Source organism: Astatotilapia calliptera, chromosome 18, assembly GCF_964374335.1.
Source record: "Astatotilapia calliptera chromosome 18, fAstCal68.1, whole genome shotgun sequence".
In the NCBI taxonomy this organism is placed as follows: Eukaryota; Metazoa; Chordata; class Actinopteri; order Cichliformes; family Cichlidae; genus Astatotilapia; species Astatotilapia calliptera.
In genome coordinates, this window is record NC_137439.1 from 25356418 (window position 1) to 25424707 (window position 68290).

General features: G+C 41.5%; 8 protein-coding genes across 10 annotated transcripts; 3 read left to right on the plus strand and 5 right to left on the minus strand.

The window, feature by feature from the left end:
- Nucleotides 1-11481: 11481 nt before the first annotated feature.
- cmpk (cytidylate kinase) lies at nt 11482-17646 on the minus strand. The gene is made up of 6 exons (XM_026149831.2): nt 17359-17646; nt 16021-16167; nt 15394-15546; nt 14969-15045; nt 14606-14702; nt 11482-11993 (listed from the first exon to the last, which is right to left on the minus strand). Exons 1-6 carry the CDS (start codon nt 17500-17502, stop codon nt 11952-11954), a joined length of 660 nt encoding a protein of 219 aa, XP_026005616.1. The 5' UTR covers nt 17503-17646; the 3' UTR covers nt 11482-11951.
- A 90-nt stretch (nt 17647-17736) lies between these two features.
- On the plus strand, nt 17737-21026 carry fam78ba (family with sequence similarity 78 member Ba). Its single transcript, XM_026149812.2, has 3 exons — nt 17737-18985; nt 19200-19479; nt 19868-21026. The coding sequence occupies exons 1-3, from the start codon at nt 18651-18653 to the stop codon at nt 20108-20110; spliced, it is 858 nt and encodes a 285-aa protein (XP_026005597.2). The 5' UTR covers nt 17737-18650; the 3' UTR covers nt 20111-21026.
- A 2042-nt stretch (nt 21027-23068) lies between these two features.
- Nucleotides 23069-38040, minus strand: slc35a3b (solute carrier family 35 member A3b). 2 transcript variants are annotated; one of them, XM_026149791.2, is made up of 8 exons: nt 37844-38040; nt 32834-33045; nt 32495-32649; nt 30879-31001; nt 30560-30734; nt 26490-26608; nt 26248-26381; nt 23069-24298 (listed from the first exon to the last, which is right to left on the minus strand). In XM_026149791.2, exons 2-8 carry the CDS (start codon nt 33024-33026, stop codon nt 24205-24207), a joined length of 993 nt encoding a protein of 330 aa, XP_026005576.1. In that variant the 5' UTR covers nt 33027-33045; nt 37844-38040; the 3' UTR covers nt 23069-24204. The 2 variants fall into 2 exon arrangements, with proteins under 2 accessions (XP_026005576.1, XP_080149242.1); XM_080293116.1 differs by having other exon boundaries at nt 32834-33068.
- A 670-nt stretch (nt 38041-38710) lies between these two features.
- On the plus strand, nt 38711-41994 carry imp3 (IMP U3 small nucleolar ribonucleoprotein 3). Its single transcript, XM_026149837.2, has 7 exons — nt 38711-38952; nt 39087-39194; nt 39383-39457; nt 40331-40410; nt 40517-40568; nt 40697-40769; nt 40901-41994. The coding sequence occupies exons 1-7, from the start codon at nt 38816-38818 to the stop codon at nt 40925-40927; spliced, it is 552 nt and encodes a 183-aa protein (XP_026005622.1). The 5' UTR covers nt 38711-38815; the 3' UTR covers nt 40928-41994.
- On the minus strand, nt 41622-47110 carry LOC113010655 (vesicle-trafficking protein SEC22b-like). Its single transcript, XM_026149834.2, has 5 exons — nt 46900-47110; nt 44648-44757; nt 44407-44567; nt 44161-44304; nt 41622-43999 (listed from the first exon to the last, which is right to left on the minus strand). The coding sequence occupies exons 1-5, from the start codon at nt 46972-46974 to the stop codon at nt 43848-43850; spliced, it is 642 nt and encodes a 213-aa protein (XP_026005619.2). The 5' UTR covers nt 46975-47110; the 3' UTR covers nt 41622-43847.
- A 2006-nt stretch (nt 47111-49116) lies between these two features.
- On the minus strand, nt 49117-53366 carry LOC113010654 (vesicle-trafficking protein SEC22b-like). Its single transcript, XM_080292202.1, has 6 exons — nt 53255-53366; nt 53061-53164; nt 51641-51750; nt 51379-51539; nt 50209-50355; nt 49117-50019 (listed from the first exon to the last, which is right to left on the minus strand). The coding sequence occupies exons 2-6, from the start codon at nt 53133-53135 to the stop codon at nt 49865-49867; spliced, it is 648 nt and encodes a 215-aa protein (XP_080148328.1). The 5' UTR covers nt 53136-53164; nt 53255-53366; the 3' UTR covers nt 49117-49864.
- Nucleotides 53294-61726, plus strand: LOC113010671 (uncharacterized protein C1orf21 homolog). Of its 2 annotated transcripts, none has more exons than XM_026149853.2 (6): nt 53294-53668; nt 54643-54787; nt 57405-57484; nt 58809-58879; nt 58956-59019; nt 60813-61726. In XM_026149853.2, the coding sequence occupies exons 2-6, from the start codon at nt 54697-54699 to the stop codon at nt 60849-60851; spliced, it is 345 nt and encodes a 114-aa protein (XP_026005638.1). In that variant the 5' UTR covers nt 53294-53668; nt 54643-54696; the 3' UTR covers nt 60852-61726. The 2 variants fall into 2 exon arrangements, with proteins under 2 accessions (XP_026005638.1, XP_080148329.1); XM_080292203.1 differs by lacking the exon at nt 60813-61726 and adding an exon at nt 60393-60607 and having other exon boundaries at nt 53321-53668.
- Nucleotides 61727-63200: 1474 nt separating this feature from the next.
- Nucleotides 63201-65139, minus strand: tsen15 (TSEN15 tRNA splicing endonuclease subunit). Its single transcript, XM_026149846.2, has 4 exons — nt 64974-65139; nt 64809-64890; nt 64509-64644; nt 63201-64412 (listed from the first exon to the last, which is right to left on the minus strand). The coding sequence occupies exons 1-4, from the start codon at nt 65034-65036 to the stop codon at nt 64241-64243; spliced, it is 453 nt and encodes a 150-aa protein (XP_026005631.2). The 5' UTR covers nt 65037-65139; the 3' UTR covers nt 63201-64240.
- Between the last annotated feature and the right edge of the window lie 3151 nt (nt 65140-68290).

Below are 68290 nucleotides of genomic sequence, written 5' to 3' on the forward strand. Positions count from 1 at the left end.
GTAATATGTAAGCAAATGTCTGTAACTACAGATTTTATTACAAACACAAAAATAAAATGTTTATTATATAGCACACAATGCAGCATTTGTTTTCATTATTTTTAAGAAACATGGTTCAAGCAATGAGTCATCCCAGCATTTAAAATTCATAACTGAATATTGTAGACATGGGAAATGTAGAGTATATATCAAACCTCATCTCTGGCTCTTACTTAGTCTTTGTTGTCAGCTTATATTTGTTTTAAAAAAAATTAGTGACGGAGGGAATCAGTTCCTATGAAGACCAATAATGCAATGGCTAAATGAAATGCTGAGATATGTATGTACATTTGAAGGTACATATTCTTCTTACTGACAGAGACGCACATGCTTTGATTACTACATCAGTTCAGTAAAAGATAAACAATTAAAAGACAAAGCTCCAGAAATATCACAGGACAAACGCTGCCAGCACCCTTTTCTATGTTTTTACTCAGTTAGTGAAATTCCAAACAATAACACAAACTAGTTTCTTTTTTTCTTTTCTTTTATTTACTTCATCAGCTTTTCTTTATGACATATTAAAACAGACATATTATGAAAATTGCACTTCACTGAGCATATACTGTGATGTTTGGCGCCACCTGCTGGTTTATTAGGATGGAAACGAGGAGCTGTGGCTTGTCTACAAACTACATCCAGTCAGATACATACACTGTTGGACAATGACACTTTTTTAAAAAATGTTTTGCATCTGTTCACTGTCACAAAGGTGGCATATAATTTTAAATAAAAGTGTAGACTTTCATCTTTAATCCAAGGGGTCTAATCAGGAATTACTATGAGGTGCCGTAAGGGACATTATTACTGAAACGCTCTCACACACACTACTGAAATTTTAGCTCTCACACACACTACTGAAACGCTCTCACACACACTACTGAAACGCTCTCACACACACTACTGAAATTTTAGCTCTCACACACACTACTGAAATTTTAGCTCTCACACACACAACTGAAACGCTCTCACACACACTACTGAAACGCTCTCACACACACTACTGAAATTTTAGCTCTCACACACACAACTGAAACGCTCTCACACACACAACTGAAACGCTCTCACACACACTACTGAAACGCTCTCACACACACTACTGAAACGCTCTCACACACACTACTGAAATTTTAGCTCTCACACACACTACTGAAACGCTCTCACACACACTACTGAAACGCTCTCACACACACAACTGAAACGCTCTCACACACACTACTGAAACGCTCTCACACACACTACTGAAACGCTCTCACACACACAACTGAAATTTTAGCTCTCACACACACAACTGAAACGCTCTCACACACACAACTGAAACGCTCTCACACACACTACTGAAACGCTCTCACACACACTACTGAAACGCTCTCACACACACAACTGAAATTTTAGCTCTCACACACACAACTGAAACGCTCTCACACACACTACTGAAACGCTCTCACACACACAACTGAAACGCTCTCACACACACTACTGAAACGCTCTCACACACACTACTGAAACGCTCTCACACACACAACTGAAACACTCTCACACACACTACTGAAACGCTCTCACACACACAACTGAAACGCTCTCACACACACAACTGAAACGCTCTCACACACACTACTGAAACGCTCTCACACACACAACTGAAACACTCTCACACACACTACTGAAACGCTCTCACACACACTACTGAAACGCTCTCACACACACAACTGAAACACTCTCACACACACAACTGAAACGCTTTCACACACACTACTGAAACGCTCTCACACACACTACTGAAATTTTAGCTCTCACACACACAACTGAAACGCTCTCACACACACTACTGAAACGCTCTCACACACACTACTGAAACGCTCTCACACACACTACTGAAACGCTCTCACACACACAACTGAAACGCTCTCACACACACTACTGAAACGCTCTCACACACACAACTGAAACGCTCTCACACACACTACTGAAACGCTCTCACACACACTACTGAAATTTTAGCTCTCACACACACTACTGAAACGCTCTCACACACACAACTGAAACGCTCTCACACACACTACTGAAACGCTCTCACACACACTACTGAAACGCTCTCACACACACAACTGAAACGCTCTCACACACACTACTGAAATTTTAGCTCTCACACACACTACTGAAACGCTCTCACACACACTACTGAAACGCTCTCACACACACTACTGAAATTTTAGCTCTCACACACACTACTGAAACGCTCTCACACACACAACTGAAACGCTCTCACACACACTACTGAAACGCTCTCACACACACTACTGAAATTTTAGCTCTCACACACACTACTGAAACGCTCTCACACACACTACTGAAACGCTCTCACACACACTACTGAAATTTTAGCTCTCACACACACTACTGAAACGCTCTCACACACACAACTGAAACACTCTCACACACACTACTGAAACGCTCTCACACACACTACTGAAACGCTCTCACACACACAACTGAAATTTTAGCTCTCACACACACAACTGAAACGCTTTCACACACACTACTGAAACGCTCTCACACACACTACTGAAATTTTAGCTCTCACACACACAACTGAAACGCTCTCACACACACTACTGAAACGCTCTCACACACACTACTGAAACGCTCTCACACACACTACTGAAACGCTCTCACACACACAACTGAAACGCTCTCACACACACTACTGAAACGCTCTCACACACACTACTGAAACGCTCTCACACACACTACTGAAACGCTCTCACACACACAACTGAAACGCTCTCACACACACAACTGAAACGCTCTCACACACACTACTGAAACGCTCTCACACACACAACTGAAACGCTCTCACACACACTACTGAAACGCTCTCACACACACTACTGAAATTTTAGCTCTCACACACACTACTGAAACGCTCTCACACACACAACTGAAACGCTCTCACACACACCACTGAAACCAGAGGCATTTCTGCTGAACAGGAAGTTGTTTCCTGACAAGGAAACTGATGGAAAAAGTGGTATATTTCAAAACACTACAAGGATTTCTACTCAGCAACCTGCTAGTACAGCAGTCCCCAACCTTTTTTGCGCCACGTAAACAATATAAGAAATAAAAAAACGATAAATACCATGAAAACCATAAATAGAAATGTGTTCAAATTTTTGTGGAGGAATAAAACCCATTACATAGAAAGATCTCAGCTTGTGAAGGGATACAATAAAGGTGGTATCAAAACTCCAGAATTGGAATTTATGGTTGGCACCCTTAGAATTAAATGGTTAAAATCTTGTCTGTCACAGCCAGACTCTACTTAGCTCCACATCCCATGATTCTTGTTTAATAAAATAGTATACAGGATTAGACTTTATTTTGAAATGTGATTTTGCGGCAAATAAAATCCCCATAAAGATATCAAACTTTCCAAAACAGACGTTGCATTTTTGGGAAAATGAGATTTACCCACAACTTCTCCCCATAATTCAACCTTATGGAATAATAGGGTAATAACACTTAATCAAAAATCAATTTTCAAGAGTGACTGGTTTGAACAAAAATATTATATTCATAACAGATTTGTTGGATGATAACGGTGTCATTCTAAGTTACACAGACTTTTCAGAAAAATATTGTCTAAACTGTTCTCAAAGAGAATATAACAAATTTTGTGAACTGGTCCCACTGCCTCTGCTTCATTTGATTAAAATTTTTATGATATACAATAATTTCTCATCAGTGCTCCCAAATTTATTGCTAGGGCAATGTCAGCTGTTTGATAAAAATGCAATAAGAAATTTGTTAGTAGTTTCTTCAAAGACAAAATATTTCATAGTTACAACAGAATGGTTACATGGCATGGTTCTAATTTAGTTATTTCATATACACTGGATAAAGCATACTAAAAATTTATGAAATAGCCTATTCTACCTAAAGTTAAAGAAACACACTTTAAACAAAACTAATACTGTGGCAGAATTTCTAAAAAAAGAGATTTGGCTTTGAGGTGGATCAGTGTTCTTTTTGTACTGATGAAAATGAAACCCTAGAACATCTTTTTTTTTCCTATGCCCTATCACACAATGTATTTGGTGCAACTTAAAAAAATGGATATTAATGATGTGCCACTGTTTGAATTACATCATAATTTTTTTATATGGATCATCTAGCATTGGATGTCTCAGACATTATTAACATCATCATACTTTTGAGTAAATATCATATCCATTGTGCTAAATGGAGGAACGCTAAGCCTTCTCTCCCTGGTTTTATTGATGATTTTAAGCTATTTTTCTTTGCTAAAAAAGACAAAAAACACATATGCCAAAAAAATAACCAGGATAATGCACGTCTCCCGCTATTCAAAATTTTGACTTATGCTGAGGCTAATATATTGTTAAGTAATGCAGCTGTCTCACTAAGGTCCAGAATCGATTTGTTCCACGATTCGATTCAATTCAATTCAATTTGATTATGGGGAATTTTGACAGTCAGAAATATTATAATTCAGATCAGTACATTTACATATTTTTGTATTTAAAAAAAGGAAGCTGACACACGCAAGACTTTATCAAAGGTGTGAGCATCACAGCAGATGCCTTTGTGTCAAAGTAGCTGAAGATAAAACACATAAAAACATGAAGGTGGTTTTCCTGGCCTGGGATTTTATAAAAAATATTCTGCAGTACATCAAAAACGAAAGAAAACCATATGAACGTTACCTCTGACGTTACAGCGGTTTTATTAGAGACACGGCTAACGTTTTGCATTTTGCATAATTTTAAAAAGTTTAAATTTATTCAGTATTGAACGGCAGAAATTAGGTTTTCTTTTCGGAAGTATGTAAAATGAAAAAAAAAAAAAAAACAGCGGCCGACTGCGCTGTAAACAACAGTAGACTTGTGCATAACAAGCAAGCGAATAATACAGAAAACAGATTTTTAGATGGGAAACTGTTCTTGAAGTACAGAGAGAGAGAAAGAGAGAGAGAGGGCTGTGCATGACGTGCGATTTTATCGTGGTGGAAGCAAAACAGTGAGGGAATTCATGACGATGTTTATGTGAAGCGCAGTTTGGATCTCCTTTTGCTGCTGGTTCAGTCAATATTGTTTGGAGAGAGATAAAACTAACAGCTTTAGAATCGGCGCAAAAACGGCGTGAAAACAAAGCGCGGACCTGCCGACAGATCAGAGTCAGCGAGCTGTCGGCTTTCAGCCCCGACCGTGTCCGTGCTGTCGGGTGAGAAAGGCGACACTGATTCTGATCCGCGGGTCCGCGCTGTGTGTTTACGTCTTTGTGCAGAAGCCGTACCTGCTCTCATTTACTGTCTTAGCTGTTTGGTGGTTGTTGAAATTTTGTGAGGTTTCACCAGAGATTCTGGCATTTCGGGTAAAATAAATTTATATTAAAAAATCGATTCAGGATTTTAATGAATCGATTTCACGTTATCCAAGCCAGAATCGATTTTAATCAATAAATCGATTATAAAAACCCACCCCTAACTAACAGGTTGCTGAGTAGACATCTGTGTAGTGGTTTGTTTGAAATCTAACACTTTTTCCTTCAGTTTCCTTGTCAAGAATTAACTTCCTGTTCAACTGAAATGCCTTCCTGTTTAACTGAAATGCCTTCCTGTTCAACTGAAATGCCTTCCTGTTCAACTGAAACGCCTTCCTGTTCAACTGAAACGCCTTCCTGTTCAACTGAAATGCCTTCCTGTTCAACTGAAATGCCTTCCTGTTCAACTGAAACGCCTTCCTGTTCAACTGAAATGCCTTCCTGTTCAACTGAAATGCCTTCCTGTTTAACTGAAATGCCTTCCTGTTCAACTGAAATGCCTTCCTGTTCAACTGAAACACCTTCCTGTTTAACTGAAATGCCTTCCTGTTCAACTGAAATGACTTGGTTTTTCAGTTGTGTGTGTGAGAGCGTTTCAGTAGTGTGTGTGAGAGCGTTTCAGTAGTGTGTGTGAGAGCTAAAATTTCAGTAGTGTGTGTGAGAGCGTTTCAGTAGTGTGTGTGAGAGCGTTTCAGTTGTGTGTGTGAGAGCGTTTCAGTAGTGTGTGTGAGAGCGTTTCAGTAGTGTGTGTGAGAGCGTTTCAGTAGTGTGTGTGAGAGCTAAAATTTCAGTAGTGTGTGTGAGAGCGTTTCAGTAGTGTGTGTGAGAGCGTTTCAGTTGTGTGTGTGAGAGCTAAAATTTCAGTAGTGTGTGTGAGAGCGTTTCAGTGGTGTGTGTGAGAGCGTTTCAGTTGTGTGTGTGAGAGCGTTTCAGTAGTGTGTGTGAGAGCTAAAATTTCAGTAGTGTGTGTGAGAGCGTTTCAGTAGTGTGTGTGAGAGCGTTTCAGTTGTGTGTGTGAGAGTGTTTCAGTTTTGTGTGTGAGAGCGTTTCAGTGGTGTGTGTGAGAGCGTTTCAGTTGTGTGTGTGAGAGCTAAAATTTCAGTAGTGTGTGTGAGAGCGTTTCAGTAGTGTGTGTGAGAGCGTTTCAGTAGTGTGTGTGAGAGCGTTTCAGTAGTGTGTGTGAGAGCGTTTCAGTAGTGTGTGTGAGAGCGTTTCAGTTGTGTGTGTGAGAGTGTTTCAGTTTTGTGTGTGAGAGTGTTTCAGTTGTGTGTGTGAGAGCGTTTCAGTTGTGTGTGTGAGAGCGTTTCAGTTGTGTGTGTGAGAGCTAAAATTTCAGTCGTGTGTGTGAGAGCGTTTCAGTAGTGTGTGTGAGAGCGTTTCAGTTGTGTGTGTGAGAGCGTTTCAGTTGTGTGTGTGAGAGCGTTTCAGTAGTGTGTGTGAGAGCTAAAATTTCAGTTGTGTGTGTGAGAGTGTTTCAGTTGTGTGTGTGAGAGTGTTTCAGTTTTGTGTGTGAGAGCGTTTCAGTAGTGTGTGTGAGAGCGTTTCAGTAGTGTGTGTGAGAGCGTTTCAGTTGTGTGTGTGAGAGTGTTTCAGTTTTGTGTGTGAGAGTGTTTCAGTTGTGTGTGTGAGAGCGTTTCAGTTGTGTGTGTGAGAGCGTTTCAGTTGTGTGTGTGAGAGCTAAAATTTCAGTCGTGTGTGTGAGAGCGTTTCAGTAGTGTGTGTGAGAGCGTTTCAGTTGTGTGTGTGAGAGCGTTTCAGTTGTGTGTGTGAGAGCTAAAATTTCAGTCGTGTGTGTGAGAGTGTTTCAGTAGTGTGTGTGAGAGCGTTTCAGTTGTGTGTGTGAGAGCGTTTCAGTTGTGTGTGTGAGAGCGTTTCAGTTGTGTGTGTGAGAGCTAAAATTTCAGTTGTGTGTGTGAGAGCGTTTCAGTAGTGTGTGTGAGAGTGTTTCAGTTGTGTGTGTGAGAGCGTTTCAGTTGTGTGTGTGAGAGCGTTTCAGTTGTGTGTGTGAGAGCGTTTCAGTTGTGTGTGTGAGAGCTAAAATTTCAGTCGTGTGTGTGAGAGCGTTTCAGTTGTGTGTGTGAGAGCGTTTCAGTTGTGTGTGTGAGAGCGTTTCAGTAGTGTGTGTGAGAGCTAAAATTTCAGTCGTGTGTGTGAGAGCGTTTCAGTTGTGTGTGTGAGAGCGTTTCAGTTGTGTGTGTGAGAGCGTTTCAGTAGTGTGTGTGAGAGCTAAAATTTCAGTTGTGTGTGTGAGAGCGTTTCAGTAGTGTGTGTGAGAGCTAAAATTTCAGTTGTGTGTGTGAGAGCTAAAATTTCAGTTGTGTGTGTGAGAGCTAAAATTTCAGTAGTGTGTGTGAGAGTGTTTCAGTAGTGTGTGTGAGAGCTAAAATTTCAGTTGTGTGTGTGAGAGCGTTTCAGTAGTGTGTGTGAGAGCGTTTCAGTAGTGTGTGTGAGAGCTAAAATTTCAGTTGTGTGTGTGAGAGCGTTTCAGTTGTGTGTGTGAGAGCGTTTCAGTTGTGTGTGTGAGAGCGTTTCAGTAGTGTGTGTGAGAGCTAAAATTTCAGTTGTGTGTGTGAGAGCGTTTCAGTAGTGTGTGTGAGAGCGTTTCAGTTGTGTGTGTGAGAGCGTTTCAGTAGTGTGTGTGAGAGCGTTTCAGTTGTGTGTGTGAGAGCGTTTCAGTAGTGTGTGTGAGAGCGTTTCAGTTGTGTGTGTGAGAGCGTTTCAGTAGTGTGTGTGAGAGCTAAAATTTCAGTCGTGTGTGTGAGAGCGTTTCAGTAGTGTGTGTGAGAGCGTTTCAGTTGTGTGTGTGAGAGCGTTTCAGTTGTGTGTGTGAGAGCTAAAATTTCAGTCGTGTGTGTGAGAGCGTTTCAGTAGTGTGTGTGAGAGCTAAAATTTCAGTTGTGTGTGTGAGAGCTAAAATTTCAGTTGTGTGTGTGAGAGCTAAAATTTCAGTAGTGTGTGTGAGAGCGTTTCAGTAGTGTGTGTGAGAGTGTTTCAGTAGTGTGTGTGAGAGCTAAAATTTCAGTTGTGTGTGTGAGAGCGTTTCAGTAGTGTGTGTGAGAGCGTTTCAGTAGTGTGTGTGAGAGCGTTTCAGTAGTGTGTGTGAGAGTGTTTCAGTAGTGTGTGTGAGAGCTAAAATTTCAGTTGTGTGTGTGAGAGCGTTTCAGTAGTGTGTGTGAGAGTGTTTCAGTAGTGTGTGTGAGAGCTAAAATTTCAGTTGTGTGTGTGAGAGCGTTTCAGTAGTGTGTGTGAGAGCGTTTCAGTAGTGTGTGTGAGAGCTAAAATTTCAGTAGTGTGTGTGAGAGCGTTTCAGTAGTGTGTGTGAGAGTGTTTCAGTAGTGTGTGTGAGAGCTAAAATTTCAGTCGTGTGTGTGAGAGCGTTTCAGTAGTGTGTGTGAGAGCTAAAATTTCAGTTGTGTGTGTGAGAGCGTTTCAGTTGTGTGTGTGAGAGCGTTTCAGTTGTGTGTGTGAGAGCTAAAATTTCAGTTGTGTGTGTGAGAGCGTTTCAGTAGTGTGTGTGAGAGTGTTTCAGTAGTGTGTGTGAGAGCTAAAATTTCAGTTGTGTGTGTGAGAGCTAAAATTTCAGTAGTGTGTGTGAGAGCTAAAATTTCAGTAGTGTGTGTGAGAGCGTTTCAGTAGTGTGTGTGAGAGCTAAAATTTCAGTTGTGTGTGTGAGAGCGTTTCAGTAGTGTGTGTGAGAGCGTTTCAGTAGTGTGTGTGAGAGCGTTTCAGTAGTGTGTGTGAGAGCTAAAATTTCAGTAGTGTGTGTGAGAGCGTTTCAGTAGTGTGTGTGAGAGCGTTTCAGTAGTGTGTGTGAGAGCGTTTCAGTTGTGTGTGTGAGAGCTAAAATTTCAGTTGTGTGTGTGAGAGCGTTTCAGTAGTGTGTGTGAGAGCGTTTCAGTAGTGTGTGTGAGAGCGTTTCAGTAGTGTGTGTGAGAGCTAAAATTTCAGTTGTGTGTGTGAGAGCGTTTCAGTAGTGTGTGTGAGAGCGTTTCAGTAGTGTGTGTGAGAGCTAAAATTTCAGTTGTGTGTGTGAGAGCGTTTCAGTAGTGTGTGTGAGAGCGTTTCAGTAGTGTGTGTGAGAGCTAAAATTTCAGTTGTGTGTGTGAGAGCGTTTCAGTAGTGTGTGTGAGAGCGTTTCAGTAGTGTGTGTGAGAGCTAAAATTTCAGTCGTGTGTGTGAGAGCGTTTCAGTAGTGTGTGTGAGAGTGTTTCAGTAGTGTGTGTGAGAGCTAAAATTTCAGTCGTGTGTGTGAGAGCGTTTCAGTAGTGTGTGTGAGAGCTAAAATTTCAGTTGTGTGTGTGAGAGCGTTTCAGTAGTGTGTGTGAGAGCGTTTCAGTAGTGTGTGTGAGAGCGTTTCAGTAGTGTGTGTGAGAGCTAAAATTTCAGTCGTGTGTGTGAGAGCGTTTCAGTAGTGTGTGTGAGAGCGTTTCAGTAGTGTGTGTGAGAGCGTTTCAGTAGTGTGTGTGAGAGCTAAAATTTCAGTCGTGTGTGTGAGAGCGTTTCAGTAGTGTGTGTGAGAGCTAAAATTTCAGTTGTGTGTGTGAGAGCGTTTCAGTAGTGTGTGTGAGAGCTAAAATTTCAGTTGTGTGTGTGAGAGCGTTTCAGTAGTGTGTGTGAGAGCTAAAATTTCAGTAGTGTGTGTGAGAGCTAAAATTTCAGTAGTGTGTGTGAGAGCGTTTCAGTAGTGTGTGTGAGAGCTAAAATTTCAGTAGTGTGTGTGAGAGCGTTTCAGTAGTGTGTGTGAGAGCTAAAATTTCAGTAGTGTGTGTGAGAGCTAAAATTTCAGTAGTGTGTGTGAGAGCGTTTCAGTAATAATGTCCCTTACGGCACCTCATAAATTACAGCCACATTCAGAGGCTTAAAATTAACTGGAGGTGCAGTTTCCTGGCCTGGTGACGCCAGTTTCATGATTATTCCATGCATTTGGTATCTTTTAATTGAAACTCACAATATGATGAATGTCAAAAAGAAATGTTGATTAAAGTGAACGACGCTGTAATTGGGCGTATTTAACCAAGTCAAGAACACTCTTGAGGAGATGAGTGTATCAGTGTCGAGGTCTACAATCATGAGGAACCTTCACGGATGTAAATACAGAGGGTTTACAGTGAGGCTGAAACTACTGGTTACACTCAAGAACAAGAAAGCCAGATTAGACTTTTCCAGAAAACATCAGAGAATCTTTGGACAGATGAAACCAAGATGAACTTGTACCAGAATGATGGGAAGAGAGACGTGTGGAGAAGGGGAGAAACGGCTCATCTGATCTGAAGCTCACCTCATTATATGTGGAGGCAGTATTGTGACATGCGGATGAATGGCTGCCAGTGGAACCGGCTCACTAGTGTTTATGATGATGTGACTGCTGATAGAAGCAGCAGGATGAAAAACAAAGTGTTCAGGGCTATACTCTCTGCGCAGATTCAGACAAATATTGTATAGACAACACTATTGTGTGAGCTGCCAGGGACCATTTTGGTTAATTCTTTCAAACTCACCAGGCAGCGTTTGAAATGGATGATGACTCAGAAGCATTCTGCCAAAGTAACTCAAAGAGTTTCTTAAGGTAAAGAAATCAGATATTCTTCAATGGTCAAGTCAGTCACCTGATTTTCAACCCAGCAGATGATGTTTAAGGACAAACTCGCAATCAAGCAGTAACTGAAGGCAGCTGCAGCAAAGGCCTTGGAGAGGGTCTCAAGGGGAAAACATATTTATCCATTTGTTCTACAGTATTTTCATCCAAGTACTAAAAACAATTCTTGTATTTAAAACTATGTGCTTTACTTTGGACCCGGCATTTCAGTCACATATTGATTGGTTTTAAAATCCACTGCGGTGTCGACAGAGGTAACACAAAAGAGACGGCACTTTTAAAAGAACTTACAAACGTACACAGCGCATACTTAACTTCACCTAATCTTCATTTTCACTATCACTAATCCCAGCTCGCATAGGCGTGATGACGCGCATTCTGGAATAATAATGTGGGCATTCATCGCCAAATTGAAGCTTATCACAGGAACATGTAGCAGATACTGACACACGGCACAAAAGCGAGTGTTCATGCTGTAGTGCTGTCCAGTAAACATGAGATGGATGTTGTATTCATTTTATTTGGATGGCAGAGAGGCTATATGTGGTTCAGTACAGACTTAACTCCTTCCTTGTCATCAGATCAAACATTTTTTATCAAGAGCGAGATAGCTTCTATCAATGCCCCTGAAAACATTTGTCATATGTACAGTTTTTCTTAGACTTTCAGTGCTGCGAGTGCCTTTGACAAAAGAAGTGTGTCTCTAAGCTGAGGCCTCAGACTATGAGGAAAGACTACACTGTGAGCTCTTCTGAATAATAACTAGTTCATCACAAGTAGCCGCTTGCCATTGCTACCTCCACATTCATACACATTTTACATCCTCACAAATAAACAGTACAGCGTTTACAAAGTCAAAATTAACCAAATGTAAAAAGTCATATGAATGAACATATAAACTTATTATAGTGTAAATGCAGTTGATAAAAAGAAATATAAAAGATAAATGAATGTTGGCAGTTGGCGAAACTCAACCCTCTTTGTCTAGGATGGCTTTCACATCAGCGAACACCTGGAATAGACAAAAAGCAACGTGTTAGAAAGCCTGAACTACTGGAAGAGCTGCAGGTGAAGCTTATCTCGCCGTCCGTGGCTATGTATTACTGTTTTTAAATGACAGGTGCAACAAAAACTCAATAAAAACTGGAAATCCAGTAAAGGTCGCCTCTTTGACATGCCTGAGTGGCTGTTCCGAATACTTCAATCAATCAATCAATCTTTATTTATAAAGCACTTTTCATACAGAAATGCAGCACAAAGTGCTTTACATGGTTAAAAGCAGCCCACCCCATCCCGCCCTCCATTTCACTCCCCACACTCTCATTAACATAAGCGGTCATGGATACACGCCCCCCCCCACACACACACATTTACACTCGAAAAGTAAAATTGGGCAAAATTAGGCTGGGCACACATGAGCCAGGTGAGGAAACACTATAACAGGGAGCCGTCTGCACCGGGAGCTGGTCACAGACTGCAGCCTCCAGGCTGGGCACACAGCAGGAGGGAGGCAAAGAAGCCCCCCAGCCAGGCTGAGAAGAGCCACAGCAGCCACGGTCGATCACAACCCCGGTGCAGAGAGCCCCCTCCGAGGAAACACTGGAGATATGACCTAATAATAGTATATACAGAATAAAAAGATAAAATACAATAAATATTATGTAGAACCTAATTTAATAATATAAATAGATTAACAGGATAACATAGAATAAATAAACGCTAAGTAAAAGCTAAATTAAAAAGGTGGGTCTTGAGCCGGTTCTTAAAAACATGTACGTTCTCTGCGGCCCTGAGCTCCTCCGGCAGGCTGTTCCACAGACGAGGACCATACCACTGAAAAGCTGCCTCTCCGTGAGTATGTGTCCTGACTTTAGGAACAATCAAAAGGCCAGTACCAGAGGACCTCAGGGTCCGCGAGGGTTCGTATGGTAAAAGCAGATCTGAGAGATAAGAAGGCCCGAGACCATTAAGACATTTAAAAACCAATAAAAGAACTTTAAAATCGATCCTGAAACACACAGGGAGCCAGTGCAGCGATTCTAAAACCGGTGTAATGTGGGCCCGCCCTCTGGTCTTCGTCAGCACACGAGCTGCAGAGTTTTGTAAAAGTTGTAAAGGTGGAATATTCTTTTTGGGGAGACCAGAGAGCAGGGCATTACAGTAATCAATGCGACTGGTAATAAAAGCATGCATCAGCATCTCCATGTTGGCCCGAGAGAGAATAGGCGGGACTCTGGCTATATTCTTTAGATGATAAAATCCAATTTTGGTTACATGTTTAATATGTGGGATAAAACCAAGCTCAGAGTCGGAAATAACACCCAGGTTTTTCACTTGTAGTGAAGGACATAGTGAAAATGCCTGTAATTTAGACTCTCTGAGCCTCAGGACCGACGATTAAAACTTCAGTTTTGTCCTGGTTAAGCTGTAAAAAGTTTTCTGCCATCCAAGATTTTATATCTAGAATACAGTTAAAAAGGGCATCCATTGGTCTGGTGTCATCAGGAGACACGTAGATGTACAACATCAGCGTAACTGTGGAAGTTCACTCCATGCCTTCTGATGACACCGCCAAGAGGGAGCATATACAAATTAAAAAGTACAGGGCCTAAAACCGACCCTTGGGGCACACCACAAGTCATTTTATGGGCACTTTTGTGTCTGCGATGAGTGCTGGATGTCCGCCAAGTGTGTCCGAGTGGCAGATAAAAGTGGATGATGTCACATGGGTAACAAATCTTTGGATGCAGTAAATGACAGACATGCCAGGTAAACCCAGGACAGGTGGCCAGTCTGTCAAAGGGCTAATGTATATTCAAATAATTCTAAAAAAAATTTAGTTATTAAAAAAAACCCCTAAAATGTCTTAAACTCTCTGATTAGTGTGACTCAGATTTGGGTTTGTAGCATGAGAAATAACAAATAACTTGCTCCAGCACTTTTTTCTTCTTCCACTTTTAAAAGTGGAAAAAGGTCATTTTGTGCGCATGGACACGGGTACACCAAAACACTGTTTGGAAATTTGTGCGTGCGTGAAAAAAGTGTAAGATTTGTGTCTAGGGAAATGAATTAGTAGACTAAAGGTCATGACTATTTCATGAACTGCTGTGAGACGGTGTTAAATGTTTACGACAGGAGAATAGAAAACGCTGGGATGAAAGATTCCTCCTCTGAAAAGTTGAGTGAGAAGTGATGAGATAAGCTCTCATCACCAGCGATGATTTTCTCTGGGAAACTTTGGGCCCAATGTGAAACTGCAGAAGAGGCCTTATCTAAAAATAGTGATGCAGAGGTGCACAAGGAAATGAGCCTGAAAGGGAGATTGGTGGATTTACTGAACATCACAACCACCATATGATGGCAGCCTTGGCACGAAAACCTGTCAAAATACCTGTTTGCCCAAACTACCAGTTCCCCCCGACAATCCCAACAGCATTCGATCTAAAATGTGAAAAATTACAACTTGAAAACATCCTGGGTGCATGATGGGGGACTGAATCTACAAGTAGCATTCTTCACATAATCTCTCTCATAAATCAGGGCTTGTTTGCCTTAACTGGCCTTAACTGGCCTCTATGGGAGGCATTTCTGAATGTTTTCCTGCAGCCGACGCTGTTTACTCACCTCATCCACTGAGCGAGAAGCATCTATAGTGTGCACCTTGCCTTGTTTCTCATACAGATCAATGATTGGTCGTGTAGACTGCAGGTAGGTTTGGATTCTGCAATGAAGAAAAATATGGCATGTTATCGGGGTCAGATGACACAAGGGACTCCAAGCAGACATAAATTAGGTCAAAAACATTTGTGCAGGTATCCACCAGTAAGTTAAATGGGGCAGACAAATCTATAGTGATCAGACATGCATGTTTTTCCTATAGAGGGGAAAAAACGAACACAGGAAATGGACGACTCAGTGGTATATTATTAAATTAAAACAGATTAAAGGTCTGACTCCAGATATTAGTTCCTCAGTAGAGAACTGCACCTTTTCTCCAGGCTCTCCCTGTTGTCATCTGTTCGCCCACTGCTCTTTCCTCTTTCTAGACATCTGTTGATGCAAACCTGCAGACAGAAGAGTCAAAATCAGTGCAAAATAACTCGCAAAACATCAGCTCAGCACAGCAGAACCACATTTCCACCAAAAGTACTTTTAAGAACTTTTAATTCCAGGATGTTTTTTCCCCACTTAAATCTAAAAACTTAAGATGACTTGCCAGATGTAAGAACATGCTCTTTTTACACTTTAGTTTTGTGGGTGACTACACAACAATTTGACATCACTCTACTTCAGCAGGTGGTAGCAATACAGAAGATGAGAATGAAGCAAATAAATGTTAAATGATTTCTCTGTATCCTCATTTAAACAGCAATCCCTGCTGTGAAATGGACAATAAAAGGTCCATGACTTACCTCATTGCTGCAGTCAAAGAAAAGCACAAATTTAACATCAGCTTTTCCATCCATGACACTATTCCACCCCTGAAGGTTGTCCTCGTTTCGGGGGAAACCATCGATGAGAAACCGGAACTTATTCTCGTTTTCCTTCATCGTCGCTTCCATGGCCTAACAAAACGGGAAGAACAAACAGGAAATATTTTGCATTTGAGATTTTTTTTTTTGCATCTGTAACAGTTCATATCATGATGCTGACATACTTAAAATTAAAATTAGTCTCTCAGTGCAGCAAACAGACCACAGTCATCCAAGAAAGTGATTCTGAAACACTACCAGTAAACTCTAGCAGAAGGTATCTAACATACAACTACAATACATTTTTGTCTCTTTAGTTTAGAAAAACAAAGCAGTATAACCTGAATGATAAACAGAAAGAAATCATTCACATTACATTCAAATGACTAAAATGTCAGAATCAAAGTCGGGGTTTTGGAGAAAAATTTAAATATTAAAAGTTAAAACTCAGTTTTGTAGAATTTTTTTTTTTTGAACAAATAGTGTAAAAGTGTAGTTGAAAACAGGTCTGACCTGCAGGATCTCTTTCCAGGCGAACCAGATTTACAACCTGTATTGAATACACACCTTCCTGAGTAAGTTGATGGTGATCTCCACTGGGACGATTTTGCCCTCTTTGATGTAGTTGGCAATGAGCTGTCCAAACTCTGACTCTTCTCTGGCTCGCTCTTCCCTGAGTAAATCCCCAGCTGACAAATGGGTGTAGCCATAACTCTAAGAAACACACAAATTTCTAAATTGAATCAAGTAACAGTGATGAGAATCGAAAACTATTTTCCAGGTGTGTACATTTCTGTGAACACTGCGACAGCCTTTACAGACAGCATAAATCTTTCTAACTCGCAGGCTGAGCAGAAAAAAAGAGTCAGTCCTGAATGAAAGGAGCCTCTATGCCTCTAGCTGCCACAAGGCCCGATCGCTGCACTTGAAGCATGGCAGCCAACACCCAGTAACATCCGTGAACAAGGGTAGCTATAAAGTCTCTCTCTCAAAGAAGCTGTGTCTGCCAAACACACATCAAAGAATCCACGGCGGCCCCCAGTAGAGCTGCAGCTTCAGGAGCTTCAGACAAACATCAAAGCAGCAGCCTCATTACGAGTCCTGGCTTTGCTTTGCTGACTTTCAGGATGATCTGATGAAATAAATAAAATAACTTTTTGTTCTGGCCCGACTGAACAAATAAATTATGGGTTAAAGAAAACTTCCAGTAATATACAACAGCCTCTTTCCCCCAATACTTTGATTCTTTTAAAAAATGTTTTCTTACTACATTCCTGACAACAGATATTACTGACATGTGTTGACGTGTGCCTTGCCTTATCAGCAGGATGGGGTGATTAGTTCCTTGTCCAATACCTGTCTATGTCTATGTCATTATTTGTTTCTGATCGTTCAAAGTCAAGGCTAGTGTGGCCAAGTGCACTCCAGACTCGCACTGACATTACATAACCCCATCTGCACAGATAGGATGACAGCACTGAAGAAAAGTCAATACACTATCTCCTGTTTGTTCTACGTAAACAGGTATTATTTAGCCCATTCATCCAGTCGCAGGACTCCACAAATACCTTATTCTTTGCTGCTCTCACTCAATTGTGAAGAATTATTGTCATCGAGTCTCCTTGAAGAAATAAATATATTAAAATATAGCTCCTGCTTCTCTTTCGGCACTTAATCTGGATATCCTGTGAGGTGAACAAGCTAGCTGCCTGGCTAACGCACAGGTTCGTTTTAGAGGACAACCGGAAGTGACAGAAAACTGGGATACTATCCTATAATAAAAGATCCTACTGAAGTCGCAACAATAAAAAAAAAGAGGCATATCCCCCTGAACCACATTTGCACCACGTCATTCACAACCCTGCTCGATGAAGAGGGCCGTTTTCATTGCCCTTTCTCTCATACCTCCACGATTTTGGAGCACTGAGTTCCTTTGCCGGCGCCAGGCCCGCCCAGCACGAATACAACCTGCGGCTTCATCACCAGCGACACCCGGTACAGCAAACTCGGGACCTTCTGCGACAAGTTACCGAACAAACGGCCGATCATAAACTAGCGCCACCGGCTGCGGGTACGACCCGGCGACGTATGGATATATAATGATAGTATTAATAAGCCGAGCTGGCCGGTGTATGCGTGTCAGTGAGAGTTGATGTCAAACGACACTACTTCCGCTATCGAGCAAATCCACCAATGGCGTCCCACTCTAGCGTGACGCATGCTCGTAGACACGCCCGCGTGCACTTGTTTTTTTTTTTTTCAATGCAGAGGTCGGGTGACGCCCCTCCCTCCTCTACCTCCACACAGCATCAGCACCTCGAAACCGAACAACTCGACCCTCCGCGGGAAGAGGATGCTCTCCGGCCCGTGAGGCTGAGCGGCAACAACGAGATCGATAGCCTGACGGTATAGTCGCTGTTTCCCCGCCTGCACGTTTATGCCGCCTCGCTGCCTCCATTCATATTGCACCATTCATGCATCCCCAAGAATGGAAACTCGCTGCGAGGAAAGGGAAAAAAAAGAGAAACATTAAAATAACCCTCTGCGGCCCCGGTGGCTCGCTTTCGTAAGACATCGTCCCCGCTCGTTTTTTACTGAAGCTTCCTTTTCATGGCGGGCTTAAAGTGATGAGGACCCCCGATTCTGGCTTGTGAGGGCGCCTCGCGAATGTAGGGCTAGTACGGGAAAAGCCGAGCAAACAAAAGGCATCCAGACCCCCTCCTCCTCTGACGCACCTGGCTGCCCTGTCGCCACTTGACATGACAGCGCAGAGCCGGGAGCAGAGCAGCAGGATCAAGGGGCACCGACGTGCGGCCGGACGTGCGGACACGACGGGGAACACAGGAGCCTGCGGACGCTCGGCGGAGAGGCAGCAGCAGCAGCCCAGGGGAGGCCGGATTGCAGTTTCTGGGGACGAGCGCCAAGGGCAGTGCGGCAGTCAGCAGGCAGACCGGGGGGAGGAGGCTGCGAAGATCTGCGATACTTCCCCCCAAGTCAACACTGCTGTCTCACCTCCATATCATCCTAAAGATATTATGGTGGAAGTTTTCATTTTTCATCAATGGTGACTGTTGCTTATTCCCCTAGCTTTTTTTCTTCTTCTTCTCGCCCCTTTCTTCCTTTATCCAATCAGTGATTATGTGCAATTAAAGGATTAGATCTGCTCTTGAGGCAAGGGTGGAACCCTGAGGGGACTGATGTACATACTGGCCAGGTATCATCGGCTCCCGTCTTCTCTGGCTTTGCTCATTCTGCTTGTCGCCTGCACTATGGGCTGTATTCAGAGCATCGCATGCAAGCCCCGCATCAGACGGGAGAACATTGTAGTGTATGAGGTGTCCGCCTCTATTGACCAGTGTCCCACCATCATTGAGGAGAACTCACCGATTGTGCTCCGCTACAAGACACCTTACTTCAGGGCCTCAGCGGGAGTCGTGATGCCACCAGTGCCCCGCAACGAAACCTGGGTGGTGGGCTGGATCCAAGCTTGCACCCAGATGGAGTTCTACAATACCTATGGCGATATTGGCATGTAAGTGTGTAGAAGACGCCATCAAACCTCTCTTGCTTACTGTGGGCCTCTAAGGTGTGCATGTGATTCTCTCACACACACACATCTAGACCAAAACCCTGTACCTGGCATTGCCACACACACACACACACACACACACACACACACACACACACACACAAACAAAGTCTCTCATCCTCTGCTTCTCTGTGTCCTCTTTTGTCCGCTGCTGCAGGTCCAGCTGGGAGTTACCAGAACTGCGAGAGGGTCGGGTCAAGGCCATCAGTGACTCGGATGGTGTCAGCTACCCCTGGTACGGCAACACCACAGAGACGGTCACCCTCACCGGCCCTACATCCAAACCGTCCCGTCTGACGGTCAGCATGAACGACAACTTCTACCCCAGTGTGACCTGGGCTGTCCCCATCAGCAACAGCAACACACCCATGCTGACCCACATTACCAGGGACCAGAGTTTCATCACCTGGTTGGTGGCCATGAACTCTGTCACGAAGGTAGGCCCGAAACACAGCGATCCCGCCTTTGGCCCACATCACGATAAGATGGGGGGAGGGGGGAGAAAAACAGCCGTATATCTTCAGAAACCACTCTCCCATTTCACACTGGCTATGATGTAATCACTTTCTCCTGCACTTTCCCAGTCTGGTGTAAAGTTACAAAATATCTCATCATTACCTTCAACTCTCCTGATGTAGCAGCGGCATCAGAAGTCAGTCCAGCACAACATGTGAATCAGGATGTGTTGTCTTTTGAAAGAGATATTTTATTAAAGAACACGAGGAAAGCATGGCTGTTTTAGTTTTGTGTCAGCAGCTTGGTCTTAAAAGATCATCAGCAAGCACATCGACCATATTAACACGGTGGCTCTGTCTCCTCTTCCAGGAGCGTATAGTGTTGCAGACGGTGCGGTGGCGGATGCGGGTGGATATCGCCGTGGATCCAGACATGCCGCTGGGCTCTCGGGCCTCACTGGTGGGCCGCCCCTACCAGGAGCAACCGCACATCCTCAACTACCAGGAACCCATCCCTCCCAACGCGCTGGGGAGGCCGAACGCCAACGATGCCCAAGTGCTAATGTGGAGGCCGCGGAGAGGGGCGCCGCTCGTCGTCATACCGCCAAAATAAGAGAGTGAAATGTTTGCACACACAAAAATATGATTGTTCCCTTTTGGAAAAAAAATAAGTGGAGGGGGGTGTAAATGGATAGGAAAGTAAGCCCGATGGTTGGCCCCCCCCTCCACCCCTCCGTGGCTTCTTCTTCCTGAATGATTCAAATGGACTATCGCAATTAGCCGGTACGGATATTACATCTGGGATCTGACGTAGCACAAGAAGTCCACAGCAAACTATTTGTCAAGGACCTGGAGCTGCATCAAAGCTTGTTTGAACCCCCTCACATGCTTTGGACTGGAATATAGAGTTATGCCTGCCTTTTAGCTGAGAAGGAAAAGCTGTTTTTAGATGTATCGCAGAGGTATTAGACCACAACAAGAACTGCATCCTGCATCCTTATGTAGACCCTATTGCATGAGAATGAGAGGAACACACAAAAAAAACCTCTCCTTGGAGAACTTTCGAATAGCATTTGTTTTGTATAACTTGTTACCTGAAGACATTTTGATTGAAAAGTCAGCCAAAAAGAAAACAAAAAATACAGAGGGCTGGTAAACCTCATCAGTGCCAACAAAGGCCTTCAGCAATCTCAGTATTAAAGGATGTATACAGATCATTTAAAAGAGACAAAGTATTATACAAATCTTTTTAGGTGAAGAATAAACTCGTACATCGACCAGATTGTAACAACAGCACCCACTTGGCATAAAAGTCTGGGAGAAGAGAAAAAAAAACAGCCTGCTGTAGTTTTCACTTGAGTTCTGCTAATACACCAAACGTACGCACCCAGCATAGTTTCTTGCCTCAGTTGTGCAGCTGATGCTGTTTTGTTTTTTGTTTTGTTTGTTTTGGATGGGTGTCAGATTTGTCAGAGGGATGAGCCAGATCTGTTGCTACCTTAAATAAATAATGTCAGCTATGCGTTCAATAAGTGCAGCGTAAATGACTTGGAGCAGTGCCGGACAACAGATTTGAAACAAGAAGGCGATAGCAGTCGGCACATATATCACAGGTGGAGCGAGGCCAAACTGTCCCGAGGCTACATTTGATGTTGCACTACAATCCAGGGAATAGAAATGTACCCGTGATGGTTTTGCCGGTGTGAAACTAAGCCAGACACCATTTTAAAAATGGGTTTTATTTGGATCCGTGCCAGCGCTGCTTCTGTGACGTCATACTGATTATTTGTCCGGCAGATTTCTGCAGATAAACACGCAGATGAAGACTTTCACTGCGTCGTGGCCACGGCCCGTCCTGGGCCTCCGTCCAGGTCCCTGCCTGCCACTCTGCACAAGTCACATGACTCATCTTCCATCTGTGCTTCTCTCCAGGTTCACGCCTCACCTTCCCATATGCCCGCTCTCTTTTCTCCCCTGGCTGCACACCTCATACACGCAGGCTAGGGCCATACCGAAGTCACAAATCCTTTCTGAGATCCACAACTATGCAAACATTGTCTGTGTCTTGAGTAAAACTGCTGGAAACACTGCAAAATTAACAGGAAAATAGGCTAAATGAGTTCTCCCACCAACGCCCTGCCATCTTATTTTATGCTGCTTTTATCTGCTGGGATCAATGTTGAATAAAAATGATTGTTGCTACCAATTAAAAAGTACACAGAGGTTAAAATAGGTCATATTAATTCAGTGTATCTTCATTGGTCACAGCACCTCGGCTCATTCAGCCATCTGTTGCTATAGAGACCAGTTTGGTTTTCCTGAGTGCACTGCAACTGGAACTGAAAAAAAGAAAAAGAAAGAAAACGAAAAGAACTGTTCAAAATATTCATGGGTGTGCCGACATCTGTGTGCGAGGATTAGAGAGAGTGTATGTGTGGGGGCGCTCACACACACACACAGACGCAGGTAGACTTTGATGTAAGATGAGATCAAGGCAGCGCTGGTTGTTTCAGCATAAAAAAAGAGTTTAATTTATTCATTTGTTGTTACATAAAGAGCTTTTCTTTTTGTTTTTCTGAATTTAAATAACTCTAAAACGAGCGCTTTTGATATACATGTTCAGACTGTGAGTAGCAAGGTCAAAGCAGTCGTTTCAGTTTTATGTGAAATTTCATCTCTTATTTTTTTTTAAAAAGGGAAAAAAGGACATTCAGCATCTTTGGACAGAGGTAACCCCTCCTCTTTGCAGCACGTTTACTCCTCCTTCCACCACTAGATGGAAGTGCTGTCAAGGATTCGCCTCCCGTTTGCTTTGTAAATGAATACACAGTATTTCTTATCGCAGTTCTTTCGTTCCCAAACAATGTTTTTATTATTACTTAGAAAACCTCCCACTAATGTCAAAGAAAGAAAGAAAAGTACCAAAAACCACACGAGCTCCTCGTACTGATAATACAAACAGCTCTTTTGCCCTTTCAGAAAAAATGTTCAAGCATAGGAAATAAAAATGTTTTTGCCCCTTCAAAACAAACTGAACACCACATGGACGACAAGAACTGGTTATTTAAACAGACTAAATGACTGACTTATAGAAAGTTTACGAAAGGTCCCAAAGTGCCCAAATGTTTTTTCTTTGTGATTTACAATATATGCTTTGGTTTGTTTGTTTGTTTGTTTCTGAACGAAGACGTTATCTGTCTTATCCAGCATGTAACATCTGGTTTATGACTGAGGTTCTTTATTGTTTGCCATATATATGTTGTTCTGTATGAAACAAAAAAAACAACAAAAAAAGATGAAGTCAGTCTGACCGCTTCGCAACATATTTTAATTTTTCTACGTGCTTGGCAGTGTCTGGAATATGTTAAATGTAACCCATCTTAAGCGTACACTCAGCGGCAGCTTCATTAGGTACACCTGTCAGACTGCTCGTTGGATATCTACGATCATCCAATCACATCGCAGCAACTCTGCTCATTAGGACATGTAGACATATTCAGGATGAGATGCTGAAAACTGAGTGTGAGAATGTGGAAGTACAGTGATTTCATTGACTTTGCACAGGCTGGTCTGAGTAATTCAGAAACTGCTGGTTTATTTTTACACACAACTATCTCTACAGTTCATAAAGAATGATCCAAACAGGTAAGAAAACTGTGCACAGTAGTGAAAATGCCTTGTTGAGTTCAGAGGAGAATGATCAGACTGCTTTGAAATGACAGGAAGACAACAGCGACTCGAATAAACACTTGTTACAGTCAAGGTAGGGAGAAGAGCATCTCTGAATGCATAACACATCGAACCTGCTGTCAGCTAAGAAACTGGGGTTACAGTTAATACATGATAGTTTTAGAGGTATTTTCCTGGCACGCTTTAAGCAGAACACAAGCCCTTGTATGTATGACAGCCCTGAGTATTGTTGCTAAACCTGTCTATCCCTTTACGACCCATCTTCTGATGCTTCCAACAAGATAATCGACCCTATCATGAAGCGCAAATCATGTCAAACTGTTTGTTTGAACATGAGAGCTCGCTGTACTCAAACAGCCTCCAGTAGAGCACCTTGGCAATGTGGTGGAGGATCCAGACAGATTATAAAAATCTGATACGACGCGCTCCTTTGTTATTATTATTTTAGCACGTGCTTGTGGGGATCTAGTAAGTGCAATATGCTGTTGTGCTTTTTCAAAACTTCTCTGCTGATATCTAAAGAAACACTTTCCATTTGCCCCCGCGACCCTGAAAAGGATAAGCGGAAGTGAATGGATGGCTGGACTTTCCATTTGCACTAAAATTATGTGCCACTTCTTCAAAAGACGTGATCATTTTAAAATTACAATTCTTTAGCAACCCAAAGCTTAAATGTAGCATCTGTACCTCCTGAGGTGGAACGTCACAGTTCTAATACTGACACACGTGAACTAGTTTCACATTAGTTTGCCAGCAAGGATATGGTTTGCTTATCATGTCCTCCTGTTCGCCTTACGCCGTTTGCTTTTCTGTAGTGTTAAGTTTACCTGACATGCTCAAAACAATAGCTTTCACATGAGTCACTGCTAACATCCATTTTGCACTTTTTCAGAGAAGGCCCACTTCCAAAAGACTGTATTTCCCAGTAACTTGTCTTTACTTTTTCTGTAATGAAATTGTTCATGTGGCAAATTCCTGGTCACAGTTTGTAGAGCCACAATTCACGCAAGTCTCTGATTACACTTTGTTGGTGCTGCTGCTGGCAGGTTTCTGCTCATAGCCGTAAAGAAATGTGGCAGCAATAACCAGCACTGCACCTAGAAAAAATACGCTGAGAGACACAGAGAAAAAGAAAATGCATTAAGTTGGAAGCACAACACGTGAGGCAACTTGTGTGTATGACAGTTATCACTGTTACTATTACTAGTTCTGTGTGGAGCTTTGCCAAGATTTTGAATACAGTGCCTTTCAAAAACATTGCTGCTGATTAGAAGATAGCGAAACAGTAGTTGCCCTCTTCAGGATTTCTTTCTTGTTATGTTATGACGTGACTTAATTCTGATTTTCCACATTGTTTTTGGAAAGCTGACATGTTCAGTATATTCATCACACGCAGGCCTGATTACTGCCAGACCAGCTGAATTGAGAAATCCCTTAAACAGAAGCTGGATGGTGAAGTGAAGTAGGCTAAAAGATCTCAAAAAGTCATCTATTAGTCTGGAAAGGGGTTACAAAGCCATTTCTAAGGCTTTAGAACTTCAGTGAACCACGGTGAGAATCATTATCCACAAATGCAGAAAACTTACAACAGTGGTGAATCTTCTCAGCAGCAGTTATCCTACCAAAATTACTCCAAGATGATCAACGGTCACAAATGAACCTAGAAGACCATCTAAAGCAGAGTTAAACAACTCCAGGCCTCAAGTGCTGGTGTCCTGCAGGTTTTAATGATTAGTTTAGTGCCAGGCCTCTGGAGAACTTCAAGACATGTTGAGGGGGTAATTTAGCCATTTAAATCAGCTGTGTTGGATCAAGGACACATCTAAAACGTGCAGGACACCGACACTTGAGGCCCGGAGTAGCCTACCCCTGGTCAAAAAGAACTGCAGGCCTAACTTGTCTGACTTAATTAAAGTCACTCCACAAGTGAACAACATAAAAGAGACTGTGCAAAAATAGCATCAGTGTGAGAGTCTAAGGCAAGAACCAGTGCTGGCCAAAAGAACATAAAGACTCATATTATATTTACCAAAAATATCTTGATGACTCCCAAGACTTTTTAGAAAATATTCTGTGACGAGACGAAAGGTGAACTTCTTGGAAGCTTTCATTCCTGTTACATGCATCTCCTAAAAGAATTTCATACCAGCAGTCAAACATGGTGGTGATGTTCGGGGGCTGTTTTTCTGCTTCAGGAATTGGACAACTTGCTGTTCCCTGATGGAACCATGAATTCTGCTCTGTACCATAAAATCCTGAAGAAGAATCTCCGGCCATGAGTTTATGCCCTGAAGCTCAAGGTTTCTCGGCTTATGCGGCATCACCATGTCTTGCAGTCCTTGCAGATTGCTTCTGCCGAAGGCGGCACAGCCACTTATTACGTTTTAATAACTAACCCAGTTATTTACTTGGCTTATCTTTTCTAATTCTAAAATTCGTTTGATGATCTGAAACATCTAAATTTAACAAATATGCAAAAAACTACAAAATCAGGAAGGTGGCAAAAACTTTTCACTGCACAGTTTAACATGTTTGGAAGCAAAGACTTGCTGATTAGTATTAAAATAAGGCAGATTTTTATTAGTTAAAACCAAAAACGCTAAACTGGAGTTTGTGATGGAAGAACTATTTTTTAATCAACACAAAACCTGATGAAAATCCACAAATGTGAAGGTGGTCAGCGCAGTCAGGTGACTGTTAAAAGACATCTGGATTCTGTTTTAACTAGTTTCCTGATAGTCAGTGTCAATTGCTGACACACAGGTAGGTCCAAAAGTTTTTGGATAATGATAGTTTTTAATAGCACGCCTCGTTACACCACCACAGTGGATTTTAAATCATGATTGTTTTCTGTAAAATAGACTGTGGTGGAGGCAAGAGGCAAAATTACAAACAAAGTTTCTTTGTCAGAAACTTAAGGACCTAAATGTATTTCAGCCTGTAGTAAAGCTGCTAGATCTAAAAAAAAAAAAAAAACCCTCAAGAATATCATGTTTTCCACTGATAAAGTGTTAGCAAATTAATATTTTTTTTATTGTGCATAAGCGCGCTTGTGTTTACCTTGTGGGATTAAAGTCCTTCAACAGGAAATACGACATGAGTGTAGACACCATGATTGATAGAGAGGTGGCAAATCCTTTGAGGATGTTGTCAGCATATTTAATGACTACAGCCACGATCAGCCCGCCGAGAGCCTGAAGACATGCAAACAACACAAAGGCAGACATGAACAACTCCACAAAGACTGCCATAAAACTCATGGAAGTCAAATGATGTACTGTAGTGAAACACGATGGCGCAACCTGTAAGACGACAACTATGCAGGTAATAGTGTTGTATCCCTGGAAAATCCCCTCCTGCTTCAAGCTTTCGCCATCATACACCACCATGCCTGTCAAGCCAAACACAAAGCTGAACAAACCTGAAAGAGACAAGAGAAAGTGATAAAGATCAGGTCCTTGCTGGGACAAGTAAGACAAAGGTGGTGTTTTAACTAAGGAGCAATATAAGGCAAGAAGAACAAAAGGAAATGAGCCATAGCCATGCTGTCTTAAAGCAGACTGCAGTCCTAAGATGCCATCAAGTTTTATCAATATACAGCCCATAAACTCACCTTGAATGTGCACCTCCTCAGTTCAATCTTTATTGTTATACACATAGAACAAAATATCCCAAGAAACTCACATCCATATGCCAAGAACAGTTTTACTTGCCAAATCACCAAATCAGTCTAACGTTGTGCTTGTACAAAGGTATATATGTATATATATATGTATATATACATATATGTATATATATGTGTATATATACATATATGTATATATATGTATATATACATATATGTACACACACACACACACACACACACACACACACACACACACACACATACATATGTATATGTATATATATATATATATATATATATATATATATATATATAAACACCCAGCACGCCCCTGCGGGCGGTTTATCCTTCAAGCTCGGGTCCTCTACCAGAGGCCTGGGAGCTTGAGGGTCCTGCGCAGTATCTTAGTTGTTCCCAGGACTGCGCTCTTCTGGACAGAGATCTCCGATGTTATTCCCGGGATCTGCTGGAGCCACTCGCCTAGCTTGGGAGTCACCGCACCTAGTGCTCCGATTACCACGGGGACCACCGTTACCTTCACCCTCCACATCCTCTCGAGCTCTTCTCTGAGCCCTTGGTATTTCTCCAGCTTCTCGTGTTCCTTCTTCCTGATATTGCTGTCATTCGGAACCGCTACATCGATCACTACGGCCGTCTTCTTCTGTTTGTCTACCACCACTATGTCCGGTTGGTTAGCCACCACCATTTTGTCCGTCTGTATCTGGAAGTCCCACAGGATCTTAGCTCGGTCATTCTCCACCACCCTTGGGGGCATCTCCCATTTTGACCTCGGGACTTCCAGGTTATACTCGGCACAGATGTTCCTGTACACTATGCCGGCCACTTGGTTATGGCGTTCCATGTATGCCTTGCCTGCTAGCATCTTGCACCCTGCTGTTATGTGCTGGATTGTCTCTGGGGCATCTTTACACAGCCTGCACCTGGGGTCTTGCCTGGTGTGATAGACCCCAGCCTCTATGGATCTTGTGCTCAGAGCTTGTTCTTGAGCTGCCATGATTAGTGCCTCTGTGCTGTCTTTCAGTCCAGCTTTGTCCAGCCACTGGTAGGATTTCTGGATATCAGCCACCTCCTCTATCTGCCGGTGGTACATACCGTGCAGGGGCCTGTCCTTCCATGATGGTTCCTCGTCTCCCTCCTCTTTCTTGGGTTTCTGCTGCCTGAGGTATTCACTGAGCACTCGGTCAGTTGGGGCCATCTTCCCAATGTATTCTTGGATGTTCGTTGTCTCATCCTGGACTGTGGTGCTGACACTCACCAGTCCCCGGCCCCCTTCCTTCCGCTTAGCGTACAGCCTCAGGGTGCTGGACTTGGGGTGAAACCCTCCATGCATGGTAAGGAGCTTTCTTGTCTTTATGTCAGTGGCTTCTATCTCCTCCTTTGGCCAGCCTATTACCCCAGCAGGGTACCTGATCACGGGCAGGGCGTAGGTGTTGATGGCCCGGATCTTGTTCTTACCATTCAGCTGACTCCTCAGGACTTGCCTGACCCTCTGCAGGTACTTGGTGGTTGCAGCTTTTCTAGCGGCCTCTTCATGGTTCCCATTTGCCTGCGGGATCCCCATGTACTTGTAACTGTCCTCTATGTCTGCAATGTTGCCTTCTGGTAGTTCAATCCCCTCAGTTCTGACTACCTTCCCTCTCTTTGTTACCATCCGACTACACTTCTCCAGTCCGAACGACATTCCAATGTCATTGCTGTATAGCCTGGTAGTGTGGATCAGTGAATCGATGTCTCGTTCACTCTTGGCATACAGCTTGATGTCATCCATGTACAGGAGGTGGCTGACAACTGCTCCGTTCTGTAGTCGGTATCCGTAGCCAGTCTTGTTAATGATCTCACTGAGGGGGTTCAGGCTTATGCAGAACAGCAGTGGGGACAGAGCATCTCCTTGGTAGATCCCGCACTTGATGGTGACTTGTGCTATGGGCTTGGAGTTGGCCTCTAGTGTTGTGCGCCACATCCCCATTGAGTTCCTGATGAAGGCTCTTAGGGTCCCATTGATCTTGTACAATTCTAGGCATTCCAGTATCCAGCTGTGGGGCATTGAGTCATAGGCCTTCTTGTAATCAATCCAGGCAGTGCACAGGTTGGTCAGTCTGGTCTTGCAGTCTCGGCTGATTGTTCTGTCTACCAGTAGCTGGTGTTTTGCGCCTCTGGTATTCTTGCCAATTCCTTTCTGTGTCCCGCTCATGTATTGACCCATGTGCCTGTTCATCTTAGCCGATATGATGCCTGACAGGAGCTTCCATGTAGTACTGAGGCAGGTTATTGGTCGGTAGTTGGAGGGGACCGGTCCCTTCTTGGGGTCCTTGGGGATCAGGACCGTCCGACCTTCGGTTAGCCATTCCGAGTGTCTCTCGTTAACTAGCAGCTGGTTCATTTGTGCTGCCAGACGCTCGTGGAGTGCAGTCAGCTTCTTTAGCCAGTAGGCGTGAACCATGTCGGGCCCTGGTGCTGTCCAACTCTTCATAGTGGAGACCCTTTCTTGGATATCTGCCACTGTGATGGTTACTGGACCCTGTTCAGGGAGGTCGCTGTGGTCTGCCCTCAGATCCTCTAGCCACTGAGCATTGCCGTTATGGGTTGCGTCCTTCTCCCATATGCTCTTCCAGTATTGCTCCGTCTCCAGCCTTGGTGGTGCTGTTCTCTTATTATTATTGTTCCCTTGCCACTGAGAGTACACCTTTGCTGGTTCTGTGGAAAACAGCTGGTTTATTCTCCTGCCTTCTATCTCTCTGGTGTACCTCCTCAAGCGGCTGGCCAAGGCTGTGAGTCTTTGCTTGACAGTTTCCAAGGCCTCAGGTATGGACAGCTTGCTGTATTTCTTAGGCACCTTCTTTGTCGCACCTTTCTGCAACTCCGTTAGTTGGCTAACCTCCCTCCGTGCTACTTTGATCTTGCCCTCTAGCCTCCTTCTCCATGGAGGGTACTGCCCCTTGTGGCTGTTCAACTTGTAGCCAAGCATCTCACTGATCACTGCTGCCGTACTGTAGATCAGCTTGTTAGTGTCGTAATCGTGGTTGTAGGTATTGTAGGTATGTAGGTATAACATGTCCTTCTGTTAGCACATTAACTTACAAATGGAGCCTGAGGCTTGTAAACAAAATGCTGTCCAAACTCTGCAGAAACCCCTGGTATAAAATGAGATTTTCCCTGACTGAATGTCAACAGTTAGATGATGTTAAATTAGATACAGAGAAGTCTTGCATGTTGCACCATTTTTCATGCTTACAGCTCTTATTTAATTTTGCACTGAATTTCTTATAATAGTCTCTCTTTAGTTTTACTTAGAGTCATGTTATTATTGGATACATTGTAGTCATTAAGCCGACCATGAAATCCTCTACATACCACAGTATTCTAGAGTCAAATGCAACCCCATCTGTCTGACAGCTAAATGATCCCTAGCGCAGCAGCGAATCTACAGCAGAACAGCTGAAAAATAAAAGAAGTCCAGACCTCAACCTGCCTGAAGTGCTGCGGGAGCTGTGCACAAATGACTGTCTGCAAACCTCACTGTAAGACAGAGTAAAAGTAACTCTGCAACAATGTGAGTGACTGATAAAGTCATTTTAAAAACAAGTGCTACAAGTTCTTGCAAGCTGCTAAATCATGCGGTGTACTTTCACAGGAACTGCATAACTTTCTGAGAAAACGTTTGTTTGTAAGGAACCATACATTCCTCGCTCAGCCTGTCATATAAATGGAGGTATAGCCACTCACCCAGCTGTATATTACGAAGCCACAGACTCTGGCTTGTCTCTTTGAGGATCTTCTCAAAGTAAACTCCAGCAAAACCACTGGACACACAGGCCATCAGCACAGCGATCAGGCCCACAAACTGGGAGCTTGCAGACATTACATTCTGTTCAGAGTCACCCAGAGACTCGACGGGCAACTGTGAAGGTTGAAACACTGATGAGCGTGTGCAAAGGCATAGGCTTTTATCAAAGCACATGAATACACTGAGACTCCAAAAAAACCATTAGAAAGGTAGAAATGAAACATTAGTAATAATTGTGGTGACGGCGAGCGCTGTTACCTGCACCAGAGTGACCCCGGCCATGAGGAAGAGCAGGGAGAGCCACTGGTAGCTGCCTAACTTTTTCCCGAGCATGGAGACAGAGAACAAAGCTGTGGTGAGGATCTTCAACTGGTACGTGACCTGTTAGACACAAAAACACAAGTGATGCTTTAAGTAAATGATGGATTACTCCCATCCTCACTACAGCACATAAAAATTGATACAGTACTGGCTACAGTCTGAGTTACAGTAGAGTTGATCAAGTTGCTACCTATGCTCCTTCTTTTTCTTAAATAACATCCTGTTGCTTTCGATTTCTTCTCTGCCATATTTAATTTTTCTTGTTATTTACACTCTTACTTTTTCATTTTGACTGTGTCCACAATTATATTTCATGCTACAGTCATATTTTCCTATCTTTTATTGTGCTCTTCAAAGCATATCGCATTTTTCAGAGTGTTACAAACACAAACTTTATTTATTTATTATTTAGCACACAATAATGGGTAGTATAGAAATGCCACAGTTACAGAAAATGCATTCATATCCAGAAATCTTCTTTCCAGCTACTTCTCGTTCTTTTGGAAGATCTACTGTATTCTAATTCTTCATCTGTACTTTGATGCCTTTCATTCAGCAGCCCACTGTGCAGGGGTCAGGACAGATCTGTTTAAAAATGGAAGAGACACGCCATTTCTAAGAATCCTCTCTGTGATAGATAAGAGGACACATGTTTGCACTCCGGAAATAAACATTGAACTTGTTGTGCTTCATTCCTATTGGGACAGCTTCATTTGCAAGATTTTTGTCACTGAGTTGCTGTTAAAAGGATGATCTGAAATGTTCCCAAGTGCCTCTTATTCACTTTCTTCTTCAGGTTTTTTAGCGCTCAAGGACAAATGGGTAGTATTATTAATTGGGTAATAATAGTCTCACAATTCTACTTAAAAATGTTATTGCGTTATTCATTTATGTAAAGAACTGCGTATATGCGAAAAAGGACAGAAACTGGAACTGGATGTCATGAACGTATAAATCTTGGTGTTCATTTGAAAATGGTTACTTTGTGACAAAGAAGAAAAGTGAACATGGCCTTTTTACCAGCTAGTCGTCTGTATTTTTTTTAAATTATTTTTTAAATTAATTTTCCAAGTTCACAAAACAGTTTCAGTCAGTTTGAATTGTTTTCCAAAGTATGTTTTTTTGGTTTATTGTTTTTTTTTAGATCACTATAGAGTTTGTTCACATCCAATTATAAATGTTATTTATAAAAAATATCATTTTAGAAATGAGGGATGTGAAGCTTTAATTTAAACAAACATATTTTATATGTTTTATGATTTTTTCCAGTGTTCCAAAACTCAATAACTAGCATTTTCCTCTTTAATATTTACAGAATATAGCAGAGGGTATAGCTTTAGTACCACTTAAATTAATCAAACAAGCCTTATGAGATTAGAACAGATGACATCTGTGAGATAGATTTATGTAAATATTTACCAGGATATCCACTGTACACTGTGAATGCAGAAATGTACACAATACAAACCAGCCATGTGAAACCATAAAGAAACCAGTTCACGCACACAAACTCAGTGAGCTTGAACAAGCACATTCATTCATTTGTATGTAACCTGATAGGTGGCTGCGTCCAGGTTGGACAGGGCAACATAGAGCAGATTGTTCTGCAGAGTGTAGATCCCTGCAGGAACGGCCAGCTTCACGAGCTCCACGGGCTTGTTCAGAATCTCCTTGTTCAGCAGCTCGTACATTGCCGTCAAGCTAAAATCTAAGAGAAACAGAGAGAGCGCTGTCAGTAATTTAGAAAACGAGTGCTACAAGTTCGTGCTGTTAAAGGTGGTTCTGCAACCTGCTAAATCATGTGGGGTACTTTTCAACCTATGAAGTTTATTAACTAGACTGGGGATTTTCTACCCAAGTAGGATCCAAAACTGATTTTCCTCCTTACTCACTGTTCTCACTGAAGATGAGGAGAGTGCACATAAAAATCTTGAGCACTTCAGCTGACACTACGGCAGAGGAGGCGAGGTAGCGAGGACCGTTCTCCTTCAGGGTACGGGAGTAGCGCATGGTGAGAACCAGCAGGGTGGTTTGCAGCACCAGAACCCCCAGAGACACGTATTTTAGCCTGGAGGAAAGCGCCATTGTGGAGGAATGTTCGACTCTGCAGAGAGACAGTGAAGGAGCCTTTTAGGGTGGACAGGAAGAAAATGAAAAAAAGAAGAGTGAACTGAAAGGTTCATTCAGCTTGTTCACACAAACATAAGGACTCACAGAGAGCGTCCTGACACGCTGAGCAAGGCTGCTGCAGTGTCCTTGAGCTAGAAATTGACTTCTGCCTCGAACACTTAAGAAGTTGCAGAAATGCACGAGAAAACAGTGGAAGAGACTGAGGATTAACAGGCTGTGACTGGTCCTTCACAGACACAGTCTAACAATAAAAAGTAATGGGGAACATGTCGGAAACAGCTGTCACCTTTCCTTTGTCTTGTTATTGGAAATCTGTCCTCCAGCAAGACAAGTGCAGATTTAGTGCAGGAGAGGAACGTGTCGGTCAACCATTGCTGAAACTGTTACACGACCAGCTGGAAAACCATAGCCTCCATCTACCCTGGCTAATGACATAGCTGTGCACTACTTATCCACACTCGCACCAGAATTCTAATAACATTCGATGGCAGCTGTCACAGGTGTCATTTATAAAAAAATACAAATCATTTCTCGTCTAAACTTGTCAGAGGTTTGTGGCTTAAAGATGAAAAAGCACAGCAAATTGTAAAGTCCTAAAATTTAAATAAATAATTTAAAATTAGGAAGGATTTTATACATGAGTGAATTAAACAAGTGTGAACCTTTAGCTGACAGTGATGAGACAATTACTAACCCGTCTCCTGACTCTGGCATCTGGGGCGTCTGAAGAGAAACAGTCCTCATTCTTTTATCTTTTATTTCCAAATTGAGGCATCGTCCACTTGCCTTCATCACAAGACTCACAGAGTCAGCTCACCTTCAAGTAGTAGGAGGAACTGCTCATTTTCTCACAAGGTGAAAGTGTGGGATCGGCTCAGGTGGACTGTTTGCACAGCACGATTATTAGTTAATCCCTGTTAACAGCGAGGCCTCTGTTTCTCCACTGTCTTCAGACAATTACGCACACCGAATCTGACTCACGCACAGTTTGCAGTTCCTTCTTGTTCTTACTGATTCATGACATCATCTCAAACAAACGGACCTCGAGCAAAAGTAATGTCAGAGCAAACTTGTGACTCTGTTATGCTGTGAAGCATTTATATGTGTTGTATTTGAACAGGGATTTAGTTTAAAAATTCTATTTAGTTTTTTCAAAAAGGGATGTACAACTAGCCAAGATGAACGCCTTGAAGTGGTGGCAGAGAAGGAGGTGCTATGTTTTCAGCACAGTGACCTCTTTATGTAGGAGCTCTGCTTAGCAGAGGGGCACGGCTGCACAGTCCCTCTCTGTTTCTGTGTGTGTCAGTGTGTGCGTGAGTGCCCTCCTTACAGCCTGCAGTGTCTACACCCAACACACTCTGCCAACTCTCTCCAACTATATTTCAAACTTTTTTTTTTAGGTAGTGTCATCTGTGTTCTTGCTTATTCACGTCCATCCATCCATTTTCTTAAGTGATGGTCCTCTTCACACTCCCGATGACATCTATGGCCACTTTAGAATCACTAAAGCTAACATGCATGTCGTCAGAGTGTGGGAGGAAGTACCTGGAGAGAACCCACCCAGACATGGGAGAGTGTGCAAACTCTACACAAAAGAGCACCAGCTAGCTGGTGCATTCAAACCCAGGACCATGTTGCTGTGCGGTGACGATGCTAACCACTGCAGCCTGAATATTACAGATGTAAATATGCTCACGCTTAACCTACATATGAATGAAAAGAAAATGGACAGTATACAGTATGTGATCGTGTCACGTTCAAATTAGTAACATCATTAGTATTACAACCTTAAAAATGTCTCACTGTTACAGCTCAAGGTTTAAAAGATGTAAAGAAAGGTTATATTTCTATATGCAAACCAATTTAAAGGCAAACTTTTACCTAGATAAAGAAAACTATTCTCCACTAAGTCATATTAATTTTAATTCGAATATTTGAATGACTTAGACAAAACTATAATGTAATTACCATGAACAGTTCACCTTTCTGGCATTTTGCTACGTGCAAATAATATTGATCTGCTGGCTGGTGGTGCAGTGGTTAGCGCTGTCGCCTCGCAGCAGCAGGAAGGTTCTGGTTGTGAAACAGCTGGTTGGCTCAAGCCTCTTTGAATTAAATTTGCATGTTTTCTAGGTGCTTCATGAATATCAGCTTAAATTGTTACCTGTCTCTCTGCGCTACCCCTACGATGGATCTGGACCATGTTTATCTTTGTAACGTTGTATCTACATCTCATATGGAGGGCAATAAATACATGAATACAAATACATAAGGAATGATAAAGAATTGGAGACTGAGGCAAAGAGTGACTCAGACCCTACCAACCTTCAGACGTCACTTTTATTCTGACCAATACTACACACCTGTAAATCTTTCTGATTGCATTTTGCTTTGCAGTTTGGAGGAGTTGGAAATTCTGCCCACAGACATACTTACAGTACTGTGCAAAATTCTCGAGTCACACTTAATTTTTTTTTGTTTTATATAGAAAATGGGAACTAGGGCCAACTATTTATTGAAAGATGCAAACTGAACATACAACATATAAGGCAAAAAGAGAGCTTGTACACTTCTAACTAGCTTTACTCCCAACAGAGCCTTACAGTGTCTTCAGACCTTCTCCTCCTTGATGATCATTTAAATCAAATATTTAAATGTTACTGATGAGGCTTCAGTGAACAGTAGGATCAGCTGAAGGGCCAGATGCATCTTGCAGGTCCTGTTTGAGGTCTTTGCTGGATTTTCCTAGTTCTTAAGGACATGAATCTCAGATACTGATGATTTGCGGTAGATAGTTTTTCAGGGCAGATGCTTTTTCCCTTGTCCTCCACTTGTTTGATCGTCTCACATTTTTCTAAGAACACACTGTACACGATGTTGAGATATCCCATGTTTTCAGGTTATAGTTCTTTGGGAATCACCTTATTGGTACAAAAATATTATTTTATTTCTGTCAAACTCTGCTATTTGTGGTGTTTTTCACTGATTCAATTAAAAATGTTGACTTTTCTTAAAAGGGGATGCCTAAAGATACAATTTAAAGTTGGTTCTTTTCTACGTTATCTGTTTTGTGTAGATACAACACTGGTTCATCCTTAAACTTAGGTGCCTCTTTATGCTTGAATCATGCATAGGTCAGTGTAAAATGACTTAACAAACCAGTTTCTCTGAAAATAAAATGATGGATGTTGAAAGACCTTAGAAAGCCTGGAGGTCTGCTGTTCAAGGCCCCTTTAAAAGTTAGAATGAACTCTGCAAATATATAGAAAAAAATTATAGAAATGGGCAGTGACTCAAGACTTTTGTACAGTACTGTAAACACATGTCAGAGTACCCGTGACTCATGATACCCTGGTGACAGCTACTGTAACAGGAAGTACACCAGGAAGTTTTAAGTGCTTTAGCACACATGCAGATTGGGAATGTGAAAAGACCAACACTGCTATCACAGCTGGTAAATATACAGTAGATGAGACTATTTAGAAATACAAATTCATTAATGAAACACATTTCCTACAGTAAAAAAAAAATTGATATTTAAAGTTATCTGCAACAGAATAATGAGACGTCAACATTAATTTGTCACAGACTTATCAACAACCCACGCAGATTCACACTAGAGAACAGGAAATCTTTTGCCAGCTCCTTGAAATGAGTTTATAAACAGCTCTTCTCTGCCATAGAGAGCATCTCATTGAGTATCACTGAGTATCAAGCTGTCACTCAACAGTCAGGTTCAGCTCAGCATTGAGATCAAGTTACAAACTGAGCTGTTTACACTTTTTAACTTTTTCAAGACACATTATCAGTTTAAGACGTGCGTGCGCTTTTTCGTTTGGGGGCGAATATCTCAAACGCACAGTTCTGGATGCGAATGATCTTTGCGTCTGCTTGCCTGTCTGAGTGCTGATTGGTTGATGAGTGGGCCGGAAAGGAGCGACAGCGGAGTTCACCGGAAACGGGAGAAGCAAGAATCATAAAAAATAAAACACGAAAAAGCACAGACGGTGGACACTTTTAATTCCTTTCAGCACTCGCTCCCACTTCAGGGACTGACGGGCAGGCCGACAACAGCACCAGGAAGAGTGACCCACAAACCGGTTATTCCGCGTATTTGATTCTGAAGGTGATAGACAACAAACGCTCTCCGCACGCTCACGGGAAATCCGAAACTGCCAACGCACTACTCCCGCTCAAGCGCATAAACCCGGACTCAAAGGGACAGTGTTTGGAGACGTTGTGCCACATTTGGGGGCTTTTAGATTTTCAGAGAATTCACTACAACAGGACAGGGTAGCACAGCACTGGCAGAACTTCCAAGTCAGTGTGAAGAAATGAAGTCTAAAGTGGAGCTTTGCTCTGCTGATATCTTGAGAAAAGGAGTAATATTACATATAGTGACGTGGAGCAGAGCTGACCTCCATCACCAGAAAACTTTGACGTATTTGTTTGGCGGTAGTTAGTTAAGCTGAGCAAACATCACACTCGTAAGGATGCGGACCTGTTGAAGGGCAAACCCACATGTGAAGGGAAGGTGTGAAAGTTAGAGTGAGTGAATGCCCCGTTGTTTAATTAAAGACGTATGTGCTGGTTATGGTTCCCCCAAATGTTGCTGATAGTGAAACACGGTGTCTCTGAAGGCATCTTCACAGATTTAAAAAGGAAGCAGAAGGTGTTCACTGTTAAAGTTAGCCACAAAAGATGTCTCCGCAGACAATCGGATGTTTAACAGGCTTTTTTAAACAGCAAATTCTTATCTCGGTGAAACTTACCTGTGGGTCTGGAGCTAAGCTTAGGGTGTAGATGACAGGATGTGGGCGCCCGCACTCTTGATGGTCCTGTCCTCGCTTTCTCTTTACTAAAGATTGACTCTCATGGCGCTAAACTAACAGTCAGCATAGCTGTCTCAGCTGTAATTCACGGCACGCTTTTGATTTTTACGCATATAGCAGACGCGGTGCCTCCTCCTCTGGAGGCTACACTCAATGAATGAACCCACGTGTAGCTGAGAAGGACTCAGTTTAGAAGTTTGGTGACACCTGCCGAAATATGACAAAGTAAACAAGAATACACCGAAGGGGGAACAGTTTCACACCAAAGGCCCCTCTTTTGTCCTCAACATATGTAACATATTTTTTAAATATACATAATAAAATGTAATAAATACCCCTAACAAAGGCTAATCACTAAAACGATATTCACATGCACAGCTTTACACCATATTTCGCTGGAATAGTTATTTAAAGCACTTCAATTCCCCTCTGATTCAAGAGCTATCTGTTAACATTTACTGGGCTGTAAAAAAAAAAGAATTCAGATATTATCAGTAATTTAAAAATTCATACATCGAAGGAACTTGCTTTAAAACAGATTTGCTACATAAGTACATTTATTCTTTAATTACTGTTATTTCTACAAATGGTAAATAAATGGTAAATGGTCTGTATTTATCTATAACTCTAATAATAACAACCTAGAGTGACTTTCCAATCACATTTGATATTTGTGAGTAAGCAAACGATTACGATTACATTAGTATTAAAAATTATTATTTTAAAAAACCACGAGGTTTCTGTTACAATAAAACACGGTAGCACAGATTTATCATCTGTGCTACCGTGTTTTGTTAGGTTGCGGGGTGGGGGCGCTGTTGCGGGCCACCACCTTCAGTTCTCGATGACGAAGAAGAAAAATAACAGCACGTGCTTCCTGTTTCTCCAGAAGTGGCGTGAAACGCTGTGAAAATGGTTCGTAAATTAAAGTATCACGAACAGAAGTTGTTGAAGAAGGTCGACTTCATCAACTGGGAGGTAGACAACAACCTGCACGAGGTCAAGGTGTTGCGGAAGTATCACATCGAGAAAAGGGAGGACTACACCAAGTGAGTCTGTGGCCGCTAGCTAGCTTTTAGCATCGGTTATTTACACTGTATAGACGTATAAACACATTTTTATACCATATTTCAGCTGATATTTACAAATCACACAGACACCATTTTTTCCTCCTGTGTCTCAGGTACAACAAGCTTAGTCGGAATGTCAGAGACCTGGCCAGAAAAATCAGAGACCTGGATGAGAAAGATGGCTTCAGAGCACAGAGCACACATCAATTACTGGAAAAACTGTAAGGTTTTGGATATTACAGTTATTTAATATGGATAAAATCCTCTTAATGTTAATTCAAGCTGACATCTTTTAACTCTGCGCTTGTTTCCTGTGTGGTTTTGAGCAGATTTTGATTGCTGTGTTGTTTATTGTTTTCTAAACCTTTGTTGATATTACACAGAGAATCTTTTTCTTCCTTCACCTCAGATACAGCATTGGTCTCATCCCCACCAGACAGAATTTGTCCCTCACAGAGAAAGTCACAGCTTCTTCATTCTGCAGGTACATTTATGTGTATATCTTAAACTCATAAAGTGTACTGTACTGTGGAAAAGTCTGGAGGTGCTCCTCATTTTTTATATTTTGCTTCTGAGGCACCAGAATTTCATGTAATTTTTAAAGTGGTCTTGTGCAAAGTTCTACAGGCTTTCTGAAAGTTCGTTATTGGAGATTGGCTGCTTTTTCACTCATTCTTAGTCCAGTGCTTGTGCCTGATCATTTTGTTTTGCTAAGCCACTTAAAACTGACTTATGAACTGTTCAAGCATAAAGGCTCTTTTGTCACTCCTGGCTTTGAGGCTACATTTCAGCCAGTGGTGTTGGGGATCTTGTCAAATTTCATTTAATTATGAACACAGAAAACTACCATCAGATTTTGATCCACCATGCAGTACCACTTGGAAAACAGGTGATTGGCAATGGCTTCATTTGCCATTCAAGGCTTCTATCCATACCTGGATAGAAGAACACACTATGCAACAGTATCAGTCGTTGATTGGCCTCCCCAGAGTCTGGATCTCAGTGTGTGATCATCTTGATAGAGAACAGAACAAACGTCAGCGAACATCCAAGGAAGAGCTTTGAATGTTCTTCCAGAAGCAAGGAGAAATATTCCTGTACACAAAGAAATGACAAGCAAGCTATGTTGAAGCATGAAGGTGGTCAAATTTTGAGTTTCAAGTTTGTTAGAATTGTACAGACTGTTTATTATATACTGTATTTCAATGCATGTTTGGACATGTTTCATTAAATCTCTGCATGTATTTCTCATCTTCCTAGCAAAATATAAAGAAATGAGCGGTGGCTTGAGGCTTTTATACAGTGCTGTGTATAAATGCAAGCCTCTATGTATACTTTGTCTGTGTGATTCCTGCAGGAGGCGGCTGCCCAGCATCATGTTGAATCTTCGTATGGCTCAGAACCTGAAGACGGCAATTACTTTCATCGAACAAGGGCGTATCCTTGACTGCTGTGTTACTGTAAATTGTTATGCTTAACACTTCAGATTTGTCTTCATTCAAGGATTAAAACAGATTCAGTGTTGTCCTTGACTCAGTCACAGATGTGCGTGTTGGCCCGGATATTGTTACAGACCCAGCGTTTCTAGTCACAAGGTTGGTCTCCGGGTATTTAGTCTTCTCACAATATCTTTACCAACACAGAGGGCCTTTGACACAGATGCTTCACTATACTGCACATGTGAAAATGCTGACACTATTACTGTAACTTTTTTAAATGTAAGAAATATGGAAGATTTCGTCACGTGGGTGGACTCCTCGAAGATCAAGCAGCACGTGATGAATTACAATGAAGAGGTGAGTGATTTGTCAGAGTTTGTATGTACATATTTCAGTTACGAATGATTATCTGTTACTTAAATCGACAGTTTTCAGGACTGAATCCGAATTCTGATGCCTTGAAGCTCATCACTGTGTTTCTTTTGCAGCGGGACGACTTTGATATGATGGCATAAATCTGTTCTCCCAAAGTTATTCATCACACTGAGCGATGGAAAGAAGATCTCTGCTTTTTTTACTTTGCTGAGGAAAAACTACAGTGTGGGTTCCTTTTATTATGTAAACTGGGGAAAAAGTGAAAAGTGCTCCTGCGTCCCCAGAACCCAGGACTTACTCGAGCAGTCCGGAGAACAAAGAGGAATTTTACTATTGTCACACTTTGACAGAAGCTCTTGTATTTGAACGGCAGCTGTAAAATGTGTGTCAGTGAGTGTCCAAGTATAACTGATTGTAAAAGTTGAGGTGAGTCTGTATTGTTGTCACTAAAGCTGCAGAAGCGCCACTACCACAAGATTTTGTAAACTTTTTTTTAAAAAGATGGGCATACCCTAAACCTACATTTATTCTAATGACCAGCAGGGGGCGACTATGGTGTTTGCCAGTTTTATAGAAGTTTATAGGAAAATGCCTCTTAGCGCCCTCTTTTTGTAACCTCAATAAATGATTCCCTGATGCGTTCATGGACTCAATCACCAGTTCTCAGCCTTAGTTAATACAGCGTGTTTATTTTGTAAGTCATGGTCCTTGTTGGTGTCCAACATCCCTCAGTTTTATTGTGTGAAGGGCAAATGGCAATGGCGAAAAAAGCGTAGCTCGAATTTTAAAAAATAAAAAAGCTTTTCGAACTAGCAGATCATGTCACATATATATACACACACACACGTACGTCTTTAATACAGCAGTAAGCCTTTGTCGTCTTTGTTCATTTGGGGATCATAAAGAGCAGCTTAGCCTCTGGTCTGACTCGCTTTTTTGTTTTTCTTATTTGTTCTGTGTTTGTGTAAACACGAGCTCCTTGGTTTGTCTATACAGGGATTAACAAATTTATTAGACCCTTTGTACTAAAACAAATTACAAATATTTTAGAAATTTGACAAAAACCTTTTTAGTACGACAAACAAAACATTTTTATTTATTAGGCAAATGCACTCAAACATTCAAAACAGAATTTTTTGTTCAGGAATGCAAGTAATTAACTGTAATTTGACATCTTTATCACAAAATAAAGTGCTCGTCTATTTTTTTCTGATTTTTATTTGTAAAATTGAACTGGAAAATGTGTTTAGTTATATTTATGCACCTATGCATACTGGTGGATAAAAAGTTACAACAAACATATCAAAGATGATTTTGGGAATCACCAGTACTCTTCCTGATATTCTGGGGGGGGGTTTCGTATCAAACAAATGTAAATATCAGACAAAGATAACACAAGTAAGCACAAAGTGCAGTTCCTAAATGCTTAGTGTGAAGTGGAAAAAAATCCAAACCTACATGGCCCTGTGTGAAAAGTGATTGCCCCCTAAACCTAATAACTGGTTGGCTCAGCCATAGAAGCAACAACTGCAATGAGTCTTTCACGTCGCTGTGGGGGAATTTTGGCCCACTTATCCTTGCAGAATTGTTCTAACTCAGACACACTGGAGGGTTTTCCACCATGAACTGCCTTTTTAAGGTCATCCACTCATGATCTTAAAATCGGATTCAGGTCAGGACTCTGACTGGGCCACTCCAAAGTCTTCATTTTGTTTTTCAGAGGCGGACTTACTGGTGTGTTTTGGATCATTGTCCTCTTGTAGAACCCAAGTGTGCTTCAGCTTGAGGTCACGGACACATGGCTGGATATATTTCTTCAGGATGTTTTGGTAGAAGGAAGTCATGGTTCCATTTATCACAACAAGTCTTCCAGTCCTGAGGCAGCAAAAAATCTGCAGACCATCACACAACTACTGCCATATTTTAATGTTGGCATGATGCTTCTTTTTGTTTGGTTTCCTGTTCTTCGTTTTCGTCTTGCAACTGTGCCATGGATGCCATTTTTGCTCAGTCTCTTTCTTATGCTTGAGTTATGTACTCAGACAAGTGAGGCCTGCAGTTCTTTGGATGTCGTTCTGTCTCTTGTGGTCTTTTGTAATCTCTTGTATGAGTTGTCGCTGTGCTCTTAGGGTAATCCCCCCACCTTCATTTAGAAACTGCATTTTGTGTTTGCTTGTGTTATCTTTGTCTAACACTTAAATTTGTTTGACAATCTGAAACATTTCAGTATGACAAACATACAAAAAAGAAAACCAGGAATGGGATAAAAGACTTTTCCACACCACTGTATAAACAGTGTGTAAAATAAGTGTTGAACATGTCACCAATTTTCTAAGTAAATACATTTCTAAAGGTGCTACTGACATGAAATTCCCACCATATGTCAGTAAAAACCTGTCCAATCCACACAAGAACATCAAACCACAGATGGTCATAAATTATGTGTAGTAATGGGAATGATAGAGGGGGAAAAGTGTTGTACATACTGAAAATAATTGAATGCTTTGTACAAAAGCCTTCGTTGGTGATTACAGCTTCAAGATGCTTCCTGTGTGGGGAAACTGAACAACACATGGTGAGAATTTCATAGCAATAGATCCGCTAGAAATATATTTACTTAGAAAATTAGTGAGGTGTTCAATACTTATTTTACCCTCTTTGTGTGTATATAGAAAGGGCCTGCAACCTTCATGATGTTCACATAAACTGTCATATATAAAACTCAAACAGATTGATTTCTTGGTAAATATTCAACATTTTTAATAACACTTTCTCACACTTGTTTAAACTTTAATTACAAACATCACAGTTTTAAGACTCTAACATCTGGACATGCTTACATGGACTCTCCATCAGTGCTGAAATGCTGCCAGAAGCTCCACCAACCTGTTTATGAGGGAAAGCCAATGTGAAGCAAGTTGGCTAAAAAGGAAACTATTCTGTAACTTTATATGTTTATCACTGGTCCGGCTCACTTCACATCAAAGTGGGCTGTATATGGCACACAATGTATGATTAGTTTAGGTGCCGGTCGAGGAGACGTCCTTGTCCCAGCGTCTATCAGAGCCACCAGAAACGCATGTAGATGATGAGTGTGATGAACACAGCCACAGCTACAGCCTTAGCATAGCCGGGGGAGGTGTTGACATCTTTGGCGTTGCTGCGACAACTTTTTGAAAAGCTGCTCAGGTTGCTGACTTTTTTGGCAATATCTGAGGGGATAAAATCGAAACATTGGGATGAACTGAACATCTCTGAATACATGTACATTGTAATTTGTAAATTGGAATAATAACAAATTGTCTACATAATTCTGAATAGAATCAGCACCTCCCATTTGATGGGATGTGTTACCAACGCCTGCTACACTTACCACAGAGAGGGTCTCTCTGCATGACTTCAGCAATATTTTCCGCCATTATTTTCTGAATATCTTCCAGCTCTTTTTTAGTACTTGCCAAGGTCTTCCGGAGTTTGATCGACACAGGTGGCTTATTCACTTTTTGGATATATGTGTCTGGAACAAGATGTAAGATGCTATAAAAATGTTCATTTTATTTGTTTACAGGGATTAGCGCCATGTCTCTGTGTGATAAAAGATGTTGGACTTCAGTCTTACCAAACTCTATGAAAGAGTAGGGCCTGGATACTGTGGGTACTTTTTTTCCATACTGGACATAAAACTCTTTGCTGAGGTCTTCGAGGTATTCAAAAGCCATCGTTTTGGGAAAAGAAGCCTCGCAGAGGATAATGTAACACACACCCTGGGATATTAAAAAACTGAAACGAGGCCTAACCATTAGTTATATTTGACTCAAGTTAAACCTCACCAAAATTATCAACAAAATGTGTGATCTTACTGAAAGTTCTTGTCCCCGGTATCAAGGGTACAACGTTCTGGACTCTGAGCGTCCAGTTTACGGCACAGCTGCTTGGCCTGGCTCTGGTACAGCAGGAGGTCCCTTTCTGACTGACAAAGGCAGATAAAAACAGATTTGAGCTCATTCTTATCTCACTTAAAGTTAAAATGATTAGTCATTTATGCATTCATCACCAAGTACCCACACAGTGTAAACAGTATAAAATTCAAGAAGCAATGCCTACAAACTCAGAAACTTTATTATACACCTTGCTAGTACCATGTTGGATCCTTTTACCTTTCAAACTGTTTTAATTCGTTATGGTGCAACGTCAGAAGGTGCCGGAAACTGTCCTCAGAGATTTTGGTCCAAGTTGACATGACAGCAACTCAGTTGGTTGCTCAACCATTATGTGACTCTTCTGTTGTATCACATCCCAAAGCTGCTCTATTGGATTAATATCTGATGTCATGTTCAAGAAACCAGTTTGATATGAAATGAGCTGGGGGACATGGTGTGTTATCCTGCTGGAAGCAGCCATCAGTAAATGTGCCAATAAAAGGGTGGATGCAGTTAGCAACAATGCTCAGGTGGTGTTTAAACGAATCAGAATCAATCAAGCTTTATTTGTCACAAGCAGGTTGCCGTGCAGTGAAAATGGGACCCCCCTCCCCTCCCCGACCTTACACACATAACACAGACATCACATGGGGTTACAAGTCGGAGATCGGTAGCGTTACAGAAAAGAACACTGAAATGTACACAACAACGGGAGGGTACAAGAGGAAAAAAAGAGACCTCCACTCATGCTGTGCTTCCATGGTAGGACAGCACGAGAACAGGAAACAAAAAAACTCCTCTGCACAAAAAAAGCACATGAATGGCCACAGCACAACATTATGACAGACATGATAAGCCACAGGGTTGGGTAGGGGATAGGCGATGCTCAGCTGTGCCAATATTCTCAACATTACACCACCACCAGTAGAATAAACCACTGACACGAAGCAGGATAGATCTATGCCTGCATGTTTTTTATGCTAAATTCTGAGCCTACCATCTGAATGTTGCTGCAGAAACAAAGATTTATGAGACCAGACAACATTTTTCATCTTCTGTTGCATGACTTTGGGAAAGTTTTGTGTAAATTGTAGCCTCAGTTTCCTGTTCTTAGCTGGCAGAAGCAGCACCCAATGCGGTCTTCTGCTCCTGTAGCCTGTCTGCTTCAAGATATGATGTTTTGTGCATTCAGAGATGCTTTATTTCATACTATGAATTTGAAAAACTGTTATTTGAGTTTCTGTCGCCTTCCCTGTCAGCTTGAGCCAGTCTGATCATTATACTGCTCACTGGCTATTTTTCTCTTTCTCTGGTCATTCTTTATAATCCTCTCCCGTGTGGGGAAATCCCAACAAATAATCAGTTCCTACAATATTCAGAGCAGCCTGTCTGACAACAACAATCATTCAACATTCAAAGTCCCTTAAATCACCTTCCTTCCTCATTCTGATGCTCGGTTGTCATCTTAACCATGTCTAAATGCATAGAGTGCATTGAGTTGCTGTCATGTGTTTGGGTGATTAGATATTTACATTAATGAGCAGTTGAACACATGTACATAATACACTATCTGATGAGAGCATGTATACATTATTCTCATCAGAGAGTCGTTCACACGTGGAACCTGCAAAATGTCTGTGTGGAGGAAAACTGAGATACATTTCTTTTTCATGCTTTTCCTTTTAAAGCTTTTTGTGTGAAATTACAAAATATTTACAAAAATATTTGCTCTCATTCACTGGAAAATCACAGTCTGGTAGTCTCTCTATCTGGATTATTTGCATAATTAAACCTGATAATGGGGTACTTTATAAAGAGGTAACGGTGTGATCTGAACCAGCCTTGTTAATATTGCATCTGATTATTTCTTGTAATAAAATGATCCCCACAGTTACAGGCAGAGATAGACTCCTAAGTTTCGCATCATGTTATTAGCACATATTCCATCACATTAGTACTTTTGCAGGATTTTCTGGGACCAGAAAATCTTATATTCAGCTCAACTTTCAGTCGCTTCTCATTTGTAAAACATCTTACACCTAGTGCTGCTCAATAAATTACAACTTGAGCTGAAGCTGCAATAAACTCATGGATCATCCCCTAGAGCACCAAGTGTAAGAAACAAATCCTTTTCTAAGAGGAGTTTGGTGTGCAGGTATCTTCATACTGGGGTCCTCAGCCTTCATTCATACCTGTTCATCCTCCTGTACAGACGCAGCGAGCGGAAGTCCATCTGCCACACGAGTGATCATTGTCAGCAAAATCATGGTGTTTTAAGTTGAGGATCTGCCGTCAGCTAGGGGAGTTTATTATCCAGCCGGGAGAGCGTATTGACTGTCCGATGGAAATCGAGGGATGGCTCATCTGCCTGCAGTGAGCTCTGCTGTCAGTCAGAGGCAGTGTGCAAAGTATGTGATACAACTGGTTTATCACCTGTACCGATGGTGGTCCATCACCCAGCAGCGGAGAAGAGAAAAAAGTTACACTGTGCACCAGTTATTATTGTTAGTTTTTATTGTTTAAATTCTATCTCTCTATCTACAGTTTCCTCACATTTCTTAAGAACACACAGTACACCATGCTGAGGCCAAGTTTCTAACTAATTGCTCTTTAGGAATCACCTTGTTGGTGCAAAAATACTATTTTATGTTTGTCAGTCTTGACAATCTTTGATATTTTTCACTGATTCATTTATTCATTATATTTTTTTGCAACAGGAAGCTGTAACAAAGTGCCTAAAGATATAATTTAAAGTTGGTTCCTTGGAAGCAAAATAAATACAAATGAGGAATGTCTCGAGAGTTTTGCACAGTACTGTAAACACATACCAAAGTACTCATAACTAATGACATCCTGCTACTGCAACAGGAAGTATATCAGGACGTTTTAAGTACTTTGGCACACATACAGACTCAGAAGGTGAAAGACCAACGTTGCTATCACAGCAGGCAAATAAACAGTAGATGAGACTATTTATAAATTCAAACAAATTAATGAAGCATATTAATCAAAAACATTTTCTGCAATAAAAAGAGGATATTTAAACGTCTCTACAACCGATTAACGAGGCCTTAATATTATGTTGGCACAAACTTACAACTTAGTCTAATTAAAGAACAGGAAACCAGAGGGTGATGCCACAGTGGCTGGCTGTATATCTTTTATATACAGTTTAAAAATGAACAGAGTCTTTGTTGTCTTTCTTCATTTACAGTCAGAGCTCAGTGATTTTCATAAAAGTAATCATAAAAAGCAGCTCAGCCTCGCTGGTCCGACTCGCTTTTTCTGTTTTTCTTGTTTGCTCTGAGTTTGTGTAAACACGAGCTGCTTGGTTTGTCTAAAGAGGGATTAACAAATTTATTAGACGCTCTGTACTAAAAACAAGAAAGCACAAATACTTTAGAAATTTGTTAATTGTTTAAACCAAGTTGCAAACTTGTATGTGATCAATTGAAATAGCAGTTAAAGTCTTTACAGTTCTGAAGAAATTTATTAGATGACCTGACCTAAAAATAAGAAAGTACAGTTTATGAATCTGTCAAAAACTTGTTTAAAATTAAACAGAGGAGAGAGAAATCAATCAACCACAACAATTAATCACAAAAGCACAGCTGGATTTTATCAGACTACCTCCAGAATTGGGAGTGAAGAAGATGGAACAACCTGCCCGAACTGATCGTAGTATCACCACGGGCGTGTTGTTCGTATGAGAGTGACCAACACAACCACACTGGCTGACACAGTTGGATTGATATCTGGGTAATTTGGAGGCCAAATCAACACGTCAAACTCACTGTTGTGCTTCTCAAATTCCTGCTTTGTGGCAGGGCGCATCATCCTACTGAAAGAGGCCATAGCCATCAAGGAATGCTGTTTACATGAAGGGTGCACATGGTCTTCTACTTAAGAAGGTAGTACGTGTCAAAGTGACATCCACATGAATGACAGGTTTCCCAGCAGAGCATTGCCCAAAGCATCACACTGCCTCCACCAGCTTGCCTTCCTCCCATTGTGCATCATGCTGCCAGGTGTTCCCTGGTAAGTGATGCTCCTTGTATTCAGACACGGTTCTATCAGGACCAGCATGAACTTTTTGGGTAATTTGAGCTACAGTAGCATATCTGTTGGATTGGACCACAAGTGCATCAGTAACCCTGTCGCTGGTTCACCACCGGTCCTTCCTTGGATCACTTTTGATAGATACTAACCACTGCAGACCGAGAACACCTCACACCTGCTCATTTTTCCAGCTTTGAGGACAAAATGTTCACTAGCTCCCTAATATATCCCCACCCACTAACAGCTGCCACGATGAAGAGATAATCAGTGTTATTCACTTCACGTCAGCACTGAAGCCTTGAAGATTTTCACATAAATTGTGTCATATAAAGAAAAGTCAAGCAGATTGATTTCTTGATAAATATTTAACATTTTTAATAACACTTTCTCACGCTTGTGTAAACTTTGTAAACAAACATTCACATTTGATCACAGTTTTAAGACTCAAACCCCTGCACATGCTTACATGGATTCTCATCAGTGCTAACACGCTAACAGAATCTCCAACATCAGTGTGTAGAAACACGAACTCTTTCTGCTCTTAAAGGTGACCTGTCATGCTTGTTTTCTCTTGTATATATAACAGTGCAGATCTCTAATCTGGTCACCTCGGGCACACAGCTCTGCCTGTGAGCACAGACTCACCTGCTAATGAGCAGCAGCCAATGAGAAAAAAGTCAGCTAAAAAAGGTGAAGCTTGCATGAAATTTAATTGAGGCCCAGCGTAAGATCAAGAAGCTTCATTTGATCTTTGACTCACGCAAAACTGCTCTGAAGCTATAAATATGAAACCATAAATGAGCCTGATGGGTCCCCTTTAATGTTTCCAGTATGCACATTTACTATATATAAAAGCCTTTCTATCACACAAAAGCCCATTAAACATCCCAATAAAGACTTACAGCTCAGCTTCTATTGTATAACCCACGACTGAGTAAATCACAGAAAGAACGTCTACATTCAACACAGGTCCGTAAGACTGAAACAGTCTTTAAGACTGTTTCAAGGCACCCTGGTAATAACAGACTGTAACATGAGTTTAAGTGCTCTTCGAGGAGAAACTCCAGCTTCGTGTCGAAATCCTTGTCTGGACGTACATCAGAGCCACCAGAAACGCACGTAGAAGATGAGCGTGACAAACAACACTGCCACAGCCGCAAACTTAGCATAGGTGGAGCGAGTGTTGAGATATTTGGCATCCTTGTGGTACTTTTCTGCCATGTTGGAGAGATTGCTGGCTTTTGTGCAGATAGCTGAGAAACAAATAGGATGAAGGAAACATTAATTTTGTTCTGATTGGTAATTTTGATCAGAATCTCCCATTTGATGGCATGTGTTACCAACACTGGCTACACTTACCACAGAGAGAGTGTCTGCAGGACTTCATCAATATTTGCCACCATTATTTTCTGAATATCATCCAGTTCTTTTTTAGTACTTACCAGAAAGAGCTTCTCCTCTCTGCAGGACCTCCTCAATATTTCCAACCATAATTCTCTGGATGTCCTGCAGCTCTGTGTTAACACTGCTCAAGGTCCTCCGAGCTCTGCTGTCCACATATGACTTCTTAACTTTCTGGATGTAGGTGTCTGGAACAACATGTAGGATACTATAAAAATTTTCTTTCTTTTTGTAGAAAGTGAGTAGTGTCACTTATTTGTTTGCGATGCATCCAGAAAGTATTCACAGCACTTCCCTTATTCTAAATTTTGTCACATTACAGCCTTATTCCAAAATAGATTAAATTCATTTTCACCTCAAAATGACATAATAGCAAAGTGAAAAAAGATTGAAAGTCCTGAAAATTTGTAACAAATAAAACAATCTAAAAATAACACACGTAAATATTTGCAGGCTTTGCAATGACTCCCAATTTTGAGCTCAGGCGCATCCTGTTTCCACTGACCATCTGTTAGATGTTTGTACACCTTGATTGGAGTTCACCTGTGGTAAAGTCAGGTCATTGGATATGATTTGGAAAAGCACACATCTTTCTATATAAGGTCCCACACTTGACAGTGCATGCAAGAACACAAACCAAGCCATGCCCAACTCCAAGGAGTTGTCTGTAGACCTCCAAGACAGGATTGTGTCGAGGTACAGATCTTGTGAAGGGTGCAGAAAAACAGATAGACAAAGCTCCAGCATTGCTCTGTGGGGAGGGGGGAATCTTCCAGAAGGACAACCATTTCTGCAGCACTCCAGAAATCAGGACAGATTGGTAGAGTGACCAGAGGGAAGCCACTCAGTAAAAGGCACATGACAGCCCACCTGGAGTTTGCCAAAATGCACCTGAAGGACTTTCAAACCTTGAGAAACATAATTCTCTGGTTTGGTGAAACAAACATTGAACTCTTTGGCCTGAATGCCAAGCATCATGTCTAAGCATCACCTGGCCAATACCATCGCTACAGATTGTCGCTGCTTTAAATTTCTGTTGCAGATTTTTTTCACTTTGCCATTGTGGGGTATTGTGTAAAGAATTCTGGGGTGAAAAATAAAGTTAATCTATTCTGGAATAAGGCTGTAACATGAAAAAATGTGGAACAAGTAAAGAGCTGTGAATACTTTTCAAATGTACTGTATTAAAGGATTTTTAACACCAGTCTCACCAAACTCTATGAAAGAGTAGGGCCTGGTTACTGTGGGTATTCTCCTTCCATACTGGTCATAAAACTCATTGCTGAGGTCTTCGAGGTATGCAAAAGCCATCTTTCTGGGAAAAGAAGCCTCGCAGAGGGACAGGTAGCACACACCCTGGGATATTAAAAGGCTGAAAATGAGGCCAAACCATTAATGATTTTATGACCTTTGTGATTCAAGTTAAAGCTCACCAAAATTATCTACAAAATGTTCTATGCTGAGTGATCTTACTGAAAGTTCATGTCCCCAGCCTCGAGGGTGCAGCGTTCTGGACTCTGAGCGTCCAGTTTACGGCACAGCTGCTTGGCCTGGCTCTGGTACTGCTGGAGATCTCTTTCTGACTGACAAAGACAGATAAAAACAGACTTAAGCTCATTCTTATTCATATTTAATTACTTTAGTCGTTTGGTCATTGCATATTACCCACACAGTGTAAACAATATGTTCAAAAGGTCATTCATTGATCTGTAGTTTCATTACAGAATCACATCCACAGAAAAGCCTGTAGCTGGATACAGAGAATTAAACCTAACAACCACTGGTGATGCGGCCTGCTCTCTGCAGTAATCAGGGGACTCAATTCAGGTTCACAGTTCAGGGATATTCAATTACTGTTTGGACCTTGTCCCTTTCCTCCCTATTACTTATGTGGATCCATGAGAATGTAGGAATTTAGTTATTGTCCTGTTCTGTCGCTGTAGTCAATGTTCACACGTGCTCACGTCCAAACATTCAACAACTTGCTGAATGTTTGTTCACAGTATTGCAGCTTCACCAATGTTCATAAGTTGTCTATTGCCATAGAGTGGAGATTTCGTTTTCTCCTTAAGTAAAGCACGCTAAAGACAGAAAGAGTTTGCATTTGTGCACTTTATACTGCGTAATCCATGCCATCTTATATTGTTGCTTTGGTTTGCTGTTTTTGGCTGACAGGAGTGGTACCCAGTGGGGTCTTCTGCTGCTGTAACCTTTTTGCTTCAAAGTTTGACGTGTTGCACGTTCAGGGACGCTCTTCTGCATAACATGATTGTATTAATTATACTGTTGCCTTACCGTCAGCTTGAACCAGTCTGGACATTCTAACAGTCACTGGATATTTTATGTTTCTCTTTTAATTTCTTGTTTTAAAACCTAGAGATAGTTGTGTGGAGAAATCTCAGTAGATCAGCAGGTTTTTAAAATCCTCAGACCACCCCGTCTGGCACTCCCACGCCACGTTAAAAGTTACTTAAATCACTTTTTTTCCTCCTGCATTTGATGTTCGGTTTTTAAATACAGCTATTAAATAAAGTATCACTTTAAAGTTCAGATCCCCACAGTTGCATACAGAATAGTCCACCACATTAAAATCTAAACTAACAGGTTTCACAGTTAAATTTAAAAAGACATGACATTAGCACTTTGTAGACATTTTTCTGTCGACTGGGACCAGAACAAACTGCTCTTATGTTCAACTCAACTTTCAGTTGTTTGTATAAAATACGATACACTCAGTGTTCCTCAATAATTACAACTTTAGCTAAAGCTGAAATAAAATCGCGACATTATCTTCTAGAGCACCAAGCGTGTAAAAAAAAGCACACTATTATTGTTTAAAGAACAGTTTGATGTGCAGGTATCTCCATACGAGGGGCTCAGCTTTCATTCATACCTGTTCATCCTCCTGTACAGACGCAGCGAGCGGAAGTCCGTCTGCCACACGAGCAACCATTGTCAGTAAAATCATGGTGTTTGAGGTCGGGGATCTGCTGTCAACTGGAGAGAGTCAACTTTATAACTTTGTACGTCTTTTTTGCCTGTTCGATAACGCAGGATAAACGCTAAATGCGTTGGACGGAAGCTTACGGTGCGCCCGCGAAATAGGTCCGACTGGCAACCGGCAACATTCACAAGACCGCCCTACCCGGAGTCGTCATTTTTCAGTCGCGTAGAGGTATGCTGTGGTTCCTGGGACGCTAACTGGGTTTCTTTGTGTGTATTTCCCCTGAAAAACAAGCCCGCATGAGCCGTGTTTTGAGTCGCCGGTGTATCCCCTGCCGAGCAGGCGCTGTTGGGTCACTCTGAGCGGGTATGGGGTCACGAGCTCCAGCAGCGCGTGCAGTAGACAGCTGGCAGACGGAGCGCCTGCACCTCCACTGCTGATGCCCGTGTGTGCTGGGCTCAGACATGCAGATGCGGTCTGGCTGGCTTCTCCGTCTAGACTGAAGTCTCCCTGAACTAAAACAAAACAAAACAGAGAAGCATGGACACACCAGAGAGGTAATCTAGCTCCGAGAGCGCAGCACTTACAATCTCATTTTTTGCTTTATTTTTATTTTATCTGTCTGAGGTCGTTTTCCTGTTGGCCGTGGAATCGTAGGTCCCCCCCCCCCCCCCCCCCTATTTGTATAAGTCCCCTGGATGAGAAGATTGTGGCTATTCTGCGGCTTTAAAAGCAGTTCTTCTCTATTTGCTTGTCTACAACTAAATGTGTCGCGAGGAGATGTCGCTTTTTAATTTTTTTTATTGTATTTATTTATTTATTTATTTATTTTTATCTGTGTAAATGTGCAAATTAAAGCCAGTCGTAAGAAGGCTTGTTTAGGGTGCGGGAACAGCTGAGTCCCCTACAGCTGGACCCCGCAGGATCATTCATAACATAAGGGGATGAAGCACTTTGTATTTTCCAGAGCCTAATGCAAAGCACTTAGCGTGCGATCAAGTGATTAGGTGTAACAGACTGTTAGCCATATTTCTGTGGCTCCTATAGCCCGGTGTAACGGTGAGGATGGGAACATTTGTGCGCAGTCGCTTTAATCCTCTGAGCGCCACAGAAAGCCCCCATTCGCTAATAAAAATGACCCGGCGGCTTGGCACAGTGGCATCCCAACACCCTGAATGGCCTTATTGTTGCGGTGCAGCTGGCACCGCCGTGCGCACGCTGTGGCTGCCAGAGCGACGTGTGCGTGATTCATAACCAGGAGAAACCATCCATTATACTGTCTCTGGTAGAATAGTTGAAGATGCCCGCGTGTTTTAATTCTAGGGTGGGGCGCTTCATGACTAATTGATTATGGAAACAGTGATTCTCATGGCTGGAGTTCGGGGACATTAAGGCTAGTTTGCATTTCTTTCCCGTGCACTGATCGTGATCCCCAGAGACAAAATCTTCAGTTTCCCCCCTCCTGTGTGATCCCTTCGCCTTATCTAAGTATGGGTCGTCACTTCCTCATAACTGTCCTCCGCTACCCCAGGTGTGCCTGTCATGCTCGGGGCTGAGGTAAAGAGCAGCTGAGGAGAAGAAGGAGATGGGCTGCACTTCGGCCAAGCAGGTGTCTGCCGTGCCCAACGGTGAGGAGGAGCAAAATAAAGCCTACAGCAACGGAGACCTCCTGTCTGGTGAGTCTGTCTATGCAAAAATTACCTTTACATTCATATTTCTCACATACCTGTTCAGGTACTTTCTGAAAATACTGTAATTTCTAAGATGACTTTAGGTCTGTTAGGAATAATAATAAGACTGTCAGCGAATGTGCCACAACATTTTACTAACAGATCTGTAAAATGTGAAAAATACATGCTATTAAGGGTTATTATAGTAACAATTTTTTTAAATGAAATGCTTAAAAGAAATAAAGATGAACTACCTTTAAGTTTATCCTTTATTTACACAGCAAGCATGAGGAAGCTTTGCCACATTTTCTGAGATTCAGGATGTTTACCTGACTGGGAGTCTTGTGTTTGTATTGTAATGTGTTCTGAACTTTAGTATGTGGCACTGACAAACAGCAGTTTGGTACAATAATAATGTAACAATAACTTAACAACAACAACAACAACACATTTATATAACAATGTCACAAGGTGCTTCAAATAAAAAGTTTAAAACAAAATCAGAGAACTAGTTAAAAACATGAAATAAAAAGGCAAGGCCAATATGAACATACTAGAGGGGGCTAACAACATTTATTAAACATTTTCAATTAAAACATTTTAAGAGGTTTTAAAGCAAATTAAGACATTTCCATTCTCATCTCAGACAGCAGACTGTTCCACACTTGGCAGCAGCCCTCTGTTCTTTATTTATTAGTTGAGGCCTTGGAATAACCAGCAGAGCCGCATTCACCGATCTAAGTAAACACTCAGGCACATAAGTGGTTAATATGTTTCTGATGTACTTTGGAGCAAAGCCATTTAAAGCTTTAAAAGTTATAAGTAAAATTTTAAAGTCAGTATGACTTTGAAAAGGCAGCCCAGCTCCAGAGTGACGTGTTCCCATTTCTTGCTTCCTGTTACGATCTGAGCAACACCGTTCTGCCTCATCTGGAGTCAGTGAAGTGAGCGCTAAATGATGGCACTGTAAAGAGCCTTGTAATAATTAATGCAAGAAAACAAATGCATGTGTAGGTAGCAGATTTTTTTCACATCAAAGCTGCCATTGTTAGCTTTAAAAAGAACATAGACAACTAGTATATGATATAATTAATGCAGATGAATAGATTTTTAAGTCTGATGGGTTATTGTACAGCAGGAAGACATAGACCTGTGTGTCATTTGCATATCAGAGTTAATGACTCTGTCACTGTGAACGATCAGGCTGAGAGGAAGCGCGTTCCTTTAAAAAAAGACGTGGGCTAAGGACCGAGCCCTGAGGAACGCCACAGTTAAAATCAGTCACAGAGGCATCTACATCACTTGCATGTAAATGCGCCTCAATAACAGTTTTTGTTGACCTGGGTTCCACAGGAGGTCTCGTCTGAGCTCCTCGTCCATGTAGACATGATTACATCACATCGCTCCTGCTGAATCCCCCCCCCCCCCGTTATAGCACTGCAAACGTGGCCAGCAACAATACCCGGATAGGCTGTGGCATCCAAACTATGGCTGAGTGGGTTTTTAAGGAGCTCAAAATACGCCAAGAAAACATTCTCCACTTCATTACCCCACCAGCAGCAGCCTTTACACAAGGCAGGCCTGGTCCACTGATTCATGCTGTTGACACCAAATTGTGACCCTCCAATCTGAAGACTCAGCAGAAATCAAGATTAAACAGAGCTGTAATGGTGTCTGTGCCTGCTGCAGTTTTCACAGTAAATATTGGTTATCTGAGATTCTGTAGCCATTCAATCACAGTCTGGCCATTGTCCTTTAATCACTCTCATCAATGGAGAGTGATTAAAAGCTGGAGCGCATGGAGGATGCGCAGTGCAGGACAGCTGCTCATTGGATGGGTTTTTAATTTTCCAAAGCATGCTGGGTAAACAAAGACTTGTGTTGAAAATCCTCGAAGATCAGCCGTTTCAGAAATACAAGCCAGTCCATCTGGCACTTACAAAAATACAGCGTTTGTGAAATAAGTGAAGTGATCTGCATCAGCACGAGCTAATGTATTACACTGCAGCCACACGATCCGGCTGATTGGGTAATTACATCAAGAAGCAGGTGTACAGCTTTTCCTAATAAAAGGTGTATTGGTTATATTAAGGTATATATAAGTAAAGGTACAAAACATGTCACATCTGTTTTTGTAACAGTCTAAATTAAAAAATTTAAATAAAGAAGTTAGTCAAACCTGTAGTCAGGTAGCTGTATGAAACCTGTAACACGCAGGTTATCGTCTTACATCTGAATTAATGTGATTGCTTCTATAGATGAACAGTAACAGTCTATGTGCCATATCTATATTTTCATTTCTTCTTTTCCAAATGTGCAGCGTGGGAGAGGTTGAGAAGAGGGGGACTGCTCATGTGTGAGGCAGAAAATGGAGAGGAGAATCAGGCTAACAGCTCGTGTGTTTGCAGCTTGCCAGCCATTGTTAAAAGAGGATTTAGTCTAGAGTGTGAGAATTCAACCACATAATTACTTTACCAAGTACTGAACTGTGAGAACTATTAACCTCGGAGGATTGTGGTGATCGGAGCGGCCATGAGTGGGTCATCCTCTGCGTGCCTGCTGTCTGCTGCTGCTGTCGCGTATTAATCAGAGATGTGCTCCTCTGTCTCCCACTCTGTCACAGATGAGTACAAGATGAAAGGAGTGGAGAAAGTCAAGTACATCAGCGGAGAAGAGGCGGGAGAGGACGGCCAGGAAAGCACGGTGCGTGGTTTTTCTTTTGTCCTCTGTGTTTTTTATTTTGTCTTTAGTGGAGTATTTAATGGCGGCTTGTAAAAACACAGTCAGTTTGTTCGGGGTAAGTTGTGACGCGAACCTCAGGATCACACGAACTCAGCTGAGGCTTTAGAGCACCGTGCAGCATCGATTTGCATGTTAATGAGGAACTACTGTAACCCAATAATGCAGGAGGACAGAGGAGCTTCCATATATACTTGGCACCGATTATATAAAAGTGATACTTTTGGATAGAAAGTGTTTTTTGTTACATTTTTTCATTATTTGACAGGCGATATGGACATTATGAAAATTTCTTAATACAAAATAAATAAATGAAAATCAACATTAAACTGAATGAGCTGATATTTTAATTTAAATTTACTTCTGCCTTTGTAGTAATCTCCCTATTTATCTTTTTATGTTAACTTCCTTATTACTCCCATTCTTTTTATGATTTTAAATGCATTTATTTCTGAGTTATGTAGCCCTTTTCATTTTCTTTCGCTTTCCTAAAATACATTTATTTCTGTTTTTCTTTATGCATTTTTGCTCCATAATGTAAATGACAAGGCTACGTGTCACTTTGTTAACCTTTCACCCAGTTTTACAGTCATCCTTTGTTCCCACAACACTAACCACTCAGATGATCACAAGAACTGAGATACTGTATCTAGCCAACAGAGGAAAAACTGCATATATAAATAGGTATAATACAGTGGCCCTCATAGGTCAAGCGCACAGCAACTTAAGAAAACATCTGCAAATAGAAAAATGCTTCCAAAGCACACAAAACACAATGGAAATAGCAAAACTGCAGCAAAAGCTAAACAAGTGATAAAAATCACAAAAAATGGAAGTATTTCTGGGAACAGATGGACCAGCTGTGGAAGTGGTGAACACTTCTGGTATGTTTTGGGGGATTGAAATATATTTATTTAGTTATTGGTGGCGCTTTATTCTGTTTGCTGGTGTTTTCTTAAGTGTCAATGCGTTTGACCTTTCAGGGCTACCATAGTAGGTAAAGGAAAGTTACAAATCTGAAAGCAATAGCATAAAATTAATAAAAATGCAAACAAAAACAAAAGCAAACATTTATTTTCAGTTTCCTTCTATTGCTTTTAAGTGCATAATAATTTCATTGTTGAGTCAGTCATTTTTACATTTTAGCACATTGGGATCTCCATAATTCAAAAATGATTTAGTTTTGCATTTCTGTGTTTTTCAGGCTTCTTTATAAAAGAGCAGAGGTGAGCATTTGATGGTGTTGTTCACTGTCCTCAATCATTTATCTGTGTGTTTGATACTGCAGGAAGTAAGTGCTCTCCTTGATAAAGCTCCGCACGGAGATGAAACAGGATCAAATGGAAATGGAAAAATTCTGTAAGTGACTGACTAATGGTTTTGTTTGTGCTATCATGCTGTCAGCCTCTAACCTGGTCTCCTTCCCTCCTCGCAGGAGCATCCACTCCTCGGAAAGTCAGCAAGAATTCTTCCGGATGTTAGATGAAAAAATTGAAAAGGTAAAGAATGACAAACCTTTACTGGAGATCTATTTATGTTTTTGTGTCTTTGTAAGGAAAAAAACAGGTTAAATAACATAATGGAAGTTAATCCTATTGGTGCTGCAAATCTGTAGCAAGTGAGGACACAGCAGACGAGATAATGATACTGCAAAACAATCTCAATCTGTCACGTCCACTCTATTCTCCCACTGTGGTTATTTAAAGGGATATTGGCTGTGCTGCCAGATCCTGAAATATTATACCACTGTGTGCCACAGAGCTCAAAAATACTTTAAAAACCTATACGAGAACATTTACGTCACTCTTTTGCAAAAGAACTGTGGTTTATTTTGAGATTATCCCACTGTCCTGCTGCTGGAAAAACTCATAGAGACCAAAATAACTGTTAATGTGTAGCTGAAAGTCGTCATAAACGCCTGCTTCAGTAAGATTTTCCAAAATGTAAAGAGGCCTCTTTAAGTGCGTGCCTGAATTTCCGCTGCTTGACTCCATTTAAGCTGAAAAAAGTCATTTCCTTTCATTCATGTTTGACTGAGACCTTGCTGCAAATATTTCAACAAAATGCTGCGTTATCTTTGCACGGTGGGGCTGCAAAATAATTTAGCATTCCTCCTTGTCAACACATGCACAAATGAACCGATTAGTTGTGTGCATTAGTCATTTTTTTGCAGACTGAAAGCATAACTTTGTGGTGACTGAGTCAGACTCTAGGGAATTTGCAGTGGCATTGTTGTTACTCCAAAACTTTGTTGCTTGTTGCTAAACACTTAATTGGCTGAAAAAGCTGAGAGGAGACAGCAGCTCATACTCATAACACTAGAAAGCTAGAACAAGAAAACTAATTAAAAGGCATTGGCTTTCACATTTTTTATACCTTAAAGCAGAGGTGTCCACCTCCAGGCTTCAAGTACCAGTGTCCTGCAGGTTTTAGATCTCTCCCTGGGTCAACACACCTAAATCACATGATTAGTTCATCACCAGGCCTCTGGAGAACTTCAAGACATGTTCAGGAGGTAATTTAGCCATTTAAATCAGCTGTGTTGGATCAAGGACACTTCTAAAACCTGCAGGACACTGGCCCTTGAGGCTTGGAGTTGGACATCCCTGCCTTAAAGCATGCTGGTAAATACCCATAACTAACTGGGAGCTTTTATTTTGAAAAGCAGTGACTCTTAAGATGTAAACTACGTGGTTTTATTTTGAAAATACCGTAGTGTCAAAGCATCTTGATGTCTAAAGAGTAATTGGATGTTTTATGGTGAAAAGAAAAAAAGTGTGACTTTAAAGCACTTTATTAGATTTTATTTATTTTTTAAAATCAGATTTCATCCTAACAGAGGTGCTTTCTGCTGCCCCCCTTGTATTTCAAGGGGTTGCCACACTGGATGAATGTGCATATTAATTTGGAACAGACGTTACCAGATGCCCCTGGGACCGGCCTAGGAGTGCATTAGCTTGCGACCACTAAGGCTGGACGTGTTTCTCGATCTTTGCATGTAAGGTGAATGTGTTTACCACTACAGCTCTGAGCCACCAGCTGTGGGCACCTTGGTATTTTCCCATATATATAAGTGAGGGGTTCTGTCATTTCCACAGCTGGTCCATCATGTTATTGTCTCCCCAAAATCTCACAAATACAGTTTGTGAGATTTTGGGTGTTTTTTCTACTTCCCTTGTGCATTTTACATTTGCCCCACCACGATACATGTCGGTTTACACAAAATGTTATAACTGTAAAACTAGTTGTATCTGGCTAATACCTGAATACTCTGCGCGTGTGTCGTATCCAGGGCCGGGATTACTGCTCAGAAGAGGAGGATATGACATAACCCGGTTGTCACAAATCCACACGTCCCAGTATGAGAAACTGTCCAGCATTATGGATAGACTGTGTCCCAGAGGATTCTTTGATGTATGTGCACGCCCGAGAAGGAAGGAGTATTGAAACTAGCACTTTTTTCTTTTTGCCCTCCTGCCACTACCCACTCGTCTGACCAAGTTCCAGAAAGATCATGACGGAAATCAGCGCCGTGGTTCTCCCAAGAGTGACATGAGATTTGAAGCCATTACAGGGTAACGGAGGATCTAACACTTTTCTTTCCTTGCTGGAATTTCTCAGTATAAATAGCTGTCACCGAGACTTACTATACACATGTGAAAGACGCAGGCTGCTGTCAGTGTGAATTTCCGGCAACAGGAACAACCACTGCTCTTGTGGACACTGACTCAAATAGAAAATAATGCCCTTGCATCGTTTAATCCTTGAAAGCCTCTGCGACAAGTCAACGGGTTGGAAACTTCCTGCATTCCAAGACGCAGTACAGACCTCTTTTCTACAGTATGTTGGCCACTCCAGTGTTTGTCTGCTCATATTTGTTTCTGTTCTGATGTAGAGTATTTATGTTGAATAAGGCTCAGGGTTGAAGTGTTGTAATCTTTGTCTCATGTAGTTAAGTCTTTCCCCTCATTAGAACACTGTTACACCATTAAAAGACGCACACACACACGCTGTCACACATGGGTTACAGATAGAGCCCTCTCTAGTGTCTGATTCATATAAGCCTAAGAGGTGAACACCACAACTTCACACAAGTCTCATTATGTATCTGATTCACCGGTGTTATGTTGTTGTGTTCGGTTTCTTTGTTTTGGGGGTTTTTTTTTTTGGTTTTCTAGGAAAAATAAAAGTGATTTAAGTAATTTATTCCCATTGTTGTGTTGTTTTTAAAACAACCTGATGGCGATAGCCATGATGAATTATTTTACGCGATGTATTCATTACCACATTACTATGTCAACCACTTGTAGTAAATATAACCGTACTATAAAAGTGCACTGTAACTAGTGAAAACACTGGAATTGGGAGATACAATCATTTGTAGACAGCTCTTTGAGATGGACTCAGTGTTGAGAGTTATTGCAGTATATAGGAGCATCAGTACTTCTCTGTAAAACCATTTTCATCCACTCGTCTTTACAACATTGCTTCAGTTCATGAAGGTTTAGTCAGGTTGAGGTCTGGACTTTGACTTGGTCATTGCAACACCTTGATTGTTTTCTTTTTCAGCCGTTCTGTTGTAAATCTGCTGCTGTGCTTGGAATCATTGTACTGCTGCGTGACCCGTTTTTTTTGCTGTCGCTGAGATGGCCACGTTTTACTATAGTATACTTTGGTGGAGTTCATGGTCGACACATCAGTGGATGTAAGGTGCTCCTGTAGCTACAAAATAAGCCCAAATCATCACCCCTCCACCACCGTGCTTGACAGTTTGTAGGCGGTCTCTGTGCTGGTATGCCGTTTGGTTTTCAACGTGTGGAAAAATATCTCCACTTTGGCTTCATCTGTTCAGAGGACGTTGTTGCCCAAGTCTTGTGTTTGTTCAGATGGAGCTGGGCTGGCATGTTCTGTCAAAGTGAGCAGGTCTTCTGCCAACTTTTCCAAACAAGCTGTACTTGGTCAGTCTGTTTCTAACTTTACTGTCATGAAGTTTAACATGTTACACGCTGAGGCTGATGTAGAGTCTGAGATTGCACGGTCTGAGTTTACTGAGATGTCCACTGCTTAGATCGAATCATTATGCATCTTTCTCACAGGAGGAGGATGGACATCAAAGTGTTTGTAACTCTTCCCAGATTGATGAGCAGCAATAATTACTTATTTAATATCACTGTCGACATCTTTCATTCTTTGCGCTGACAAGATCGTCAGTGCTCTCTGGTGGACACAATATTTAATGGCCTCAATTTCAAAATCATTGCAAGCACAACTTGTGCTTGTTTTTTAATTAATGGCAAACACACTACATATACACCAATACAGGCATTTCTGCACTGCACTCCAAAATTAATAAAGGAATTTTTTTGTTACTTATAAAGTCTACAAACTGAAGCAGGAAACAATTTGCCACTTTTATCGACAAGCTGAGTTAGTTGCTAACTCAGCAGCCATTTTTGTTACTAACATTAACAAAAGCTCTGCATTTAGTAACACCTGTTTACTTACCATTTCCAGCCAAAATGCCTGCTGTGGAAAAATACCTTTAACATTCATAAAATCCCTCAAATCACACTTCAGCGTTGGCACCAAGTTTTTAAAGAATAAAACAGAATGTTTACCTTAGGTCCTTTAAAAAAAATAAATTAAAAAAATTAAGAAAGAATACATTTGAAACTATTAGTCTTTCTCACACCTGATGTTTATTTCAAAATAAGGCACAATTGTTTTAAAAAATAAATAAAACAATCACTGACATTTATAGTAGGTCTTAATAATTGTGTTTAAGGGATTATTGTCAAAAACCAATGCGCTGACATGGATTACAAACCATAGGCGTAAATTTCAAGGGGACACGTGCACCTCCCCAAAATATTAGACTTGAGACACTATGACCTTGTGTCTCCTTTTTGTGTTGTTTTTTTACACAAACAGAGACATTTCCCTCATGAACAGATGCAGAAAAGTTACAGAATGAACCAGAAAGTAATGAAATGAAGTGTCCGATCTAACCAACTGGACAGCTTTGGAAAATTCAAGGAGTGCATAGATTATGAACTTTTAGCTGTATTTTCATAAGTGTTACAGCTTTTCCATTCACACATCAAAGTAATTAACTTTCAGATAAACAATTAAACGACAAATAAGTTTCTGTTTTCCTACTATCTACTATAGAAATGTCTGTTTTTGTTTTACAACAAACAAATAAAGATCATTTTCCTTGAATTAACAAAAAATGGATATTTTATATTTGCAGGACAGTCTAGGTAATGAACTACCTTTTCAGGAACTACTTTTCCTGTAATTTATCACATATACTCACTGGCAAAGCTGTAAGCTTTGTGGATGCTGACTCATCCGGCCCCATTGAAAGGTTTCTTTGGAGGCATGGAAACGAGATATGGCATCCCTGATTTCATTGTGAAAGCTTCTAGTCAACTCTGTAGTGTGCATACACCGCAGCAAACAAACCAAACCACTCCATATATTGTAACAGGAGCTCAACTGTCATTAAAAAAGGAATGTTACTTCTAATCTCTGCACCCTTTTCTTAAGGTTAATTTTATCTCTTTTCGCCTTAACCTCTCAACATGCATCTGAGGTGAACTTCACGATGCCAGAGGTTGCCACAAGGTCATCCTAACAATCACATACTCCCCCTGAAGGGGTCCTGTGGGGCTCTTTTCCATCTTTGAGCGATTCATCACATTCTCAGTCAGCTGCTCAGCGCTGCTGCCGCCTCTTCCGGTGCTGCCGGCGTCCCATATCTTGAAAAGGTCCTACAGGAGGGTCTGGTGTCACCAGGCCATCCGTCATCCTCTGGTAGACCAGCGTGGAGTCAGCTGCTACTGCACACAGCAGCACAGGAAAGCCCCTGTCCAGGACGTGTCGTATGCTGCATAGCAGAGAAGGAAGAAGCCGTAAGATTCAGAGGTTTGGCAGGGTAACCTGTGAGGGTAAAAGTGTGGGAGCTTGACCAGTGTCTTAACACCTTTTGTGAGTCACAGACTGGTGAGCGGGCAGGGGGAGGATCGTCAGAGTGGGCGCTCCTTCCTTCTCCCTTGCTTCCAGCAAAACCACCTGCAGCTCAGAACTCTTCACGCAGGACACCTCCTTCCAGCGCCGCACTGCAGAGAGCAAGAAGCTCAGTGTGAGTGTGAGCCTAAGTTATGACATCAGGTTTTTCTTCCTGTAAGAAAGGAATTAGAGCTGGGAGATGTAAGGAGTCCAGGATACGCTACACAGGGAATCTCAAACTGACTCCCGTGTTTCAGAACCCTGCCAAACTCACCCTCAGTAAGATCCATGTATACAAGAAAAGCTGCATGCACCTGAGCGCTGTCCTCAATCTGCAGGTCCTTCATCTGCTGGTACTGACACACACACACACAGATTACTCACAGTACGTTCCTGGCAGACTCCCTGCCTGCACACACAGAGCTGCTCTCACACTCACCGCGGGATGCTGCAGGATCCAGTTCGGAGGAGGACGCTTCTCTCCGCCTGACGCTCCCGACATGTTCGTTACTAAACAAAGCTGCAAGCGATCACCGGCTCAGTTACCACTACATGACGCCATGCTGTTGTAACGGCACGCTCTCACCCAGTGCGACTGTTAAAATCGTCCGTGCGGAAACGTTTTTGTTGTCCGTGCAAAACACGTACGCAGACAGGAGACCGCTCTCCTTTCTATGGGGCGCCGTTTGTAAAGTGAAACATGCTGAAATTAACGGCAACATTTTTCCACATTTAGCTCAAAACAAGTCATTTTTTACAACATTTAGTAAACCGGAGGTTTTCGGGAAGCTTTTATTTTGGTATTTCCGTTGATCCGTACAATAAATTTGCATATTAGCCTAAACATTTAGATTTAACATTTAACATTTAGATTTAAATATAATATTTAGATTTAACATTTAGATGTAATATTTAACATTTAGATTTAATATTTAACATTTGATGAAAAGTTACAAATATTTTACTAAATGTTGTAAAAAATTACTCGAAAAAACATGTTTTTGTAAGGTTTTGAGCTAAATGTGGAAAAAATGTTGCCGTTAATTTCAGCATGTTTCACTTTACAAACGCGCCCCATACCTTTCGGGGTCTGTATTCAAGTCGGTCATTTCTATTCATCATGCTAGTCCTAAAATTAACTTATAGGTAAATACTGGGCAAAAGTTTTGAGCCACACATCCTTTCTTTGTATTTTGCTTCCGAGGAGACTGACATTTCTGTTATTTTGAAAGTGGTCCTAACAAGACTTCCCCAGACTCTCTGAAAAAATTAGCAGTTTTAATTTAATTTTATGTATGTATGCAAAATATAAAAAGATGAGTGGTGACTCGGGACTTTTGCTCAGTACTCACTAGTTCCTGCATCGTTATAATTACTTTACGTATTACTGACATCTAATAAACTGACTTCCACCAACCGATCTTATAGAAAGAAAGAATAAAAACTGCACTTACAGCTGCCAGATGACTTTATTCATTTTAGCGAGACATTATCTCATCGAAAAATAATAAACAGTAACATTAATGGTGATATTAAATCTGCAGACTCGCAAAGCCTGGTGATCTTTAGATGTATGAGTGCCACTGCCACAAACACTATTAGAGACATTATTGTTAAATGACCTGGAGCCTCTTATCCACACACTGACAGAGACATTACGATAATTCTGCTTAATGTGGTTGATTCCGTAACCAGAGTCTTTATTCAGTCTTTGATCACTTTTTCATTGAATCATATTTTGTCATTTTTGGTTTCGCAATCAGAGCCCATGCATCGCTCCCGTGTCACTTGCTCTCTCTTCACCCTTTCCTCTTATACACAATAAATTCTCCTGAAACCAAGAACCTGTGCTTAAAAATAGATTTACTGTATTCCGGTGTTTAATGTCAGTTGTGTGTCCAGTTCACAGTTTACAGTTCTACGAATACTCCACCTTAAAAACAAAAATCCAACAACATTTATTGACATCATTTAAGGCTGGGGAAACTGGAAAGCCACTTATTCGCCTGAAATCTGAAACCAGTCTTAGACCAAAGGGAGAGGATGTCATCCATAGCATTAATGCTACACTGACAGCTGCGAATGGCAAGTCTGACATTTGAAAATCTCATAAATGTGAGCACACATTTTATCCGTAATAGTAAAAATGCCCACAAGATTTCTGGATTTCTGATAAAACTGGTACCAGTTGGAAGTTTTTTTGACAGTTTGAAACTGGGTGCTGATGAGTTAAGTTCCAGAGGAGCACAGCAGACAGACCTGGCTAAGAGAGCTCAATCACTGGCTGGAAGGTGAAGCTTGAGAAGTTCTCGTGCATATTGTCATACTGGAAAGTCCGGCCTTCTGGTAGGTAGTGAAGAGCATATGAATCTGAGAAATGCAGATTCATAGTATAAGGCTCTTTTGGGATAATTCTGTTCTGATCATTTGTGCGCTGGAAAAGCCATTAAAATATGTTTTTAAAAATGTATTTGCTTGCTCACATTTTTCACAGTCCTCCTCTCAGCTGCAGGCTGTGGCTATAGACATTCAGACGGTGACTGTGACTATAGCTGAGGTCGTCTGCTTTCTCTGACACTGCAACATCTGGAAGCACGTGCAGACTTAAACTGTGCACTGAGGACTTTCATTGTTAAAAACAGCTTCCCTATAGTCAACAGGGATGGACTTAAAATGATGATGGCTGCTGTCGCCCTCTAGGTGGTGCAGCAAGAACTGCAATAGGTGCCCCCACCGCCCCCGCGAGCTTCTGAGGAAGTAGGATTTCGACATGTGGCTCATCATGAGTCCCAAATCCACCTCCTCTGTGATATGAACTCTGAGGATGTTTACGTGTGCCATGTTGAACTCACTGCCTGGGCTGCGGCCCCATTTAACTCTACTCATTTCCTTTCCTGTGTGGTGTGTGTGCTTTTTCTTCTGAGATGGAACGCTGTCTAGTCCCAGCTTCAGATATCAATAAAAATAATATTTGTGTACAAACCTTCCTGGAGTGTCGGTGTGAATTCTTTTTTAAAAGGGGACGAAAAAAGAAAACGTTTAAGAGCCATAATTATATAAACAGACCAGCTGATCCAGAGTCAAGTCAGAAGTTGTTTGAGGACTTCCTAGTAATCCTGGCTTCCACACCTCAAGACTGGCAAATCATAGTGTATGAGTTTTTCCAAAATAAAGTTTGCTTAGGAACAATATATTGTGTGTAGCCATGATTAAACATCCAGCCAAGTTTAAGTGATAAATGCCTGGAAGTGCTCCTCAGAGTTAACATGCAGGAACATATGGCAATGCAGAAGGGTGGCTGTCAAGAAGTCATTCTTAAGGAAGGAAAACAGGGAAAAAAGGCCGAAATATGCCAAATTGCACAATAACTGGTCTGGAAATCAGTGGGAACAGGTGCGATGGAGAGATTACTCTAAATTTACAAGTTTTGGTTGAAATCATTGTCATTGTGTATGGAGGAGGCCAGGAGAGAGCTGCAACAGTGGGTGTCTACAGCCATCTGTAAAACACGGTGGAGGCTCTGTCATGGTTTAGAGCTGCATTTAGTAGTGTTGGAGATCCTGTTAATATTGATGGAATTATGAATGCAGAAAACTTTTTAAGGTTGACGGTGACAGAAACTGAGAGACTATATATAACCTACATTCAACCTTTGTTAGAGCTATAACGGAAAATGAAACAACGGGACCTCTTTTTTTTTTAACTATCTTTACAATAATGTACTTCACAAACTGCTTTGAGACTTACTTTGAACGC

What these genes read in the sequence shown, in the direction of transcription:
- LOC113010671 (XM_080292203.1), top strand. Translation starts at nt 54,697, where the DNA reads ATGGGCTGCACTTCGGCCAAGCAGGTGTCTGCCGTGCCCAACGGTGAG. An exon ending in AGGACGGCCAGGAAAGCACG is followed by an intron (nt 57,485 to 58,808) that starts GTGCGTGGTTTT and finishes TTGATACTGCAG; the next exon opens with GAAGTAAGTGCTCTCCTTGA. An exon ending in TAGATGAAAAAATTGAAAAG is followed by an intron (nt 59,020 to 60,392) that starts GTAAAGAATGAC and finishes TTGTATTTCAAG; the next exon opens with GGGTTGCCACACTGGATGAA.
- cmpk (XM_026149831.2), bottom strand. Translation starts at nt 17,502, where the DNA reads ATGATCGGCCGTTTGTTCGGTAACTTGTCGCAGAAGGTCCCGAGTTTG. An exon ending in AGTGCTCCAAAATCGTGGAG is followed by an intron (nt 16,168 to 17,358) that starts GTATGAGAGAAA and finishes TGTGTTTCTTAG; the next exon opens with AGTTATGGCTACACCCATTT. An exon ending in CTTCTCGCTCAGTGGATGAG is followed by an intron (nt 11,994 to 14,605) that starts GTGAGTAAACAG and finishes TGTCTATTCCAG; the next exon opens with GTGTTCGCTGATGTGAAAGC.
- LOC113010654 (XM_080292202.1), bottom strand. Translation starts at nt 53,135, where the DNA reads ATGATTTTACTGACAATGGTTGCTCGTGTGGCAGACGGACTTCCGCTC. An exon ending in CTGTACAGGAGGATGAACAG is followed by an intron (nt 51,751 to 53,060) that starts GTATGAATGAAA and finishes TGTCTTTGTCAG; the next exon opens with TCAGAAAGAGATCTCCAGCA. An exon ending in GCTGGGGACATGAACTTTCA is followed by an intron (nt 51,540 to 51,640) that starts GTAAGATCACTC and finishes CCTCATTTTCAG; the next exon opens with CCTTTTAATATCCCAGGGTG.
- slc35a3b (XM_026149791.2), bottom strand. Translation starts at nt 33,026, where the DNA reads ATGGCGCTTTCCTCCAGGCTAAAATACGTGTCTCTGGGGGTTCTGGTG. An exon ending in GCATAGTTGTCGTCTTACAG is followed by an intron (nt 26,382 to 26,489) that starts GTTGCGCCATCG and finishes GCATGTCTTCAG; the next exon opens with GCTCTCGGCGGGCTGATCGT. An exon ending in AAGGACTTTAATCCCACAAG is followed by an intron (nt 24,299 to 26,247) that starts GTAAACACAAGC and finishes TGTGTCTCTCAG; the next exon opens with CGTATTTTTTCTAGGTGCAG.
- LOC113010655 (XM_026149834.2), bottom strand. Translation starts at nt 46,974, where the DNA reads ATGATTTTGCTGACAATGATCACTCGTGTGGCAGATGGACTTCCGCTC. An exon ending in CTGTACAGGAGGATGAACAG is followed by an intron (nt 44,758 to 46,899) that starts GTATGAATGAAG and finishes TGCCTTTGTCAG; the next exon opens with TCAGAAAGGGACCTCCTGCT. An exon ending in GCAGAGAGACCCTCTCTGTG is followed by an intron (nt 44,000 to 44,160) that starts GTAAGTGTAGCA and finishes TTATCCCCTCAG; the next exon opens with ATATTGCCAAAAAAGTCAGC.
- tsen15 (XM_026149846.2), bottom strand. Translation starts at nt 65,036, where the DNA reads ATGTCGGGAGCGTCAGGCGGAGAGAAGCGTCCTCCTCCGAACTGGATC. An exon ending in GGATCCTGCAGCATCCCGCG is followed by an intron (nt 64,891 to 64,973) that starts GTGAGTGTGAGA and finishes TGTGTGTGTCAG; the next exon opens with TACCAGCAGATGAAGGACCT. An exon ending in ATACATGGATCTTACTGAGG is followed by an intron (nt 64,645 to 64,808) that starts GTGAGTTTGGCA and finishes TGCTCTCTGCAG; the next exon opens with TGCGGCGCTGGAAGGAGGTG.
- fam78ba (XM_026149812.2), top strand. Translation starts at nt 18,651, where the DNA reads ATGTACATACTGGCCAGGTATCATCGGCTCCCGTCTTCTCTGGCTTTG. An exon ending in ACCTATGGCGATATTGGCAT is followed by an intron (nt 18,986 to 19,199) that starts GTAAGTGTGTAG and finishes CCGCTGCTGCAG; the next exon opens with GTCCAGCTGGGAGTTACCAG. An exon ending in CCATGAACTCTGTCACGAAG is followed by an intron (nt 19,480 to 19,867) that starts GTAGGCCCGAAA and finishes CTCCTCTTCCAG; the next exon opens with GAGCGTATAGTGTTGCAGAC.
- imp3 (XM_026149837.2), top strand. Translation starts at nt 38,816, where the DNA reads ATGGTTCGTAAATTAAAGTATCACGAACAGAAGTTGTTGAAGAAGGTC. An exon ending in TACTTTCATCGAACAAGGGC is followed by an intron (nt 40,411 to 40,516) that starts GTATCCTTGACT and finishes ACTCAGTCACAG; the next exon opens with ATGTGCGTGTTGGCCCGGAT. An exon ending in CCAGCGTTTCTAGTCACAAG is followed by an intron (nt 40,569 to 40,696) that starts GTTGGTCTCCGG and finishes TTTAAATGTAAG; the next exon opens with AAATATGGAAGATTTCGTCA.